General features: G+C 42.6%; 1 protein-coding gene across 1 annotated transcript; it reads left to right on the forward strand.

Moving 5' to 3' along the window:
* Positions 1 to 16,520: 16,520 nt before the first annotated feature.
* socs7 (suppressor of cytokine signaling 7) lies at positions 16,521 to 44,209 on the forward strand (the record flags this gene model as incomplete). Its single annotated transcript, XM_043674623.1, has 9 exons — positions 16,521 to 16,605; positions 18,783 to 18,887; positions 20,651 to 20,776; positions 22,291 to 22,433; positions 23,556 to 23,724; positions 33,887 to 34,015; positions 40,873 to 41,008; positions 41,518 to 41,674; positions 42,624 to 44,209. Coding segments are annotated over 8 exons (1,014 nt in total), but the record flags the coding sequence as incomplete, so codon positions are not given.
* Between the last annotated feature and the right edge of the window lie 27,880 nt (positions 44,210 to 72,089).

Raw genomic sequence — 72,089 nt, forward strand, 5'->3', positions numbered from 1 at the left:
ACGTCTGAGAAATAGTGATGTAACCTTTTTTTGGTTATTGGAAAACTTGGAGAAATTAAGTTAACCTCTTAATGCAGGGCAGTGTCAAGTTTGTTTAAAGTTGCGAGATGTAGGTATCATTGACAAGGAAATTGTGTACCTGAAACTTTAGGCACGGACTGACCTACTGTGTACTTGAAACACATTGTGTTTTTATTCTGAAAGTTGTATTTGATCATGTAAAGAGATCCTAATTCTGGAGCCTGGGAATATTGTGGAATCTTGCAGCATAGAAAGCCACTTGACCCTTTCCAACATGCCAGCTCTTTAAGAGTGCCATCTAATTATTCACACTACTTGTTACTTCCCCGTAAGCTTGCAAAGTTTGCTTTTCGAATATATGTTGAGTTTGCTTCTACCACCATTTTGACCAATGCATTCCAGATCATAAGAGCTCAGTGTACATTTCTTGCAATTATCTTAAATCTGTCACCTCTGGTTACTGAATACCCCACCATGAGAAATTCTCTAATTTTGAAGATTTTTTTTTAAAAAAAGAAATCTTAAGTGTCTCTAAGGAGAGCAACTGTAGTTACTCAGATGTTTCAAGATACCTGAACAACCTCATGGATTCTGGTCAATCTGCTTTACATCTTCTGAGGCCTTTGACATCCTCTTTCAAACTTACAGCCTAAAATGTGAACACAGTATTCTGTGAGAACCTTAACAAGTGATTTATTATGGTTGACAGTAAGGTCCTTGTTTAATATACAGCGTAGCTCCTAATGTAACTGGACATGGAAGATTTAAACTGATTGAGAGTTCTACTTATTGCGCAGCGAAGTCTACTTACTCAGTGAACAGTTTCTATTTAAACTGCACCACGGTCTACAGAGTCTATTTCAAAAAGTGTCTTTATGGACCGCAGCAAACATAACTTCATAATAAGTTTTATTGACGGCAAAATGTGGTGAGTGGAGGATTATACATACAAATGATGTCAAATAATGCCAGCTATTTACTGCAATGCAGTCTCCTGGTGGGATTGGCAAGGGAAATGACCCAATTATCTCTTGTCTGACCAGGAATACTGGTGTCACTCTCTGTCCGTGTATTTTAGGCGACAGTGTGCCCATGGGAAATGTGATGGACGACAAATGGCATCCTACACTAATGACCACTACTTGCTGCAGCAAAAACTTGTCTGGAGATTTTAGAAGGCAGCATTGAGCTAATTGTAAATATTGCAGAGTATCTATCTGTGTTTGACATTTGAGTTGCTACTGGGATAAGTAAAATTTAATTGGGACAAGTGTATGCCTTGCAGTCTCTGTCTCTGGGGAACTTTATTGACACAATATTGTAGAGTTGGAGTTGAGCAAGGAACTGTGCAAACTCCTCTTGCATAGTAATTTTCTTATTTTCCAATATTAGCCTTTTTATTTGTCACGTTCCCAGTTTGCTCTGTGCTTTCAGGAGTATGCATGAATTCTAGTCCTGCCGTGTTTCTTGTCTGCAGTCAGGAGATTCATCACCGAGGAATTCCAGACAATCCTGATCTGTCACGATGCTCGTTCATGCAATGTGGAGTAGGACGGGGGGGGGGGGGTCCAATACTGGGGGCCATAGAAATGAGAGAACTGCTAATGAATCTAATGGGGAATTCAGGAAACTGTGGATTGCCCTACTAAGGGAGTGGTTGAGATGAAGAGAGATGCATTTAGGGAGAAATGAGATAAATGGGGGAAGGTGAAAAAGCTGGGGCTCATGTGGAATATGAACATTATTGTAGGCTAGTGAGGCTGAATATCTCATCTTAGCATTTGAAAGTCCCTTGCCACTCCTTCTGAAATCCATCAGTTCAGTACTGACTAGAAGTTTGGGATCTGGTCTGTGTAGCTTTAGAAACTTGCATCCTTATCTCGAGAAAGCCAAATTTTTGATTCCTTAAAATGCATGCATTCTTATTCTAAATATTTTAAATATTCATTTTTGGGATGTGGAGGTCGCTGGCTGGGCCAACATTTTTGTCCGTCCCTAGTTGCCCCTTGAGAAGGTTGGATTGAGCTGCCTTGAACCACTGCCATCCAACTGTTATGGGTTGACCCACAGCCTCCTTTAGGGAGGGAATTACAGGACTTTGACCCAGCGGCAATGAAGGAACAGCAATCTATTTCCAAGTCAGGGTGGTGAGTGGCTCAGAGGGAACGTGAAGGTGGTGGTGTTCCCATGTATCTGCTGCCCTTGACCTTCTAGATGGTAGTCATTGTGTGTTTGGAAGGTGTTGTCTGAGGATCTTTGAGTTTCTGTAACTCTTTATCCAACTATTACAGGGTAATAGAAACTAGAGAATTGGGCCACTTTGCAGAGACACGTTTGCCTTTTTACTCCCTCCTTATCCCATTTATGGTGAATTCTGATTATAATTATTCACTGATTTTTCACTGTCTCAGATTCATTAAAGGGAGGCAAGTGTTCTTGATTAGATTAGATTAGATTACATTACATTACAGTGTGGAAACAGGCCCTTCGGCCCAACAAGTCCACACCGACCCGCCGAAGCGCAACCCACCCATACCCCTACATTTTACTCCTTACCTAACACTATGGGCAATTTAGCATGGCCAATTCACCTGACCTGCACATCTTTGGACTGTGGGAGGAAACCGGAGCACCCAGTTCTTGTGGACAATTGGATATTCCTTTAAAAACACCAGAAGCCTGTGAGATAACCATTTGGGAAGTAACTAATAATCCAAAGCTATATTGTTCCACTTCCTTCATTGACATGGTCTTGGTTATTTCGTTTCACAAGGTGACCACGAAAATATGTCAACACACACAATTTACACATTCTGCACTGTCAGCAAAATCTAAACAGCACTGTCAGCTAAATTGTGTCTTGACACATTAAACCTTAAAACATTGGGAATGAACAATTTTCAGTCATTTTTCTTGTCACAGTTCAAATTTACAAGCTATTCTGTAAGTTTAAAAAGCACAATCTTTAATCATCCATTTAAACCTTTGAACATTAGAATAGCACTTGCAGCCATACAGTGCTTTGAGGTGTCCTGAGGGTGTGAGGAATGCTGTGTAACTGTAGGGGCAGATCAAACCTTTGTCAGCCTTCTGCTTGGGTGAGTAATGTACCTTGGGGACTTGTGTCCAGCTTCTATTTAAAGTCCTTGAGAGCTGGACATATTAGAACAAAAGCGAAATTCAGCAATGAAAGAGTTAAAAGGTTCTATTTCCATTTACCAGTAAGTTACTAATGTCCCATTTTGCAGTCAGACTGAATCAGCAAGTAACATTGTAATAAGATTGCGTTTGCAGGCATTGTGTGCAAGATGAGCTGGGTCTTAAAGCTGTTACAAATTTAACTGCTTTAAAAATGGTTGTAACCTATATTCTCGTATTACTTTACATTGCCTATTTATTTCATTTAAATCAGCAGTGAGATCTGAATGGATTCTATGTTGCACCAATGGTTAAGTTTAAGCCTCTGAGACTACAATCTCTGAATGTCTAACACACCCTAAGACCAGTGCAATCTGTATCAAAGTACTTAAATCTGAATTGAATATGACCAGGAAAAGGAACAGTGCCAGAATTAGGTGTATTTTTGTGGGTGGTATCACAGACTGATTTTGAACATTTGAAGACATTTAAAAGATTGTATTTCCCCTGCTTTAATAAAATAGCATTCTCTGTCAGACATGACTTGAGCAAATGGCTAAATTTTCAGAAGCTCTGCAACTATTACCTTCAGAACCAATTGAAATTAAATATTTGAGATTTTTTTCTCTTATTGTCTTGTTATTAGTGTGGTATCTTGGAATCATAATAACCCGAAAGATCATAGAAAAAGCAAAGTAACTTCCGTGTATCATTGGTTTGGAGGCACCTCGAGTTTCAATGTCACCTTTTGCAACCTTATGGATATTTGTGGATCTATCTCTTATGCAATGCTGACACTCTCATCTCTGCAACAAGATTTGACCAGCTCCAGAGATTTGAACCCAAAATCTAGGCTGACATCTTATAGATGTTGGAGATCCAATGATGCAAGTTTTGAAAAACAACTTGGCGATTCTCCTTTATGTTTATATTGATGTTTCATGAACATTGTGATACGAGAAGTATTCTTTCATTCTAAGATTAATGAAAACATTAATGATTTGTTAACAAAGCTCTGTAGCTGTACCCTAGTCAGGGAACACCTTACTCAAAGTGACCCATTTAGCTCTGGGAGCAATATATGTGTTACAGCTCATAAGAGATAACACGTTATCCCTCTAATATTTAAAAAAAATTGTATTGTCAGAATACTGGCCATCATCACCTTGCTCTTTGCAGGAGCTTGCTGTTGCAAGTTGGCTGCTGAACTTTCTACTTGGGGGAAAAAAAAATTGCTTTTCTAAAGTGGTTTGGGAAATCCAGAGATGGTGAAAGATGCTGTATGGCAGTAACTCTTGCTATCTCTTATGAGATAAGAGCTAATAAATGGGTCACCTTGGCTAAGGTGTTCCCTGTCTGGGGTCCAGATACAGAGCTTTGTTAACAAATGATTGATGTTTTTATTAATCTTGGAATACTTCTCGTATCACAGTGTTCATAAAACATCAATAAACAGTTGAGGTAAGACCATATCCGCCATTTTTAAATGCTGGTGGTGGTTCAGCAGAGTTAAAATTGACCATCAAATGGCTCAAAGTGCCTCTGATAGCTAGAAATTTGCATCTAGGTGGTGGCATCTTGTACGCTCTCCTTTCACCTTCCAGAAAATTGGACTCCTCCAACATTCACCATGCACTCCCAGTGCTCATTATCACTTCTCCTTGTTTTTGAATCCCTAATTGCCCATCAGAAGGTGGTGATAAGTCACTGCGTTGAACCACTGAAATCCAGCTGGTGTAGGGACACACCAAGGTGACTCATTTCAGGATGGAGAGTGTGGTGCTGGGAATGCACAGGAGGTCAGTCTGCATCCGAGGAGCAGGAGAATCTTCATAGTAGAAGGGCCTTCCAAGGATGCCTACCTTTTGAAGAAGTTCTCCTTCTCTCTCTACAAGGATCTCAATGAGTGTCTCTCTCTCACTGCAAACCCAGGTTATCTCTTCTGCCCTGAAGCTTTTCAGCCTCATTCCCCCCCATCCGTCTGCCCACCCACCCACACACATTATCCGAGTTCCAAGTCTCTAACTCGGCACCGTCTTCATGACCTGCCCATCTTCCTCCCTACCTATCTGCTTCACCCTCCTCTCTGACCTATCACCTTCTCCTCCACCTCCATCTACCTTCAGCCACCTTCCCCCAGCCCCACCCCCCTCCTATTTATCTCTCAGGGCCCAGCCCACAAGCCTCATTCCTGATGAAGGGCTTATGCCCGAAACGTCGATTCTCCTGCTCCTTGGATGCTGCCTGATCTGCTGTGCTTTTCCAGCACCACACTCTCGACTCTGATCTCCAGCATCTGCAGTCCTCACTTTCTCCCCATTTCAGCACGGGGCAGCTGAGGTGACCCCTGTATGATGCTATTTTCCTTTGAGCTGTTTTACTAAATAATATTAGATGGTTGTTTATTGGCATCGGTTAGGAGTTGAATTCCTGGGGACTCCAGTAAGTAACAGCAATATTCAGTGTTTTTGCTCGTGCCAGTCCAAGTCCCTTGAGCACAGCAGTGATGAGACTACATTACCAACGTTTGTTACTGCACTCACTGCTGACGTGAAGAGTTTCTGTTACTGACTGGGTGCATACTCAAATATTCTTTAATAAACTTGCCTATGGCCTGAATTTTGCTTTGATTGGAGTTCTCTGACCTTAGTGGAAGTTTTTTTTAATGCAATTTAAAATTAATGAGAAATCTGTTCTCGGACAGTTAATTCAGATGTGTAATTATATGCAGCAATGAACAACTAGGTAATTTTATTGCAATTTATTCTTGGGATGTGGTTGTCACTGGCATGGCTATGTATATTGCTGAGGTCTTGCTGCTGTAGGAAGGTGATATTTGATCTTCTGCTTAAACCATTGCGTCCTATCTGCTGATTGCAAACTGCAGGAAAGCCCCAACATTCTGACCTAGTGGCCATCACCTCAATTTCTGTGCTTGTTATTGTCTTGGGTAGAGAGTAGTTCTTTGTTAATAAGTTCCTGAATTATTCTTTCTCACACCTTTTTCCCCATATCTCCAGATCTCTCTCCCTTCCATTGTAGAATCATCTTATACAGAAAATCCTCGCTAAAAGTGGCCAATTGAATCCTAGACAATGCACCTTGAAGCAAAATGATATTGTACAGAATGTTTGGTCTGAGGCTGCTTGCCTCCCTCCAGCCTGTCTGCCTCACGCCCCTGTCAGGCTGGCCTGCTCCAACCTTGCCTGAGATTTAAGACCCAGGCAAATCTCTGGCAAGGTTGGGAATTACACGGGAATGTCCAGGCATACAGGGGCATTAAGAAACAGCAACAACACAATGTAAATGCAGACGTTTAAACTGGAGTACAATGTTAATGTGCAATGGTAGTTTACTTGATAATGTTAAATGAGAATTTCCAGTAAATGCCTTTCTTAAAAATAAACTTGTGTAATGCTTTCATGACCTTTGATTGTAAGACGGTGAAGTTCTTTATGAAGTTAAAACAACAAATACTGGATGTATTTGACAGGTCAGATGGAGAGAGAAACAAGGTTCTAGGGCCCTTGCATCAGAACCCTTTTGAAGGGTACAAACCACTGTGAAGTTGTGGGGAAAGACAGCAATTCATGTGTGCACCACGAGGTCTCACAAATAACTGGGTTGGTGATTGAATTGTTTACAGTGACGATCCAGTCCGATTGAGAATCTCTGTGTCATCCTTTGGTGCCGTGGTAATGTTTGTGTCCATCAGAGTTGGCATGTGGCCGGTGAAGATCAAGTTGGTTTCAAACAACCGGAATGTGCAGCACTTGCTCAGGACTGCATTGGCATATCCACCTAAGGAACCTGTGGCGTAGAACTCAAATTCATAATTTGCAGAATAAGAGGGGCATTGCTATTTCTGGGGCTACAGCTTTCATCTCTGTGTTGAATAATGGAGGTGTTTTCTGAAATGACATTGGCTTTTTTAAGGTTTTTTTTATTCTAATGCAGTGCCTTCCTCTCACTCGGGCAATTCAACTGAGGATCACATGACCTTTCAGGATTCCCATGGCTTTGCTTGAGGAATCTGAGGAATACCTGGTTTCACAGTTGACCTTTCTCTCTCAACTAATATGGCAAAAAACAGATTGAGCCGCCTCCTATTGGCTATTGTGGAGTCTTGCTGTGTGTGAAATGGCTGCTGTGTTTGTCCACGTGACCATTGTTCGTGTTGCAAAGTAACTCCATTGGAATCTATTTTCACTGAAACAGCCTGTCGTGAAACGGATGGGATCAGGTGCAATGTTACTTTTCCACTTCGTCCAATTTTACTTATTGTTTTTGAGCTCTTGGCTCTCCCACCCGTGCAGCTGGGTTGAGGTTTCCCTGTGGAGAAAGTGAGGACTGCAGATGCTGGAGATTAGAGTCAAGGGTATAGTGCTCTTGTGTTGAACATGAGGCAGTTTGGGTTGTTGGTGATAATGACGCACTTTAGAAACACCAGTTTCTTCATCCTCTATGGTTTGACTGTTAGAGGCTTTGTCATGTTCAAGAAGAGTGACAAACTTGTTGGTTATGAAAATGTTTACCCTCCGCATTGAACTAAGCTAATAATTGGATTGATGGGGGAAGGATTAGGATTTGTGTCTCACTAATGGCCTGTCGTTGGGTAATATCTGATCAATATGAGATTGTGATTGTACAAGACATTTTTGTTCGGAGCTCTTCCAAGAAGGGGGCTCACTCCCGTCTTTTCCGGGTCAATTAGGCATCTGAAATAAATTCAGGCCTAGCCGCTGATGCCCACTCTTCCTAGATCATTTCTAAAATGTTGCTGAACCTTAGTGGAGGAGAAGGTACTCTGTGGTTACGATGGAACATATTTCAGAGGTGACTCTCCCAGTGCCTGTCCAGTCACTGGGCAGACAGGCCTGAATATGTGATCCCTCCACATGCTTCAACACTTAGTGGGACTGTTTGGTTTTGTCAATTATTTATAGACCTACTGAGTGTGCTGAGCTAATGCTTCCTGAAGTATCTGTACAATGAATCATCCAACCTGCACGTGACTCTCTCAGAGAAATTGCACATCACAGCACTTTTTACGCTGGATGAGGCAGAATTATTTCAGGTTAGCTATTTATAAATTTGATTTTCTTTAGCTTTGAGTAGTGAACCAGTTAATTCCTTAGGTACAGGATCCCTGATAGTGATGGGTGTGCTACCCAGTCACAGGTAGTTGTAGCAGACTCCTTTCGGCTCAGATCATTAACCGTGTAGTGTAGCACACATTCCGTTCTTCAAAGTGGCTCATTTTCCTTCTGCAGTTGTCAGGCATATCACTGGTATTTGCTCATTGTCCCTGACTTATCCCAGGATGTGCTCTGTGTCCCTGAGCCTGTTAGATGTTTTGAAATTAGAGGCAACACTGAGACCAACAGCCCAGGAAACTGAGGTTGAAAATGGTAAACAAAAAGTGGAGGTACATCAGGAGGTTGTAGTTTAAATTAAGTTTTGGCTTCCATGGTTTTTGTGGAATGTGGAGAATGGTAATGCATGAAATTGGGAGGTCCTGGGTTAGAGAAGATGGGATAAGTTTCCTAATACTTCAGTGCAGTGAAGTTACAAGGAGAAAGTGGACTGAGGATTGGGCTGACCTCTCAGATGCTGAGGGAGAGACAGTGGGCCCCTGTTGCCTGCTGAGCTCCCACAGACCCTGTAGCCCTTTGAATTGGACAAGGAGGTGACCACCTGAGAACGTGGGAGTGGAGGGGTGTAGGAAGGGTTGACGTGACCGAGGCGAATCACTGAGGGAAAGACTGTAATATTCCCATTGTCCAATATGTCCTGCATTAGATCTATTTCTGTGAGGAGGACACTAGTTTTCATAGAATGTTGCAACACAGTGGGAGAGTGACCATTCAGCCCATTGTGACTGTGCTGACCCATTGGTAGAACTATCCAATTAATCCCTCTCTATTGTCTTTCTCCCAAACCCCTGTAAATGTTTTCATTTTAAAAACTTATTGGCTTCATTTACCATTTCCAGATATGAACAACTCATTGTGTGAAATCAATGAAAGGTTTGCATTTAAATAGGACCTTTTGCAACTTTGGGATATTCCAAACCAACTTAGTCATTGACGCACTTTAAATGTTCTCGTCCAACAACATGATAATGGTCAGATACCCAGCAAATAATTTCTCCCCATTGAGTGTGCTCAGCTGTTTTTACATTCAGAGCAGTTTCCTCTCTACTTGCTTCTCCACATTTCCCCAGGTCTGAGGAATTGATTGTAAGTGGAGATTAGACATCATACATGGTGAACAATTGACACTGAAACCGACTGTTTGCTTCCAGACTGTTCCAAATTTATAGATTAAATTTTTTTCCTGTTGTTGACTGATGATCTAAAGTAGAGTGTGAAATTCAGATACTTGAAGGATGTGAATGAATTGATTTGTGCTTGATGAAAGGGATTGTAGCAGGTGCTATACAAATGCAATCTTAATTGTGTTTTCTGTAGAGCTTTACAGCTGGTTAAGTACTTGTTGTCATGTAGAAAATGGCAGCCAATGTACAAACAGCCATGTGATAATGACAAGGTCATTGAGCTGCTTCCTGGGATGTTGGCAGAGGGATAAGTCTCAGCCAGGGCCCTGAGGGTGGGGTGGTGAACAGCCACCTGCTCCTCTTTGACAGAGTGTCACTGGATCATTCATATCCACCTGAGGGAGAAGGTTGGGCCGCAGCTTCATGTCTTGTCCAAATATCAATGTGTCCTGAAGTACCTCTCTCTCTGAAAGCACGGCACTGGGAATGTGTTGCACTGTTGGATTCTGAACTCAGGACTTTGGAGTGGGACCTGGACTACACCACCTGATTTGGAGATGCGCATGACACTGGCTTAAATAATTATCGTGATAGCGTAAAAGTATTGGTTAGGCCATTTTTGGAATATTGTGTGCAATTCTGGTCTCCCTCCTATAGAAAGGATGTTGTGAAACTTGAAAAGGTTCAGAAAAGGTTTCACAAAAGATGTTGCCAGTGTTGGAGGTTTTTTACTATAGGTAGAGGCTGAATAGGCTGGGCTGTTTTTCTGGAGAGTCGGAGGCTGAGGTGACCTTGTGGAGTTTTATAAAATCATAAGGGGCATAGATAGGATAAATAACCAAGCTCTTTACCCAGCGATGGGGAGTCCAGAACTAAAGGGCATGGGTTTAGGATGAGAGGGAAAAGACTTAAAAGGGACTTAAGGAGCAACTTTCTTACACAAAGGGTGGTGCATGTTTGGAATGAGCTGCCAGCGGAAGTGGTGGAGGCTGGTACAATTACAGCATTTAAAAGGCATCCGGATGTATGTGAATAGGAAGAGCTTAGAGGGATGTGGGCCAAGTGATGGCAAATGGGATTAGATTAGTTTAGGATGAAAGATCGCATGGGCAAGTTGGACTGAAGGGCCTGTTTCTGTGCTATGACTCTGAATCTAGATAGGATACTTGAAGGTCACCAGTAAATCCAGTCGGGAATTTTGGGTGGAACAGCTTTTCCCAGAGAATAGCGAGATTGTAGAATTCACTATCTCCAGGAGTAGGTGAGGCAAACGGCAGCAAGCCTTTAAGCAGGCACTAGATAAGTACACAAGGAAGAGGGAAATAGAAGCATCAGCTGAGAGAGTAGGGAGCAGCCCTTAAAAAGCATATTTATTTTTAATCAGCCTGTTTTGAACATGATATAACACATCTTTGTAGGAGGTAGAAGTTGAACACAGGCACCCGTCTCAGAGGTAGAGTCACTACCACTGCGCCGCAGAAGTTCTTCCTGCTATCTGTAGTGGGCCAGTTTCTGAGCTGCCAACTCTCGTAAAAAAATAATTAAATTCTCATTTTGGTGTTCACCCTGTTGTGGGCTTCAAAGGTTTCAAGTGCATTCCTGACTCTGTTTTTTTCCAAATCTTCCAGTTAACATGATTTGTCTGGTAGTACACATAACATCAATAGGTTTTAATATTCCAATAAAGCCAAGTATGATTGCGCAGAAAGCCATCAGACTTGAAGAGCTGGTGGGAAGGTGGTTCAAGTTATTATTCTCAGGCACCACGATTTTCCCTGCTCTTATTTGAAATGCTTTTGTATAATCTTTCACACCCACTGGAAGAATAGGGCAACTTCTGTTAAAAACATCTGATTTTAAAAATTATCAGTATTTTACAAAAATACAATACTCAGTTTTTTTGTTACCTGTATTGTTTGGCAAAAATTCAAATCAATATTCAATCTTGCATTCATCTCAAACTAGTGTGTGTTCAGGAAGCTTCAAATGATTGAAGGATTTGATAGGTGAGATTGAGAGGAACTGGTATCTGAGAGAGCGTACAAGGGGCAGAACCTTCTGAGTCAGCGTTTTCGAGGATGTTTTCAGCAAGGACTCTATCATCATACTGAATCCTGAAACTTTCAAAATCTGAGATTGGTGTATAGTTGTTGGGCAGGGTGGGTAGATGGAGATCAACCATGATCTAATGGAATGATTGTTAGAGAAGATTCAAAGGGCTAAATGACCTCTCTGACCTTTGCAATCAGAGGATCACATACAGGTAGATGTTGGGAACATGTGACCATGAATTGAAAGGTGCTCTGTGGGTAGCAGTAACTATGCTGCTGAATCTAAGCATTGAAATCCTTTTTGGGAATAACTGGACTCCAACTTCAACTTCCTGAGCAATGCTGGAGAAATATGAATGAGAAATGTCTTTATCTGGAACGTCTTTCCTTCCTGTTGAAGGCAACCAGGTTGTATTTGACCAGACCTAGGACTGAAGTAAAAACAAAGTGCTGGAAAAACCTGGCAGTTCGGGGTATAACTGTGGAGAGAGAAATAGTTAACTTTTAGAGTCTGACATGACTTCTTCAGAACAGGGACTGAGCTCCCCGTGGGGCGATTTGCTGGTGCTTTTGGAGAGAAGTTAGAGAATTAGGAGAGAAAGCTGCATAAAATGCTGGGAGAGGCAGATAGCATTACAATCGAGAATAGTAAGTTAACGTGTGTAGTCCGAGAAAGAAATGAAGTTTAGAGAAGCATTACACTGTGCTGTATGTGAAAGTGTGAAGTATGGTTGTATAATTGGTGGATTACAGGTGCAGATTGCCTTGTGAGATTATGGTATTGTGGCAATAATGAGACCTGGCTCAAGGAAGAGCAGATCTGCCTGTTAATTATTCCTCAGCACAAGGTGTTCAGAAAAAGAGAGGAAAGAAACAAAAAGTGGCATTTTTTGATTAAGGGGCACATTCCAGTACCAGCATTCAAGGACAGAATCCGTTTGGTTTGAGCTAAGGAGAAACAAAGGTACACTTCCATAACTCAGTGTAAAAGTGGGAAGGATGTAGAGGGATAAATCTGCAATGAAATTACAAACAAGTAAACATCATGAAGTAGTTATATTGGGAGGGCTTTAGTTACCCATGTATAGACTGGATAGTGGGGCTGTGGAGGGACAGGTGTTTCTGGATTGTTCAGGAGAATTTCAAACAGCATTGTGTCAAGTCCAACCTGAAAAGAGAAACTGCTGGACCTGGTTCTTGGGAATGAGGTGGATAAAGTAGATCTAGTGATAGTGGGGAGCATTTTGACAGTGGTTGTTATATTATGAGGGTTAGGATGATGGTGGAAAATGACAGTGAACAATGCAGAGTAAGAATAATTGACTCTGAGTCAATTTCAATTGGGAAAAGAACAGAGGGTGAAGGTTGCTGGGGACCAATACTGGGCCACCTTGAAAGAGGAGATGGTTGGTCGCAGTGAAGGTATATTCTGTCAAAAGGGGAAAAGGTCGGACAAACAAATCCACACCTCTCCAATGACAAAGTCATTAAGTTACAGAAGAAATGGTGAGCTTATGACTGACGCCAGATAATGAATATAGTGGAGAACCAAGCAAAATACGGAAGGTTCAGAAGGGAGGTGTGAAAGCAAATATGAGAAGCAAACAGCAGCTATGAAAAAAGACCGGCAGCTAACATAAAGTGAAATCCAAAATCTTTTATAAGCACACCATTTGTAAAAAGGCAGTAATGTGAGGAGTTGGACCAACTAGGGATCAAAAAGGGGTTTCACTCCTGGAGGCATGAGACATGTTAAATTAACACTTTTCATCTCTCTAGCTCTGAGGCAGATGCTGCCCAGGACTCTGACTGAAGGAAGAATCTAAAAGTTAGGAGGGTTTAAAATAGATGTTTTGGATGAACTGTTGGTATTTAGTTGCCATGACACCAGAAATCATAGTGATACTGGCAATAATCTTTAACTCTTTCCTGGATTTGGGGGATGGTGCCAGAGGACTGGAGAATTGCAAATATTATGTTCCTGTTCAAAAAAAAAGGATTGTAAGGATCAGATCGGTACTTTAACTTTGGTGCTGAGGAAATCTCTGGAAAAAAATATTCAGATAGGATTCATAGTTACATGGAAAAACATGGGTTGATTAAAAAGAGAAAGGGAAAATTGTGTGTTACGCACTTGCTGGGTTTGATTGTTTGAAGAGGTCACAGGAGGTTGATCAGGGCAATAGTGCTCATGATGTACTTGGACTTCAAAAGGCATTGGATACAGTGTCACATAACAGACTTGAGAAAACTTTATAGTTCATGGAATGAAAGGGGCACAGCAAGTTTCCCTCTGCCTTCACATCTTCAAGGAAAACTGTCCCAACTTCTCCAATCATTCCTCATAAAGGAGCTTTCTCTGGATCCATTTTCATAAACTACTTCTGCGCACTCTCTCCAATGCATTCATCTCCTTCCTAAACGTGTGGTACCCAGAACTATACACTATACTTCAGCTAAGGTCTAACCAACATCAGTATAATGTCCCTGCTCTTGTATTCTATGTCTCAATTTCTAAGTCTAGAATTCTGTGTATTTTGCTAACAGCTCTCTACCTTTCCTGTCACATTGAATGACTGCATGCACATATACAGCCAGGTTTGCTTGCTCCTGCACAGTCTTTAGAACAGCAGCCTTTGTTTCTCACATTCTCTCCGCGTTATTTATCCCAAAATATATCATCTCACACTTTCCACCACATTGAACTTCATCTGCCACGATCCGCCCACTCCATCAACTTGTCGTTGTATTTTTTAAAGCACTAAATCATCCTCCTCATAATTTTAATTCTTCCAAGTTTTGTCTGCAAATTTTGGAATTGCTTGGAAACCGGGATGGTTGATGGAAATTTTCAAACTGCCGCAAGATTTCTAGTAAAGTTTGCCAGCGGTCAGAGTAGGTCTTTTCTTTTCCTGATGTATATTACTGATCTAGCCCTTGAAGTGTATGGGGCAATTTTGAAATTTGCAGACACAAAACTTGGAAGAATTAAAGAATTATGAGGGTGATGATTTAATGTTTTAAAAATACAATGACAAGTTGATGGAGTGGGCAGATCGTGGCAGATGAAGTTCAATGTGGTGGAAAGTGTGAGATGATATTATTTGGTATAAATAACATGAAGAGACCGTGTGAAACAAAGGCTGCTGTTCTAAAGACTGTGCAGGGGCAAGCAAACCTGGCTGTATATGTGCATGCAGTCATTCAATGTGACAGGAAAGGTAGAGAGCTGTTAGCAAAATACACAGAATTCTAGGCTTAGAAATTGAGGCATAGAATACAAAGAGCAGGGACATAGTGCTGAATCTATCCTGATGTTGGTTCGACCTTAGTTGGAGTATTGTGTACAGTTCTGGGTACCATACATTTAGGAAGGAGATGAGTTAATTGGAGAGAGTGCAGAAGTAGTTTATGAAAATGGATCCAGAGAAAGCTCCGTTATGAGGAATGATTGGAGGAGTTTGGACTGTTTTCCTTGAAGATGTGAGGGCTGAGGGGACGTTTGAAAAAAGTTACCAAAGTCATGGTGGGGGGAGGGAGTGGTTGGACAGAGTAGATGGGGGGAAACCTCACTCATTCATTCATAAAAGGTTTGAAAACTGTCTTTTGATCTTCAAGTGTTTTGCAAAAGCAGTACACGTGAGGTGAGAACAAACCTTTTCACATAACATGTGGTGTGGATTTGGCAGGCACAATCTGGGAGTGGAGGCAATTTCAACTGAAGGCATTGGATGGTTAATTAAATAGGAGCAATGACCAGGGCCATATGGGAAAGGGAGGTTAGCATTTCATAAAATACTGAGTGTGCAGACATAACCTGAACCGAATTCTGCCATTCTCCTCTTGGGAAGTTCTGTAGTACCTACAAGTGAGTGGGTGATGCTGTAAAGGAAAGTGCACAACAAGATCCCACAAATAGCAATGAAATAGACAATCAGCTAATCGGGAAATGGATGGGATCTGAGGGCTGTTTGCTGAGATGGGGGGGAGGGGGAGCTGTTTGCTGGAGGTGGGGTGGAGGGCCCTGTTTGTTTGTGAAAGGAGGGGATGGGGAAACTGCTGGTTGATGGATGCACATGCTGCACTGTATTCACTTTGGACTGAGTTCCTTCTCGTGCTTTTATAAGTGACCCCTACAAATGCCTCCAGCAGAGTTTTATACTTGTTAGTATTTGTGTCTGTTGAACTGGACAGATTGCTGTCAGTGTGTGTGTCCAATTAGTACAATTGCCAGCAGCATTTATGCTCTGATTCCATTACTCCTAGATCACTGCTGTGGTCTCGGAATGAGCATTGAGGTGCCCAGCAGCCTAGGCTGACCGAGTCACAGCGATAGGGTGTCCAGAGGGTGAATCATGACAGCGCCATGTCAGTGAGACTCTGGGGGCACTGCCTGGGCTGCGCCAGTTTACTCTATCGATTACATTGTTGGTTGTTTTTAAACTTTGCTGCACCAGATGTTCATTATTCCCTCCCAAATTCAACGGCAAAAGATTCTCTAGAATCTGCTCTGACAAAAGGTACAGAGGCAGGAGGATTGTTCTTGGGCTGAGAGCCAGGGAGTCTCGTGCTCTTCCTGAAGGGTCACCGATCAGAAGTGGCAGCACTGGCTGTGTAACTGAGTGAACTTTGAACCTGCCAGGGAGGTTTGTGTTACTGCAGACTGCAAAGTGTTCAGGTTCATGCTTCCCTATGAGGGAGAACAGTCGGGGGGAAGGGGGGGGGGGATGCGGGGGTGGTGAGGAATGGGTCAGTTGCTGAATGTGGTGCTAAATCAGATGGCCATTCAGCGGTAGGTTTTAGGCCCATGGGAATTTGGTTCTGTTGCAAACTGTTTATTTATTCTGAGACACGGAATCCATGTACAAGCTTTGAAATGAGACAGTGTGAATATTTAAAAGCGTTGGTGACCAACAAGATGCTGGCCTCTGAATCTGGAGGAGTTTGACCGTTTTACTGAGGGTGGGTGAATGTTTCTGGATTCACCAGTCTCGCTGTGTTTCTGTCAGGTTCTTCAGCCACTTGTCTGATGTTTCTGTTCTTTTTGTAGCAAGCCCAGGCTGACGCGGACACAAAGTGCCTTCACTCCAGTGTCATTAGCATCACCTTTTACAGGTAAGAGATTTTTAATGCGCGTTGACTGACTCCTCTCTTGCACTTTCTTCACCTCTTTGTCCACTGCCTTTTCTTGCTCCACCATTTTCTCCTCCTATTCTACTCTCTTTCCTCCTCCTCCTCGTTCTTGTCAATATTCCAAGCTGAGAGAGGCAGTACTGCCCAGGCAGAGACCTGACATACCTTCTACTCCCGTAGAAACTTTGATTTGCTTCATCCTGAATAAATTTATTTAGAGTAACCATCCCAGAGACTGGGACCGTACCCAGTTCTGAGTGAATCACTTCCCCAGTTTGTGCAGTGAGAATATACTGATTCTGATGATTGTACAGGGCTGTGCACGTCATGGAGTGGGGAAGAGAGGGGAGATAAAGATCCGGGCAGTAACACACTAAACGTTTCAGAAGATCCAGTGGTGGGCAGCAATTCAAAATGTATGGAGAGAAGAAAAACCTATATTTAGTAAGCATCTTTCACAGCATCCATAAGTACTCTTTGATCGATGAGAACTCCTGTAATATAGGAAACGCAACCGGGTATTGTGTGCAGCAATGTGATAATGCCCACGGTTGAGGCATAAATGTTTTTCTAGGGTACTTGGGCACACAAGCGCACGCACCTATCCTTATCCCTGAGGATATGGCAGGCAAGCTTGCGAACATCTTTTGGGGGGGGGGGGGGAAGCCCCTTTTCTTAATTTTTAAAAAAAACTTCTCGTGTGCCAAGAAATCTCTGCCCTTTAAGCCCTCACTGCTTTTTGTGATCAGTTATTTGCTTTAATTATCCTCTTCCTTCAAACTCCTCAGTTTTAATTTGATGATTGCTGGTAAGTTGTAACACCCTATAATTGCTCTTTGAAATAAGGAAACTGGGAACCTTGAATCTTATTTTATGTCTAGACTTAATTGTTCTAATACCTCTGGCACCTTGCAGTTTCTATGAACTTAATCTCTTCAAACTTTTGGTGGATGTTTCCTAACTTGAAGTAAACTTAGTCCACCCGTCTCCCCTGTGTTCACGTCAGTTTCTGATCTAATTTTTAAAAATCTTCTCCTTGTTCGAGTTCCTTCCCTAGCCTTGTCTCTCCCCACCTCTGTAATGTTTTCCTGCCTTAAAATGTTCTGTAATTGCTTTTATCATGTACTTCCATTTTTATTTCCACTCCTCTACCTCTACGTCTGAATCCTCCTTTTGGATCTAATTATATAGGGCAGTGGTGAGACCACATTGCAAACACTGCACCACTTTGGCCTCTTTACTTAAGGAAGGATGTAAATGTCTTGTTTCTGGGAGTTTTACTAGATTGATATCTGGAATGAGCAGATTGCCTTTGGAGATAACTGTTGGGCAGGCAGGATTTGTTTCCAACAGAGTTTAGATAACTGAGGGGTGATTTGTTCAAATGTATATGATTGTGAATGCTGTTGATAATGTGAATGTAGAAAGGATGTTTCTGTTGTGGGTTGGTCTAGAAGTCAGGATGTCATTTTAGGGCAGTGATGAGAGAGACTTTTTTTCGTGGAGAGTCGTGCAACTTTGGAACTCTTTGTCTCAGAAAGCACTGGAGGCTGGGTCAGTGAATATATTTAAGGACGAGGAAGATAGATTGTTGTTAGATGGGGGAATCAAAGGGAAAGTGACATTTAGAACTTAGAGATCAGCAATGATCTGCTGGGACATTGGAGTAGGCACAAGGGTCTGAAGAGCCTGCTCCTGTTCTGAGTTTGTATGGTTTAACTTGCTCCTTAAACAAAGTGTCTTAACAGCTCCTTACATGGTCGGGTCCCAAATCTGCTTTCACTTCTACTGTGAAGATCTTTCAGAATCATAAAAAAAATCTAGGTACACTTTTCTCTCCATAACAATATTGTTTGTTGTAAAGTGATCATTGAGAAATGTTCAAAAAAAATTCTGTCACTGTCACTTCCCAATGTACCCACTCTCTGGCTATAAACTGATTGTAAAGGTCAGTGATACAGGTGCCCATGTGCTGGGAGTTAGTTTGGTGTGAGCTGAGACTACATGGGAACAATGGGCAGAGATCTTGGGTACACAACAACAGAAACCAAGGGGAAAAGTAGAAGCTAGAATCTGAAAGCAGTGTGTGGATGGCTAGTTGGGCAGGAAAAATATTTTTTTGTTTTCACTGACTATCTCTTTCTGTCGTCTCTGATCAGGAGAAACTGTGTCACTGGTCGACCTGGACATCTCTCGTCGCGGGCCGCCCTCACCTCATCCGCCGACTCCACCACCCCCACCCCGCCGAAGCCTCAGCCTTCTCGGTACGGTGCTCAGTTACAGTTCCTGGTGATGGTGCTTGGTTCCTGGGGCTCTGCTCAGTTCCCCATGCGGCGCTCTTTTATGGCGCTCGGTTCCCGGTTATAGTTTGCGGATTGCACCGACTGTACACTCCAGGTCATGGTCTGATATATTCAATAGCAGTCACTTGTTAATGACTTTTCCCTAACTACATGTTCCTTGTTTTCTGTGGGCTCCCTGACTAGTCCCCTCACTCTGTTTTGTATTCACTTGAGGTTTGTGGGTCTTGCTGGCTGGGTCAGCATTTACCACCTGTGCCCAGTTGCCCTTTCAGGTGGTGGTGAGCTTCTTTCTTGAACCACTGCAGTTCATTTTATTTAGAAATCTCAGTGCCCTTAAGGAGGAAATTCCAGGATTTTGATCCAGCGACAGTGAAGGAATGGCGATACATTTCCAAGTCGGGATGGTGAGTGGCTTGGAGCAGAACTTGCAGGGGCTGGTGTTCCCAACTATCTGTTGTTCAACAAAAATGTATCCTTCCACAACGAAGAGAGTTGCTTACCTGAGGACAATGAAGTAATTGAGACTTCATGATTGTGAGTTCCTGTTGTGTGTTCCTGCATTACGTCCTCTATAGCGCAGCATTGCAAACTGCTGAGGGTGGTGTTCAGTGTCCCCATTTTACCAATTTCTCTAAGTTCAGTGGTGAAGTCCCCTTCATAATCAGTGGGTCGTCTATACCCAGAGCAAGCACTTGGTGAGCTTATGATTGTATAAATGGCTGTAAACGCCAAATCATAGACACACTGGATATTATCATGAAAAGGAAATATTGAGACATAACCTTTGAATCGTAAGATATACAATGGTTTAAAATCCTGCCCGCTCCTCCACGAGAAGTGCATCAGGTGGTCTAGCAAATGCATTCTTCAAAATCGACCATTTGTTCAGCTGTAGCACTTTATACAAAATAATAAATTTGTTTACACCAGCAAATTGTGAAACAGGAAGACCATTCAGCCAACCCCATCTGGAAAACTCCAACTTATCGCCAAACAGGTATTTCTCAATCCAGTGGGATTTGCCTGATGAGTCTTCCAGGAATTTGTGCAGTTGGTCACTCCTTGAATGACCAAGAATATGACAATGTCCAAGCACTGTTTGTTCTTCCTCACTTGTTTCATACTGTGGGAATCGCTTTGACCTCAAATGAAATGCAGAATGGTTGATGTTGACTCAAACCCCAGCCTGTTTAAACCCCGCCCACCATTTCCACCACCAGTGAAGTTATGTTTACTGTGTCTTTCTATCCACTGGCAAGGTTCATTTGGATGTTGTGAGTTTATGATCTATACAGTTGTACAACTAATCCAGTGGAGAGAGACTTCAGTTAACGTAATGAATCTTCTGATCTCTGAATAATTTATTTTGTAAGTTTGTAAAGGCTCCAGAAACTGCTGTAATAGGGTGCAGTTAATAACTGCATAAACACGTTACATTTATATAATGCCATTAATGCAGTCAAATGTTAAGTTTTATCTCTGGATATTGAATCTATCATTTGGATTATATAAAGTCAACAATCAAACAAGCCTCATTGTGGAGTTGGTTGGTTTTGAGAGTTTGGGGATCTGTGTGCACTATCTTGGGTGGGGATGGGAGAACAGTGATGTTGGGAGCAGAGAGTTATTGCAATTTCTGCCATTAAATGTTGGGATGAGTATCTACTGGAGAAGTGGCACCATGTCTCAGTTTTATTTCTGAAGGAGTTTGTGTTGTTTTTCAGATGATATTGTGGGGCCACAGACTCTGTCGTACCCAGTGAACCCAGCTGCTGCTTGCTTACAGTCACTGCCTCTACCACCACCTCCCCCACCTCACACTTCCATCCAGCTCAGTCTCAGCTTAAACGGTAAGGTTCGGCTTCTATTCCTTAAGAGCAGGCAGGAGAGGCCATTCAGCCTCTTGAACCTGGTCGATCATTCATTCAGGACATAATCAATCATTTACCTCAGCTGTACTTCCCCCACACCGTCCTCATTTCACTCGATTCCGTCAATTTATTAACAAAAACTATTGACCTCTGTTGCAAATAAACTCATCAGCCTTCTGGATCAAAAATCCCAAGTTTCAAAACTCGTTGACTAAAGACGTTTCTCCATCATCATAGGAGACAATTTATTAAAGTTATTAGAAATTGGGAAATGGAAGTCGTTTTAATTTTCTCCACACTTTTGACACTAATTATAAGAGCCACTCAAGGAAATGTCGTTCCACTGATTCCTCAAGGTTTCCTCGGTTTGTTCTGTCGATTTCATTTAGACAGTCTCTGGCTGCCATTCGGTCCATCTACATAGCAGCGGACATACTTGGCCCACAGGGAGCCATGAGAGTGAGTGTGCAGGTGCACAAACAAAGACAGGAACTGGTTAAATTTAGGAAGAAACTGGGAGAATGCCTTGTCCACAATAATCTTATCCTGCAAGCGGAGGAAATGAAAGGAAGGTTTAGTGGACTTGTGTGGAAACGTGAAGAAACATTTTGAAGGAATAGGAAGTGACCATTTTCTGTAGTTTGTCAGGAAATCAGGAGTTTTGGGCAGATCAACCAACAAACTAGAGGAAAAGATTATGGTAATCTGAAATCTGCTGCTTGGAAGGGAGGTTGTTGCTTATTTGGTAGTAATTTTTGAAAGAAAATTGGGTAAATAATTAAAGGAGAAGATTTGCTGGGAAGTGGAACTAACTGGCTGGCCCTTTCAAAGGGCCAGTACAGCCTCGATGGATCAAATAGCCTCCTTTTCGGATCAAAGACTCAGATTCTAAGTGACCCAATAAACTGACCTGATTCTTGAGATTCAAACTTTCTGGTGTTGGTTTTGTTCCGATGCCAATGGGAGTGTTTGGTTATGGAAGAAAAGCTAAATGCCCCGATCCTAAAAGGAGATATTTCATTTTTAGTTAAATCTCAGGAAGTCTGACCATCACTGTTTGTTTCTCCAGCTCTGTCAATCTGCAATATCTACAACAACTTGCATTTACGTAGCATCTCGAATGTGGTGGAATGTCCTGAGGCATTTTCGAGAGGCGTTATCAGACAGAAGTTGAAAGTGAGCTACATGACGAGTAATTAAAATAGTCATCAAAAGTTTGGTCACTGCAGTAAGTCTTAGAGGAGAGAGAGAATTTCAGAACTTGGGGTCCAGGTAACTGAAGATTGGTGTGTCCTGTGAGAATTTGACACAATTGACCTGACCTGGTAAACTGTAGACATCTCAGAGGATTGAGAGAGAGGAAGGACTGAGCTCAAATAACAATCTTCAAGCAAGGTGGGACGGGGCTTGGTTGTTCTTATGGCATTGTTGGCTTCAGATCACTTGATTGTGCTCCATGTCACCTTTCTCATGTGGAGATTTGTCTTTTTCAGACACTGGATTTCTTTTGCCTCTTGCAGACACCTTGCAGAGAAACTCGCCTCAAATTCAGCCGATGACCGTGCAACCTCAGAACTGCCTGCTCAACAGGAGGGACTCCAACACCTTTGCAGCCAGCTTACGGGAACTTGAAAAGGTACACACCTTCAGACATTGTGATGTTATTTTTAAAGCGTTTGTAGATGTTCACAGCCATCAATAATATGGAAGGGAGAAGCTGAGGGAATAAAGGAAATTGGTCTGGATAGCTGCATTGTGACTGAATGGGTAACGCACTTGTCTCTGAGATAAAAGGCTTCACCCGAGAGCTGCTAACCCAGACTGCCACTACCAGCTCAGCACTGAGGGAGCACTGCACTGCCAGAGGTGCTGTCTTCCCGATGAATAGTTGAACTGAGACCCTGTTTGGTATCTTGGGTGAATGTAAAATAATTCCCATGGGACTGTTTCAGAAAAGAGCAAGGATGTTGTTCCCTGGGCAGTATTTATCCTTTAACAACCATCACCTTACCAAACAAAACACAGATGATCTGGTTCCTTATCACATTGCTGTTTGTGGGAGCCTGTTGATTCCACATTTCCTCCATTAGAACACTGACTATACCTTAAAAGTAGCTGACTGTCATTGGTGAGTCTATTACAAAGGATGTAATAGCAGAGCATTTAGAAATACATCATTACCATAGAGTTAATGTGGCTTCATGAAGGGGAAATCATGACTAACAAATTTATTAGAATTGTTTGAGGACATAACAAGCATGATAGATGAAGGGGAGTTGGTAGATGGAATACTTAGATTACCAAAAGGAGTTTAAGGTACCGTGCCTGAGGCTACTTAAGGTAAGAGCTCATGGTGATGGAGGTTGTACGTGAACATGGACAGAATTAGCTAACCAGTAGCAGATTAGGGAGTTGGGATGGGGAGGAGGATTTTCATTTGGCGATTTCTGACTAATGGGGTACCATGGGATGGGCGGTGGGCCTGACAGGGTGGGTGCAGAGAGATTGCTTCCCATTGTGGAGACTTTAGGGTAGATAGCATGACCACAGAGTAATGGGTCTTTCAGTTAGAACAGAGATGATGAATTTTTATTGAGGGTAGTGATTCTATGGAATTTCTTTACCGTACAGGGCTGTCAAGGTTGGGTTGTTAAGTATATTCGAGGCTGAAATGGACAGAGTTTTAATCGGGAATGGTATCTGAGAGAGTGGGGACAAGTTTTTCGAAGTCTGATGCCTGCTGTTCTATCTCCTGTAGTGTGGCTGGTATTGGGGTCCGATGAACTGGGATGATGCTGAAATGAAGTTGAAGGGTAAACCAGATGGTTCGTTCCTGGTAAGGGACAGTTCGGATCCACGTTACATCCTCAGCCTCAGCTTTCGCTCCCAAGGAATTACACACCACACCAGAATGGAACATTATCGAGGTGAGGATAACTACAATCTGAACTTACTTTCAGAATCATACAGCCCCTTCATTGTTGCAAGAGGCCATTTGCCTCATTGAGTCCGTACCAGCCCTCCAAAGAGCATCCTGCCCACACCCAGCCCCCTAACATATTCCTTATCCTCGCATGGCCCACTGCCAGTCCGTATAACCTGCACATCTTTGGACTGTGTGGGGGAAACCAGAGCACCCGGGAGAATGTGCAAACTCCACACAGTCACCTGAGGCTGGAATTGCACTCAGGTCCCTGCTGCTGTGAGGCAGCAGTGCTAACTGCTGAGCCACCTGTCTGCTTTAGGTGCTGCTTTTAAACTTGTGAAACGTTCCAAATAGCTTCCCTGGAATGTAATCTGACACCAAGCCGCAAGGGAACCATGACAATCAACAATGACTACACTTTAAGATCTAGTGAATCAGGTGTGATGTCCTAAGGTTCTGAAAGGCATGACTTTTAAATAGAAGACCTGTTTAAACACAAAATGAAAGGGTGCATTAATAAGTTTATAATTGTGAGTTTCAATGCTTAAAGACAGACCCATTCTCATTCATAATGGTTGTGCAGGTGGAGACTGCAATAAATGTTACTGTCAGGGAAATGGCGGGAGCTGACAGTGTCTGTTATCTGGGCTTTTGATCAATTTCCTGCTGATCTTTGTGGATCTTCTCTTTCACATTTGGTTTTCCTTTTGGGGAAGTAGTGGAAGGAAGCAGTCTCTCCCCATGACAGGCAATTAAACTCAGAACTTCTAGCCCAGAGTTAGGGACACCACCACTGTGCCACAAGAGCTCACTAAGAGAGTGGAATGGTAATGCTTTGATATAACTGAGTGGCCAATTCACAGTCAATGACACTGTTATGGAACTGTCATCTCACGTGTGCATGCACAACACACCTACCTAAACTGGGTAAGGATGTCTAATCAATATGACACCAGTTGGATTATCTTGATTCTTTAGTACCCTCACAATTGCATCTACTGATTTTTTTTTTTCCTTAAAATAGGATTGAGAGATTTGGTCTCCCATCTGGATTATTAGTCAGATAACAAAACAATGTTTCAGTATCTTGTACGTTTTATATTGAAAATGCTGTGTCTTTCATAGACATTTCATGATTCTCCTCATTAACCAGCTGAAAATTTGCCAATTCTATGAATAAAGAAACAATGGTGAAAAGTCAGGAGAATTTCACAGAAAATGATCTCTGCAGTCTAGGCTGAAGATTCACATAAACCAGAGGAGGTTATTCAGCCCCTCGTCTGTCCTGCTATTCAGTTAATGATGGCTAATCTGCATCATGACTCCGTCCACTTTTAATACTCTTACCTAGTAAAAAAAAAACTAGCAATCTTTGTTTTGATATTTTCAATCCAGCTTTGGCTTTGAAGATTTCTGGGGAAGAGGAGCAGTTTTCCACACACGTGTATTTGAGGAAGTGCTTCTTGAAATCCCCTTGAAAAGCCTTGCTCTAATTTGAAGGTCATGCTCCATGTTCTGGGCTATCCCCATGAGAGGAAATCATTTCTCCCTCCAGCAACTCTTTTTTTTTAACTTGTCTTGATATCAACCAGATACTGGAATTTTGTACCCCTGAAGGATCAGCACAAAATAGCCAACAAGTTAATTAAATACTGTATCAAGCTTCCAACAAAACTTTCCATCAGCTAATGATTTGAAGATACTGTGATTGTTGTTTAAGGTTAATTCAAACTTACATGCTGTCTACTACAAACCTCACACTTGTACACTAGCTCATTGTTTAAGAACAGACTGTCTTGTTGCTGCCTGCATGCTCACACTTGTATACAGACACAGGAATCCTGGGTGTCTGACAGTGATTACAGGGTTCGAATCAAGTCAAAAACCACAAAAAAAATGATTCAGAGATTTAGTACGCTGAGCTTAGATTACAATTTTCCTGCTAAATGTTGTTAATCTTGGCTCAAAGCTGAAGTTTTTAGGTGTACTACTTGTATGTTACATAATCAATGGTATGTGCTTGGTAATCAATACATTGTGTATTTTATCAGTGCAATGTACATTCTATGTCTGAAGGTACAATATTTTATTTCCAACTTCTCAGTTTGATGTTTTGCCATTTTCACCAGGTGGTCGATATAACGAGAAATTTGTGTTCTTTAAGATGGCATCTGTTGTGATCTAAGATCAAGTAACAGTATGGCACCACATTGTCAGCATTCAGCTCAGATTCTTCATGATGAAACTGTGTGAGAATGTTGGCTTGTAAAGCCACCGAACTTATGGTTTACACTTACTTTTTCTGAAACTCATTAATAAGATATAAGCTGTCACAAGCACATTTTACTGCCTATTCCCAGAAACCAGGCTGATGCTACATTCTGCTCTTGAGAAAACCCACAAGGGGATTGCTATTACTGAGCAGTGATCCACATTTGTACTTGTGCAGTTGAGGATAACCTTGTTTATTTTGATAATTAAGGGTGAGAACAGTAGCCCAGGACATCAATTTAAATTAAGGAGTAAATTCAAAACAGATATTTGAGGAGAGCTCCATTACTCTCAGCATGAAAGGATGGCTGAGCGTTGTACGATCAACTTGATCCTCTTAAATAACCAGGTCAATGGCAGAGACAAATTGTCAATAAATAGGAAGGTGATTATAAAACAGAATGAGCAGCTTGGGCACTGCCTCTGCCTAACAGTGGAACTGGGTTAGCAGATATCCCAAAGCGTAATCCCAAATCCTAAATAACATCCTAAGTGATATACAAGCTTTGGTCTCCACTCGGCTCCTGTTAGAGCTGAATCCATTGCTGTAGTACCATGAATATGCTGAGGCAGTAACTGACTTGAGATAAAAATCCTTGCTGACAATAGTTGCGTACCGAAAGATGTGGATATAAGAATACAGGCAGTCCCTGGGTTGTGAATGGGTTCCATTCTGGAGTCCATTCGCAAGTTGATTTTCATGCAAGTCCAAACAAAATGCAGGACATTATAAAATAGCTGTCAGTAAGTACAGTTAAAGTACATATGTTGGGTTTTTAAAATTGCACCCCTGTATGGGATTGTGTTTGTAAACTGGGGAGCATCTGTACAAGGAATAGGGAGAAGTTGCTCAGCCCCATGAGTTTGCTCTGCCCTTCAATAAAATCATGCCTGATCTGCTACCTCAACATCTCCTGTCCTATCACTTATTCCTTGATTTCTTTAGCTTTCAAAAACCTATTCGTAGCTGTCTTTAAATATACTCAACAATCAAGCGTCCACTACCCTTGGGGTCTCAAATTCCAAACATACCCAACCGTTTGAATAAAGAAATGTTTTTTGTTTTCATCCTAAATGGTTGAGCCTTATTCTAAGATGACAGACTCTACTTCGAAATGCCCCAGTTACGGTGAGCTTTAGTTTGTCTTTTCTTCCTCTGGTTTCCATTCCTACTCCTTCCATCCACTCAAACAGAAATCATTCACTTCGTCAGCAATTTACGACACATGTTTTTTAAAAAAAAATGCATTAAGTGACATCTTTGTTATATTTAAGGCAGGAATGTTGCTGTAAATTGGTTTATCTCAAAATAAGCTTTTTATTCAGTGTCTAGGCTGTCACCTGTAAAAATGAACTTTTCTGATAAATAACTGAAAATGAAAAGGTTTTGGAATCTAGTCCCATTTATCCACCTTGAATTGTTCCAATCCAGTGGGTGTAAATACAATGTCGTCAGGATGAAGATTCCAGGATTTTGACCATAGTAAATGTGAAAAACTGGCTTGCCAGTGTCTACGCTAGGATGATGTATGAGGGACCTGGAATGAGCAGACTTCCTAATGAGAAAAGGCTGGACAGGCAAGACTTGTATCCGTTGGAGTATCCATTGTAACTTAATTGAAACATGTAAAATCCTGAGGGCACTTGACTGGGTGAATGTGAAAAGGATGTTTCATCTTGTGGGAGAACGTTCAACCAGGGGTCATAGTTTAAAAATAAAAGGTCGCCCATTTAAGACAGATGAGGAAAAATATTTCCTCCTGAAGATCTGTCTGAAATTCTCTACCTCAAAGCCAATAGATGAAGAATAGTTTAAGTAATTTTACACAGAAGTAGAGAGATTCTTGATGACCAAGGGGCTGAAAGATTATTGGGGATATGCAAGAATGTGGAATTGAGGTCAAACATTAGTGGACTCACAATCTTGTTGAATATTACTGATGTCTTGTTCCTCATTAGTGTGTTTGCGTTGCAGGTAGTGCTGTTCCTATCAAGTTGAACTGTCATTCTGGTGGGGGGATGGACAGGGGAGTGCCAATTTCTGGGGTATTCACTGAAGCTGATGTGAGTGAATTCAGCTGCATTTAAGAAGTGTGAAGTTCCGTGTTCTGACGCAATGTGCGCTGTGTTCCATGTGGGCTGAAGGTAGGCATGCTCGACCATTGCATGGAAACCTGCATCAAAATATCTGTAGGTAAATGTTACTCAACTGAATCACAGTGTTGGAGGCCCAATAATTCAATCCATTTCTCAGACAGTGCAGCACCATACTCTGAGAGATTGGACATTTAAGGTGTACAGGCAACCCCCACCTCAGGAGTTTTGCAGGTTAAGGAAACCTTCAACTGCTGTCCAGTGTCAGAGACTCCACACCCAGGAAGGATGTAAAGTACTTCTGAATCATTCATAAATGACTGAAGAGTCAGTGAAATGAGTTCTTAATGGACGGTGTCCTAGATAAAGATTGTTTGGAGAGATTGACCTATATAGGAAAATGTTATTTTTTCTCAGTGATTTTCTGCGTGAACATCACTGGTGTGACCAGGGTTGGCTTTACAGTCATCGAGGTCTAAGTGAATGTCAATGTGGTTGGTTGTTTTGTACAGCTACTAGTCTCATGAGTTTGCCTCTGGGTATCATAGACACCAGTTCACTCCAAACTTAGCGCTTGCTGCTTCCTTATGCAGAGCCTTTTCTGTCATGCCCTTTCACCCCAAAGCCTTTCGGTATGGTTGACTTGTTTACTACTGAAACATGCTTTCAACTAGGAGCTTTAAAATCTTTTGCTGTCTGCCATAATGTGTGAACAGCACATTATTCTATGAAGGTTGTATTATGTGAGTGTATGGGAACATTGTTTAGGATGAAATTGATAAAGAGGTAGATAGTGTATTGCAGTGCTTGTTATCATAATGAATTTTTTTTTGACCCAGTGATTGAGTTTGTCTCTCTCTGGTGCTGAGCACATGAACCTTTGTATCAGTGTGCCCCTTGAGGATGTTTGTCGTGCATTACCAGCTGCAGCATATTAGCGATTCCGGGTGTCACTGATGCCTTTTTGTCTTTTTATCAACCAGTTCAGAGATGTTGATACACACCACCTGGAGCAACTAGGGCTTGACATAAGGATGTTACCATTGTGTCCTCACTCCAGCCACTTGTTTTTTTGTCGAAATGAGGAATAATGAATTCCAGGTAGCCTTGCTCCAGGTTTGCTGACTGTTCATTGAGCAGTTGGGACATTCTAAGCAGTGGACCTCTCTAATTATCTGAAGGTTTACCAATATCAGAGCGTTGCCCTAAGAAGAGCGATTGAGTAGAACAGATCAACATTCTCTGGAATGTAGGTGAATGAGAGATGATCTCTGTGAAATGTATACAGTTCTCTGAGGAATTAATAAGGTAGGGACTGAGAGCCTGTTTCCCAAGGGTTGGAGAGTCTAATGTATGAGCCACAATCTCAAAATCGAAGGTTGGTTGTGAGCTAAAGAGAAATTCTTTGTTCAAATGGTTGAGAGTTTTTGGATTTATTTTACCAGAGAATTGTAACTGCTCAGTTGATGTGTATGTTCAAGACTGTGATGAAATCCTCTTCATGCCTTCTGATGAGCTTCATAACAGTATGCAGAGTAAAGATTAATGCTACTGGAACCAGCAGTTGATATTTGGTGCTGATAAAATCCAGGACATTAGAAAATAATGTTCTTGTAGTGTTGGATCACATCTTAGTGAGAGAACGGTATAGTGCCTAAACACTCCTGGAGTAGAGAGGCTGCTGGTTAAAGCTGACAGTTTGATTTCATTGCTGTATCTTGCTGACTGATTGGGGGATGTGTTGGGAATGAACTGCCCTGTGTGCTTTTATTCTCACTTTTTTTTTTGTTTTCCTTTCCTATCTCCTCATGTTGGTGTAACTGAGAGACGGGCAGCTTCTTTCTCACTAGCGTTTCAGGTGCTATTCTGCCTTGCCCCGAATTTTGTTCACCCTCATCATGTCCTGTGCCTTCTGGCTTCTATTTATGCAAAAAGACTTCTTTTAAAAACAGTTCTTATCCTTGTTTTGAAATCCCTCCATGGCTTTGCATCCCAATCTCTCTAACCTTTTCCAGCTGTGCAACTCTGAGGTCTCTTTCTGAACTCTGTTGTCTTGTCTACCACCTGCTATATTTCTTGCTATGGCTGGCAGCTGTCCTGCCAATTCCCCAGGCTCTGAGCTCTGGACTTTCCTTCCTAAACCTCTCCACCTCTCCTATAGAACTTCTCTTAAGGCCTATGTCCTTGATTAAGTCTTTGGTCTTCCATCTTCATGTCTCTTTGGTTCAGCGAGGAATAGCATTTTGGCACTTAAACACTGTTAAATACACTGTTGAGTGCTATCAGTGAGATTTGCACAAATGCCAAACAATGCAACCTTCAACTTAGTTTCTAATAACATTATCAGCACTGAATCCTACACTGTGAACGTCCTGGGAATTACCAGTGACCGTAAATGGAACTGATTTGGTTATGTAACTACTTTGGTTACAAGAGCAGTTAGAGGCTAGAAATTTTACAGCAAGTAACTCCCTGACTCCCCAAATCCTAGCCATTATCTTTCTTTCTTCACATACCAACCTGACTTGGAGCTAAACTACTGTTCATTCACTGTCATTGGATCATCATTCTCACCACCATCTTGTTGAGGGTGACTAAGCAAAGGTTAAAAAAATAACAGCCAGGTCAGTGAATGAAGAGAAAAATACATGCATGAAGTTGTTGGTGTTTCCCAGGAACTGAGTTAACCCATGCTTGGCTTCTGAGACTAGCTAACGGCTTGATTGCTGAGCTATATGAAAAGCTGCCTGGAGATCCTTCTTCCCAAGTACAGGGTCGTTATTGGGATGTGCTTTCTTTCTCACCTCCCTTGTTGCCAAATCAGAACCATCTTTAAGCTCAAATCCAGCACCAAGAAATGTTTTAATTGATTGCAATCTGGTGTAATTTGGTAATGTCCATCAGTGTGCTAATATTCTACCCTGCAAATAAATGACAAAGGTCTGTTGCAGACCATACCAAGAACATATATCCAAACCTTATCCTGAAGTGAACTTAAACGGTGGGCTCTTTGGTAAGTAATACTGTCGGCAAGCAGTAAATCTAGGCCTTGTCATTAAAGTTTAGTTTACTGATTTTTCTCACTGCCTGCTGCTTCAGGATGTCTGCCGGGGGTGTGCTGGATGTATTTTGTTGCAGATTGAGTGTTTGTTCTTCTCTCGGCGTGTCTTGCAAGGGGAAACCCTGTGAACTTTGAGAGTTTGTGATCAATCAGTTTGGGGGAAAACAAAACGGTTGAGCATTCTGGAACGAGGTCATTCTTTCAAAATGTGCAAACCAAGATGAGTAGATTCTGTTGGTTGGTTTTCCTCAGCTTGCGTGGCCAGTATCACTTCTGCAAAAAAATAGCCCCGACTCACACCTAATAGGTCAGAGGATCATGAGATCAAAAAGATCATGAGGCCCTGTTCCAGGAACTTGAGTGCATGAAGTAGGCTGATTCTGCCAGTACTGCTGGGCAGTTATCATCCAGCCAGCTTCCCACAGCGAGAGGTACCCAGGATGAATTCCCCAAAACTCATGGCCCAACCCAAAGATCTATTGTCGATTGATGTTGCTATTCATGAGACCAGCAGCTTAGGGCCTTATCCATGCTGAGAAAATAAAGAGACTTGTATTTAAATAGCATCTTTACAATCTGCACTTGTCCTGATGCACTTTATGACCAATTAAGTACTTTTCGAAGTGTAGTCACTGCATTACAACTGACGAAAGTTGAGCACAGCAAGCTGCAAATGCAGTTTGAGGAACAAATGATCTGTTTTATTTCTGTATAGGTTGTGGGATAAATAGTGGGCAGTGTGCTATGGGGGAAGCCCACCTCATTTCTAAACAGTGCCATGGAATCTTGACGTCTATTTGAGAGATCAGTGTGACCTCAATTTAAATGTTTCTTCCAAAAAGGTGACGCCTCTGACAGTGCAGAATTGCCTCAGTACTGACATGGAGAGAGTGGGCCGAAACTTCGGACTCCTCTTGAGTGGTATTTGAACTTCAGAAAGGTGTGTGAGCCACCACTGATACTGAGGGTGTTTCACTTACTTGATACAGTCAACAAGCAAGAAAGAGTCATACCCGTGTCACTGAGATGTCAAGCCAGTCTTTTTAGTGAACACTGAGACTTGCAAAACTCTGGAATTAGCAACAAGTCATTATTCTTGGTTTGTTGCTTTGCTTCTGGCAGACTGACACCTGAGGCTCAGAGAGCTTTGACTGACTGACAGTGATCACTGGAGGTTACTTTAATCATTTCAAATAAAGTGGTAAAACACCGAGGAGACCATTTTGACCATTGTTCCCGTGCTGGCTCTTTGGAGGTTCAGGCCAATGAGACCCACTTCAGGCAGTTTCCCATTGCACAGAAATTTTATTTGTCTTCAATTCTTTATCCAGTTTCCTTTTGAAACTTATTGTTGACTGGCAGTGTCAGGAAGTGCATTCCAGATGATGACAACTGAGAGATTGCCTTTCCTCCATCATCTCTGACTCTTTCATCATTTGCTTAATTCACTAACCTCTGGTTACCCTGTCCTGCCACAGGAAATATCTGATTTAATCTGTCGAAACAATGTATGATTCTGACCGAGTTCCAAATGTCCAGTACTCTTCCTCTGCTCTAAGGAGAACAATTTTAGCTTCTCCATGAATCTGAACTGAAGTCTCCTTTCTTAAGAAGGGATAGAGTTATAGATGGAGTGTGATAAATGTTGATGAGACTAATCCTTTTGAGATTATTCAACGAGGAGGGATTGAGTTGAGGGTCTATAATAGTGTTTAGGAAAATTAGAGGTGATCTTCTTGAACATTGAACTTTCTTGAGGAGTTTGACAGGATAAATGATGTGAGAATATTAAGGAGGACAGACTCCAAATGAGGCCTGGTCCATTTATAGGAGCAAATTACTGCAGATGCTGGAATCTGAACTGAAAACAAAAAGCATGCTGGGATTTACAGCGGGTCAGGCCGTATCCATGGAGAGAACGCAAGCTAACGTTTCAAGTCTGAATGATTCTTCAATGCCTTATCTTCAGACTAGGCACTTTACGGTGGCACAGTGGTTAGCACTGCTGCCTCACAGTGCCTGAGACCCGGGTTCAATTCCCAACTCAGGCGACTGACTGTGTGGAGTTTGCACGTTGTCTGCGTGGGTTTCCTCCGGATGCTCCGGTTTCCTCCCACAGTCCAAAGATGTGCAGGTCAGGTGAATTGGCCATGCTAAATTGCCCGTAGTGTTGGGTAAGGGGTAAATGTAGGGGTATGGGTGAGTTGCGCTTCGGCGGGTCGGTGTGGACTTGTTGGGCCGAAGGGCCTGTTTCCACACTGTAATGTAATCTAATCTAATCAACCTTTAAGATGGAGTTCCACACCTTCAGATTGTGAACCCACACCCTTCCCTTTAGCTTTATTTGTTACATTCCCTGTCACCATGTCTTCTCACTGCCCTCCCCCCAAAAAAAAACAAAATGGGATCCTGTTTCTTTTCTGTCTCAGTTAGACACACCATTGTTCTGCCATTCTTACACTCTGATCACTTAATCTGAATTATCGACATCCTTTCTCCCCCAGCACTCCATAGCATAAATGCTGTCCCCTCCACACTCACGTCAGCTCTGGTAAAGAGTCAACGTGACTCGAAAGGTTAGCTTGCTCTCTCTCGGAGTCAATCATTAAGTATTTATTCTGTTGTCCTCTTGAATGGATCTATAGATGGAGTTGGGGCAGGTCATTGAGACACAGGTCCTGTGTCATTGTTTGCTTTGTACCAATGGCTGACTGTGTTTGATTTTTTTTACTAACAGGAACCTTCAGTCTCTGGTGTCATCCGAAATTTGAAGACCGCTGTCAGTCTGTTGTGGAGTTCATTGAAAGGGCCATCATGCATTCCAAAAACGGGAAATTTCTGTACTTTCTCCGCTCGCGTGTCCCTGGTAAGTTAGTCTCCTCACTGCCTTACTACTTTTGGATTGTATTAAGCTTGTGCTGACTTTCAAGGCCAGGTCATTGCTGCGTCTAGGACTGTACTGTTGACCAGAGCGAGACCAAGTCAGCAGGAAATTCCCAGGATTCCTTCCCTACCTCCTCCATCTTTTGTTACTGGGATCTTGCTCTGTGGAAAGTGGTGATGTCTTAAAGTATAGTTTGATCTTTAACTGTGTGACACTGTGAAGCTGTAAGCGAGCATTATCTGTGAGATCAAGTCCTTGGCTCTGTAAGTGGTTTTGAGTAAGGAAGTGAAAATTGTTTCTTCTTTGACCTGTTCTTATAAATTTAGACCAGGGCCAGAACCAAAGAGCTCTGTCAGACTCTGCTTTATCATTTTAAAAGGCTCTGTCTTTCTCGGGACTGATACTGAGGGGCTGCATCCCCATTCCAATGGATCTTCTGCGTTTCGCAGTCGCTGATTTAGTGTTTGATACTCATATCAAATTAGTATCAAATTAGACCCGAACTGATTGAATTTGGAGTCAGGAGTGTGGTACCCTCAAGAAAGCTGTTTGAACCTTCACTGGAGTTTTTAATTGAGCAGCTAAATGACCTGATGGTCAGCTACCATCATGATGAAGGAATACAGTCCACAGGTTAATGTCATTGGCCAATCAGGAAGTCACTGATCCCTGGAGCCTGTTCTATTATTCAATTTGATCATGGTTGGATTTTTATCTTGATTCATTAACAATTCATTCTCCATGCCATTTTGGATGTGAGATTGAGAAGTGTGTTTTTTTACATTTTACTGAGGGTTGTGAACTTTGAAGTTCTCCATTCCAGAGGGCAGGGGAAGTTCAGACTTCTAATACTTTTCAGAATGTTTAAGATAGAGATTGATTTTCTGACTGCCAGTGGGATGAAGCATTATGGAAATGGTGAGTTTTTTATTCATTCATGGATGAGAACAACACCGACTAGGTCAGCATTCATTCTCCATCCCTAATTGCCCAGAGGGCAGTTAAGAGTTAACGGCATTGCTGAGGGTCTGGAGTCACATGTAGGCCAGACCAGGTAAGGATAGTGGTTTCCTTCCCTAAAGGACATTAGTGACCCAGATGGGCTTTTCTGAAAATCAACAATGGTTTCATGGTCATCATTAGACTCTTAATTCCAGACTTCTATTGCATTCAAATTCCACCATCTGCCATCAATAAGGTCCCCAGAACATTATCTGGGTCTTTAGATTAATAGTCCATTATAATGCCACGAATCATTGCCTCTCCTTGAGTAAAATGTGTTCAAATGTTCAATCAGCTATGAGTGCTGAATGGTGGGACAGACTCGATGAGCTAAATGGCCCACTCTTCCTAAAAGTCCAGAAAATGTAAACCGTCAAATAAGTTAACCACCTCCTTTTGCTCGGGTATCGTTCTGCTGATACTGAGATGAATTACAGGCAGAAAGCAGCTACATCGCTGGTCACTCACTACCTTTTGTCCTGGGAGGGGACTGTAAGGTTTATGGAGGTTTTAAATGCGAGAAATAATAAGCATATTGTTTGGAGCAGGTATTGTGAGATTATCAACTCCAGCATGTTAAATTGACTTCAGTGGTAAGTATTTTTCTGATGCTCTCTTTCATCCAGGCTAGGTACTGTCTCTAAAACAGGGGCCACTTTTCCAGGCCTGTGCAAATACGACCCTCTACACAACTGAGCTTAGCCAAGAAATGGGTAAAAGAAAAAAAAGATGAATTTTTGTGGCGCCTTTCAGAATCTTGGGATGTGTAAAGTACTTCATAACCAGTGGGGAGTATCTTTGTGTAAGAAATGCAGCAACTGGTTTACGCATAGTGAGCTCAGAAATGTGATCATGAGCAGGTATTTACTGAGAGGTCAGTATTGCTCAGGACAGTGGGAGGGGCTTAATTGTGCTCCGTGCCACTGGGCCAAGGATGGAGGCCAATCAGGAAGGCTTTCCATTCTTCACTGCGGCCCAGTGAGCAACACAATCATAGGGCACAGAAACAGACCCTTTGGTCCGACTAGTCCATGCTGACTATGTTCCCAAACTAAACTAGCCCCACCTGCCTGCGTTTGACCCATATCCCTCCAAACCTTTCTTATTCATGTACTTATCCAAATATCATTTAAATGCTGTAACTGTAGCTGCATCCATCACTTCCACTGGAAGTTCATTCCACACTGTGTTTAAAAAAAAAGTTGCCCCACGTCATTTTTAAAATCTTTCTCCTCTCATCTTAAAAAATATGCCCCCTAGTTTTGAACTCTCGTCACTTTAAGGGAAATATTTTTTTCAGTTACCTTGTCTATCTCCGCCCCTGGAAAGTACACAGGCAGTTGGTGAGGGTTATATCCTTTTGTTCAGAGCCCTGCCATGTGCCACAGTGCATTGTCTGAGTTCAGGTGTAGAGAGATTGGAGCAGGTTTCAAACAGTTCCAGATGGGAGTTGAAACCTTTCAGGGCATTTGGGAGAAAGAGGCCTCGTCTTTTTTTTAATAAAAGATAAAAGACGACTCATGCTGGCTGCATATAGTGAAATCTGCTAACCACAGAGCTGCAGGAAGTTGCCACATTCTGTCGTCATTGAGTCAGAAATAACTGTACCTTCAAACTGAAATTTTAAACCGCTTTCATTGAACTTGTACTATTCAGTTTGATACCCAGTCTGATTCAATTCAGATTTTTCTTTTGACTGCTCCTCTTGATGCACTGCTCATTCTGGTACAGTTTCCTCTAGCCCAATCTTGTTTTTGGGAACGATGTTAACTCTGAGAACTGAGATTCAATAAATTAGCTGGAGTCTTTCTAACCCTTATGTTGTTTGGTTTAGTTGTCACCTCCTACCTCTATATCCACCTCTCCGATATTGCATTCTTAATCCTGGCCTCTTGAGCTTCTGTGGTTTTGTTTGCCCTACCGTTGCAACTGTGTCTTCATCTGCCTGGGCCTAAAACTCCAGAATTCTCTCCCTAAACCTCTCCCTTCTCCTTTAAGAGAATCTGTAAAACTGATCTCTTGGATTGGGTCACGTTCTGACCTCTAGTGACTTCCATCTCCCCAGTCATTCTGCTTCCGTACGTGGCAATATCTTCCAGGTGTGGAAGCGAATGTGTCGGCAGACAGTACGTCTCCGAGTGGAAGGGGGAATGTTGCTTATTATGTGGCTTGGGATGAAAGTTTATTTGATCTCTGAAGTGAATTGGGCTGCAGTGTGTCCTATCCCAATCTTCACAGCCAAAAGGCGAACATGTAACTGCTGTTAATTGTTGTAAAACCACCTATGGTGCGTCCTTTAGAGAAGGAAATCTTCCATTTTTACCTGGTCTGGCCTATGGGTGACTGCAGACTAATAACACAGGGGCTGACTCATCTATACTCTGAAATGGGCCTCAGTTGCATAGAACCAATACAGAGTCTAAAGAAAGGAACAAAACTCGATTGACTATCTGACATTGACCTAATCGTGGGAAATAAAGCCCTTTCTGAATCACCCCTCCCCACAGTTGGAGGATTGCAGCAGTTCAAGAAGTCGTTTCACCAGCATATTCTGAAGGATAATCAGGATGGGCAGTAAACACTGGCCTAGCCAGTCATACCCATAGCTCATGAATGTCCTTTTTTTATTTAAAAGGACACCCTCTGCTTGCCTGGAGCGTGCTAGGGGAAGCTGAAGTGGAAGGGGACCTCACTGAGCAGTGAGGGAGGTGTTTTCATCCCAACCCACCCCCCCCCCAACCAACTCCGTCTTCTACCCTCACCCCTGGCCTTCACTAATTTCTCGGCCAGTGCTTTAAAATCATTGTAGACCTGGCAGCTTCATTCCCCATCTTAGAAACCAGACTTAGTGACCATCTGGGGCCTTGAAATTACTCCTCCAATCAATTAGATTATGGCTGATCTGGAAGTAAAAACATTTGAAATGTCTAGTCACAGCATTTAATTATTTAGGGTTGAGGCCACAGTTGGTGTATAAATACTTGTAAGTAATTTCTCCCTCGTAATGAAGGTTTCAACTTGGGGAATTCAAGGCAAATGTCTGAACATAAATTTCTACCTCTGGGTCTTTTTTGTTTTACAGGTACTTATGATTGTTTGGAGAGATGCTAGTGGAGTGGTAATGTCACTGGATGAATAATCCAGAACCCCAGGCTAATATTCCTGGGACACCAGGTTCAAATCCCACCAAGAAATCCAAATTCGATAAAACCTGGAATAGTTAGTTCAGTGGTGACCATGTAAACATGACTGACTTGTTTATAAATGAACCTATCTGGTTCATGAGTGTCGTTTGGAGAAGGAAATCTGCCATCCTTTCCTGGTTTGACCTACTTGTGATTCCAGACCCACAGCAATGTGGTTAACTATTAATGAACCACTGAAATATCACAAATGGTGGGAGAATGGCAATGTCAGTGGATGAGTAATCCAGAATCCCAATGAGGGTCACACAACAAGTCACAGCCTTGCCAATGATGCTACATCCCACACAGGAACAAGTTTTGAAAAATTAAGTATTAAACATTTGGTTGCAAAGTTCGACAGAGACAGTAGGTTGAATTTTCAATTGCTGCAACAAAGGGCTGACAGATGTGAAAGGCCTGTGTGTGTGGAATACAGAAGCTGTTACCAGGACACAGTTATAGTCATAGAGTCAGAAAGTCATAGAGATGTACAGCACGGAAACAGACCCTTTGGTCCAACTTGTCCATGCCGAACAGATATACCAACCTAATCTAGTCCCATTTGCCAGCACTTGGCCCATATCTCTCTAAACCCTTCCTATTCATATACCCATCCAAATGCCTTTTAAATGCTGTAATTGTACCAGCCTCCACCACTTCCTCTGCCAGCTTATTCCATACACTCACTACCTTCTGTGTGAAAAAGTTACCCCTTGTGTCCCTTTTATATCTTTCCCCTCTCACCCTAAACCTATGCCCTCTAGTTCTGGACTCTCCCATGCCAGGGAAAATACCTTGTCTATTTATCCTATCCATGCCCCTCATAAATTTATAAACCTCTATAAGGTCACCCCTCCGCCTCTGATGTTCCAGGGAAAACAGCCCCAGCCTGTTCAACTTTTCACTATAGCTCAAAACCTTCCACCTTGGCAACATCCTTGTAAATCTTTTCTCAACCATTTCAACTTTCTATTTAGTCTAACCACTCACTGGTGTTTATCCTTCTCCCACGTGCCGGTCCTTTTTCTGTATTAGTCACTGCCGTTAATAAATGTGCCTGCCTTTTGAAAGGAGTGCGCTGGTAGTAAGAGCACTGAAATATTTAACTGGAAGAGGAGAAATCACAATCTCTGGAGATGGGCTGCCATGATTTGAATAAAAAATTGAACTCAGGATGGATTCCTAATTGTCCACATCTACATGGCCCTGGTTTTGGGCCCGGGGTCAGTCAGTGGAACTTAAAAGCATCCTTTCTCACTGCATTTCCTGGGAGGACGGCATAGCTGCTGTTCATTATCTTCCTGAAGAACTGACTGACCTTTACCTGCTTTCAAACTAGACCTAGTTCTGTCAGATTACATCAGCTGGAAATGAGTTTGAGGAAATGTATCTTTCTGAGCGGAGAGTCTGTTATCTTGGAATAATGGGTCTGTGTATGGGAGCTAAGCCAAAGCTGATTCCAGTGTTTAACTTTGGTTTGAGGTCAGGGTGAGGAAGAGGACTGAAATCTTTCAATACCTGAGTCAATCAGTTCACTCCCTTGGCTCAGACCCATTTCTCTGGAAACTGCAGCATCAGACCTGGGCAGTGTGGCACATTAATCTTATTCAGCATGCTTCCTTACACATGAGAATATTTGGTGACTGTGTTCCTCTCCCAATGTCAGGTCCTGTTTGAACAGGGTGAGAAGTGCACAGGGACAGGGTTAAGCTGCAGGATTGGAGTTTGGCTCATACCTGAGGTCTGTAGGTGATTGACCTGCGACACTAATTCTCTGCCTTTTTCCCCCTCACTGCAAGTTTAAGACATTCCTTGAAGCGTACATTTTTATTAATCTAGCTTCTAGTTTTTTAACAAGCTTTTCCATCTATTCAACTATCTTTAAGTGACTTGCTATTTAAAAATACCTCCTTTTTAAAATAATTAATCCGATTGGCCATTACTGACTAGATCAGCACTTATTGCCCCGAGGGAAGGCATCGATGAGGGTGAGTGACTCGATCTGCTATTTCAGAGGCATTAAGAATCAGCTACGTTGCTGTGGGTCTGGAGTCACACACCAGTCAGACTGAGGGCAGCAAATTTCTTTAAAGGACATTGGTGAATCAGGCGGGTTGTATGACAATCCAGTAATTTCATGGTCATCGTCACCAACACTTGCTTTTTATATCAGTTGAGGGTGGCACGGTGGCTCAGTGGTTAGCACTGCTGCCTCACAGCGCCAAGGACCCAGGTTTGATTCCAACCTCTGGCGACTGACTGTGTGGGGTTTGCACATTCTCCCTGTGTCTGCATGGTTTTCCTCCCACAGTCCAAAGATGTGCAAGTCAGGTGAATTGGCCATGCTAAATTGTCCCCTAGCGTTAGATGTATTAGTCAGGAGGAAATGGGTCTGGATGGGTTATTCTTTGGAGGGTTGGTGTAGACTTGTTGGGTCGAAGGGCCTGTTTCCACACAGTAGGGAATCTAATCTTACCTGCAATCTCAATCTGAATCCTCAGCTACTGTGGTGGGATTTGAGCTCCTGTTTATTATTCATGTTTCTAAATGTAAGTTGTCGATCTTTGTGGCTCTCTGACCCTGCTTTCATGCAGCACACATTCCCCCAGCCATCGACTGAGCTTTAAAATGGTTCTGTTCTTGTTTTTTCAGGTTTGCCACCAACCCCAGTCCAGCTCCTGTACCCTGTCTCCCGCTTCAGCAACGTCAAGTCCCTGCAGCACCTCTGTCGCTTCCGAATCCGACAGCTTGTCAGGATAGATCACATTCCGGAACTCCCACTCCCAAAGTGAGTGAGGGGCGGTCAGCATTGGGAAGGGGGAATGGATACTCTGTTAGCTGGGACTGTGTAGTGTTCACCTGGGGCTGTGTTGGGGTGGATGGATTGGTGATTTGCTGGTAGAGGTGTATTTAGAGCTGCACCCTCTTGGGGGATGGTGGGAGAAGACTGATGGGATGTGCGAATTTTGGGGTGCATTGACTGTGAGATTAATTAAAAGATGTTGTGTGCGTGAATACACACCAAGACTGGCTTAACGAGAGCTGTGCGAGGTGCTCCACTGCAGCCCAGATCTTGAATACTGTCTCAAGAAGTGGTAGAAAAAATGGTATTCATGGTAATCAGTTTTGAAAGGAACTTTGAGTACTTGGTAGGGAAAAAGAAATATACGGGTTTGGTATAAAGAAGGGCATGTGGGACTAGGTCCTTCACACAGAGGGCAGGAATAGTTGCATGTGAACAGTGAGATTTGTTGAACAGTCTTTGCTGACTGGCTTTGCATTCCTGATCTTTCTCAGACCCCTCATATCGTACCTACGGAAGTTTTACTATTATGATCCTGAGGAGGAGGCTTACCTTTCTCTCCAGGAAGCACGGCTCCGCATCACTCACGAACAGGACATGGACACCCAGACGTAGCTGTCGCAGAAATATCACTCGAACCATCTAAAACAAGTAAAGCTAACCCCTCACTCTGTACCTGTTGCTGAGTTATATTGTCTTGTTTTGTTTCCTTGGCTTTAACTGCTCCCCACCCCCTAGGAAATCTGGTGGGGGTTGTGAAGCCTATTGGGCACAGACTCCTCCACCCAGTTCTCGTCCAGTAGATTAAGAATATCTTTGAAAATTTGACCAAATTTCAGAAACAAATTTATTTCTATTTGATGCTTTCATTTTGAAAATTTTCTGTGGTTTTAACTCAACTGACTCAGTTCGCAAATTTGGACACCACAGTATGCAGAGTGCCTATTGGCTCACTGTTGCCATGGAGTAAAAGACCATAAGTTTGTTGTTTTACTGTAAATCTTTCTGCTTGACTTGGGGTAAATTCACATCCCCATTTTATGTGACATCTGTGTATAAACAATAATTGAGTCCTTCCCTAGATTCTGTCCAAACAGCAGGAGTGATGGACCCCAGCTATGAATCGGAAACATGGTGAATGGAGTGGAGAACAGAGGAATGAACAGAAGATTAGGCTGACATTGTTGAGATGAAGAGAGCAGGGAGGATGCTCGTGTGGAGTATAAGCGTTAGCATCGAGACAGGCCACTTAGCCCAACTACTTAGAGACTTTCTGGGGAAATTAAACTAACTTCCTGTGGGACCACTGTATATTGACCTTTAATGCAGGAGCTGATTCTCAAATACTTTATCTTGAAAAAGTCATTTTAAATAAAGTTAGGACATTGTAGTCATATTATAGAAGTCATTAATCTCATTTTGAAATTGCTTACCATGCTAAGTTACTCCAATTTAATTGAAAACTAGTTTTGTTTCTGCTGAGGTAGCTATAAAACTGCGGGACTGTGTGTGTGTTGTGTGTGTGTTATTAGCTAATGAATGCTGTGCTTGATTGAATGTCACCAGGACTTCTCATTGCTGCTGTTCTGCTTTGTGGCAGATTGGAGGGTTACTGAGGACACTGGAAACGGTACAGTCTGACTGGATTGCTATGCCAGGAGCTGCTTATGACGGAGGGACGCTCGTCAATTTTCCTGAAATGCTCCTTATTCCCAAAGCTTATTTCGACCCGTTGCTCACACTGTGGTGTAGTGAAGGGAGGGGAGGACGACGTATTGGGAATGTGAGAGATTTCCTCCCGTAATACACCTGGATGGGACAGGACAATCGAACGATGGTTGATGGATTTGCACTTTCTACAGAGAAAGGCTGATGTTACTAACTTGCAGCTTTTTGCTGGGGAGGCAGATGTTCTCCTGAATCCAGAGACGTTCCAGGTGTTTTGTGCTGAGATGCCTAATGCTCAATGAATGCCTGGATGGGTTATATTGCACAAATTTTGTTTTTAGTTAATTTATGGATTAAACTACTGTTTATATTCACAGGCTGTTTAACGTGTAGCTCTCAGAAACCACTTGAAGGTTACTATTAGATTAGTACGGCACAGAAAGAGACCATTCAGCCCTCTGTCCCTGCTGGCTCACTGCAGGTACACCTCTGATGTTTTGGTTGTAGTCCTGCAATTTCTTTTCAGATAATTATACAGTTCGCTTTTGAAAGCTGCAATTGAATCTCTGTGCCCAGACCCTCATGATTTTGAACATTTCTATCAAATTTCTTTTGAACTTTCTCCTCCAAGGAGAATGGTCACATATCTCCAGTCTCTCTACATCATTGACATTCCTTGTCTTTGGAACTGTTCTTCGGAATCTTTTCTGAACCCTGAATGCCTTTAAATCATTCCCAAAGTGTGATTCCCAGAACCGGAGGCAGTGCTCCCGCTGAGGCCAAACCAGCGTTTTCGTACAGCTTTAGCTTGCTTGCTTCTGTACCTTATCCCATTGATAAGGCCCTGAATGTCATATGCATTATTAACGACTTGACCTGTCCTGCCATCTACAATTATTTGTGCACATGTCCAACAGATTTCTCTGTTTTTGCATCCCCTTTTGAATTGTGCTGTCTGTTTCCTATTTTCTGTCCTTGCTTTTCCCTCCAAGATGCATCACTTCACAATTAAATTTCATTTTGTTATGAGCCCACCCAAACAGCGAGCCTGCATGTCGTCTTGAAGTCTATCACTGTCCTCCTTGCAGTTGATGTTTCCAAGTATTGTGTCATCTGCAGATTTTGAAATTGTTTCTTGTCCAGGACTAGGTCATTGAACTGGATTAAGAGAAGCATTAGTCCCACTACTGAAACCTAAGGAATGGTGTTTTTTGGAATTGGAGGAAGGTACAACAATTCATCATTATTCACCCCAGCTTCATATCCCTGCTGCCACTGTCCTGTTTATTCTATGCCCTTTAGCTTTGCTGACAACCCTGTTATTCAGTACTTTATCAAATGCCTTTAGAAACCCAGGTGCGCCACGTGAACTACCTTTCCCTGATCAACCCTGTCTGTCACTTCATCAAAACACTCCATCAAGTCGGCACGGTGGCTCAGTGGTTAGCACTGCTGCCTCACAGCACCAGGGTCCCAGGTTCGATTCCAGCCTCGGGGGACTGTCTGTGTGGAGTTTGCGCATTCTCCCCATGTCTGCATGGGTTTCCTCTGGGTGCTCTGGTTTCCTCCCACAGTCCAAAGATGTGCAGGTCAGGTGAATTGGCCCTGCTAAATTGCCCATAGTGCATTAGTCAGAGGGAAATGGGTCTGGGTGGGTTACTCTTCAGAGGGTCAGTGTGGACTGGTTGGGCCAAAGGGCCTGTTTCCACACTGTAGGGAATCTAATCTAATCTCAACTGAACAAGATTTACTTTTGGAAAAACCAGCATGGATTTAATGATTAATCCAGATGTATTCAAATAATTTATTAATTTTGCCAAAGATTAAATTGATTGGCCTGTAGTTGTTTGAGTTAATCATGCATTTCTTTTAGAACCGAGGTGCAACATTTACAATTATTCAGCTCTTTGGCACCATCCCTGTAACTGAGGAGAATTGAAAGATGATTGGAAATTACAGATATGCTGGTGTCTTTATTTTCCTCCATATCTTTGGATCACTTCTGGTTCCTGTCCTGGTTCTAATACCCCTTTCTCTTTTAATTATTCACCCTCTTCGTGTCCCAACTTCTGCCTCTTTGACTATGATATCATCTGCACTCTACAAAACTGCAATACTCTGCATGTCTCTGTTAACTAAATTGCTAACTTATTTCACAGAAATAAACTTAAGACTTAAATAAGAACTCAGCGGTCGTCACCAATCATCTGGTCCCTTGGACTAACCTCTCTTTTATTGGGAAAAAAACGTGAATGCTTTTACTTAACACTTTATTGATTATATCTCCAATTTTAATTTACTGAAGAATTCAAAAATCTTTCCTGTTAATATCTTGTACTTAATTTGAAGTTTATCCCCGATTGATTAATTGAATGCATTATAAATAAATGATCTAATTGACTTTTGTCTTATATTAATTGATCTAGTTTTAACTATCTGTTTATTAAATTAGGGATTTACAAGTAAGTTCATCCCACATGATTCCTTATTCCATAATGTTTCTTTGCAACTTATCCCCACTGTGTCCTTGGGTGTTTGATCTGGAAGGATTTTATTTTAAATATTGATGGTTAGCATTCTCTTGTTTCTTTCTATATCACAGTCAGTCCCAAAGCTGCGTGTGTGTGCACGCGGGTGTGTAATGAAGCGCAGAGATAAGGAGCAGAAGTTGTCTCTTTGATTTGAAGATGCTGAGCTCGCTTTGCCATTCATTAGGATCGTTGTCCGATCATCCAACTCACTGTTCTGTTCCTGCTTTTCCCCCATATCCTTTGATCTTTTTAGTCCTGAATGAATCACCTCTCCAGACTTTATGCCGCTTCACCATGTCACTTTCATCTTTTGGAGAAATGATCAATCTCCCCTGTTGTACTTCTCAATGCAGTTAGTTCAGTACCAGTCTGGAAAGGGAATTCCAGAGTTTTGTGCTCCCGTTGACTGTGTTTAAGGTTTTATCTGGTTTAAACCAGCTCCCACATCTCCAGCAATGATCACCTGACACATCACCTATTGCAATGCATGCTCTTCCCACAGCCAATCAGAAAGCAAAGCCATCTGTTCTATTGAGTGATTTTCAATTGGTCAGTCATAGCTGTTTATTTCCCATCACTAATATTTTCATAACCAACACACATTAAACATTTTTTCTGAACAAAAAAAATTATCTATTTGATATGCACTTTGAATTATCTTTTGGGCTGTGTGCAGGACATCTTCAATTTTTGAGAGAACCCGATCCAGGAACATTGGTGGTGATGAATGTCTGGCACAGTGGCTCAGTGGTTAGCACTACCTCACAGCTCCAGGGTCCCAGGTTCGATTCCAGCCTCAGGCGACTGTCTGTGTGGTGTTTGCACATTCTCCCTGTGTCTGCGTGGGTTTCCTCCCACAGTCCAAGGATGTGCAGGTCAGGGTGATTTGGCCATGTTAAATTGCCCATGGTGCTAGTGCATTAGTCAGAGGGAAATGGATCTGGGTGGGTAACTCTTTGGAGGGTTGGTGTGGACTGGTTGGGCTGAAGGGCCTGTTTCCACACTGTAGGGAATCTTAAAAAAAAAGAATTGAGTTCAATTCCTTCATCCCCCCACCACCTTGTCCCTCAACGAGTCTGTCAACTTTAGATCCAACTCATGCTAAAGAATCCCTGGGGAACATTGGAACAGGAAGCAGGTCTTTTAGTTCCTTTGCTGAATTTGGTAAGTTCTGTGGAACCAGTCTGCAGTTACCCACAACACCCATGTATTTCAAAAATGCTTTTTGATCCAGTTTCTAAATAATAGGATATAAAGAGTAAATGCAGAAAGAAGCCATATGCCCAACTCATCAGTTTTTCATAAGTCTTCTCCCACCTTACATCCTCTCAATCAAACAACACATCCTTCAATTCTTTCCTTTTTCTAAACTCACGGTAGCTCATTGGTTAGCACTGTTGCCTCACTGCACCAGGATCCAGGTTTGATTCCTGTCTTGGGCGACTGTCTGTGTGGAGTTTGCACATTCTCCCTGTGTCTGTGTGGGTTTCCTCCCACCATCCAAAGATGTGCAGGTCAGGTGAATTGGCTGTGCTAAATTGCACATTGTGTTAGTGCATTAGTCAGAGGGAAATGGGTCTGGGTGGGTTACTCTTTGGAGGGTCAGTGTGGTCTTGTTGGGCTGAATAGCCTGTTTCCACACTGTAGATAATATCTAATCTTATGTAGCTTTGCTATAAATGGATGCATTATTGGTATCGAGCATTTGTGTGCTGGTGAGTTCTGCGTTCTAACCTCTCCCTAGATGATGTTTCTCATGAATTTCCTGTTGGATTTATTGGTGATTATTTTGTGTTCTTGAAGCCTAATTTTGGACCCACCTGCACCCACACAAACAACATCTCTACCTCATCAAACACCTTTGTAATTTTACAACCTCTGTCAGGTCACATCTTGGCCTGTACTTGCTGAGAGTAAGGATTCCTTTTTTGTATGTTTCCCATTCAGAGTCTCTTACAGGTTCATATCTTATCACTCCCACTATTCCCGCCACTTAGAGACACAAGGTGTCAATTCTGTGTTCAGACATTTGCAATGTGCATTCATCCAGAGCAAGGGTCGAGGCTGTATGAGCCCAGTCTTCTGGCATAGTACAGCTCAGAATGGCCTGTATCACAGGAGATAACCCACACTGGTGAAGAGCTGATGCTTTGTACAGTCAATAAAGTATACTAGGATTCAACTGGTGACCTGATGGCACTGCAAAATGTTCGATTCTTCCCCAGCTCCCTTGCCTTTCAAAACAAAAATCTGGGTTAACACACTTGTTATTGTATCAAATCCAGGGCAGGGGGTTCTTCACCTGTCCAGTTTTTGCTCTGGGTTCCCGACCTTCCAGGAAGTAAGGATTAATCTCTGGCCTTGGCATGCAACAGCCAGAAGAAAAATCATTGGCAAGGGTGGGGTGGGGTGGGGTAAGTACGCAAAGTGGAAGACAACTCTTCTTTTTTCCCCAATTTTTTTTTGAACACCTTTTCCTATTAATATTTAAAATTACAGAAAAGGCTGTTTTACTGAGCAAGATCATCAGAGGGGATAGGTCAGTGATTAAATCTTATAGTAGCTATCCAACCAGAATGAACTGCCCCTCCCTTTCCACTTGGGTAAATCATGATGTGAAGTGAAAACAGAAAATTCTAATGATACTTATATTCCCTGTCTTGTGGAGTTGGAAAGAATCTGTTGACACTGTTGACCAATAGCGATACAAGCTCTATCCTTGCAAAAGGCAAGTTTAATCCTTGCAGTCATCAAACTTTTGAGTTTACTAAATTTTGCAACTTGAATTCGTTTTGCAATAAAGCTCTCCATCTTTTATTAAATTACCTGTTGCATCGATTGGTTTCAACTTTGTAAACTTTATAAATAAGTAATGCCATCTCTGAGCCTTTGACCGAGACGTTGACTCCCTGGAGCAGCCCTATTGTTGAAGATCAGTGTTGAGAACATGCCCTTTTGTGATTTTGTTTGTTATAAGAGCATTGGGCAGGATGGGATCACAAGCAAAAACAGAAGTTGCTGGAAAAGCTCAGCAGGTCTGGCAGTTATCTGTGAAGAGACAGAGTTAACATTTCAGGTCCAGTAACCCTTCCTCAGAACTGATGTGATGGATGGGATGATTGGATAAGGAAATGGGGGTCATGTGATTTAAAATCTCCAGGAATATGTCGAACTACAGTTCACAACCATAATCATACTAAGATACAATTTGGTTTTAAGTTCGGTTGTGAAATATGTGAGGATGTTTACCCAGAATGTTTTATTTAATTTTAAGTGTCAATTGTACATTTAAGTCTCTCGTGTGTAGTGACCATGTAATGCGGGAATGTGTGATACCCCATACTGGTCTCTTTCTCTCTCTGGGATTTGCATTCACAAAAGTGAAACTTTTGCAGGTAACATTATAATTTTGGGGGATAAGTTCACACACACCAAACTGAGATACAGCAGACGAGTTGTGAATTTCAAAAAGGTTTTTTGTCTCAATGGATTCTAAATCATGATATCTTTGGGACTTGAGTATCAAACATTCCTGATTTGAGTATAGCCAGGGCTATCATACAGAATTGAAAGTGCAGTCCAGTTAGTTCATTTTCTCCATGTCCTATAAATGATCCCTGTTTACTAAAGTACTCTTATTCCACTGCCCTTTCAAATAGTGCATTTCAGATTCCACCAACTCGCTGTGCAATTAAAAAAAAGACTTTTTCCTCAACGTAATTACGTTATACCTGTATTTTCTAGTTCGATGTAGAGCTTTGTGGGCGGCACGGTGGCACAGTGGTTAGCACTGCTGCCTCACAGCGCCTGAGACCCGGGTTCAATTCCCGCCTCAGGCAACTGACTGTGTGGAGTTTGCACATTCTCCCCGTGTCTGCGTGGGTTTCCTCCGGGTGCTCCGGTTTCCTCCCACAGTCCAAAGATGTGCACCTCAAGTGAATTGGCCATGCTAAATTGCCCGTAGTGTTAGGTAAGGGGTAAATGTAGGGGTATGGGTGGGTTGCGCTTCGGCAGGTCAGTGTGGACTTGTTGGGCCAAAGGGCCTGTTTCAACACTGTAATGTAATCTAATCTAAAGCTTCCTCATAGAACTTCAAATCTAACCTTGAGACCTCTACCTGTGCCACATGTGGAGCTTTTTCCATTTTCCACATTAGTTCTTCAAGGCCATCTGGCCCTTTTCTCATCAGTGATGTTTCCATGCTGATCCTACTTAAGTGTGGGCTAGGTTTTTCTTGTCGAGTTTAGGCCCCCAGTAGGATCTTTCAGAAGTTGTGCAGGTTCATTTTAAATCAGATTTCTGCGGCCGAGCATTATCCCTTTTTGGTTTGGGCAAAATAACACAAAGGAGAAAGTGAGGTCTGCAGATGCTGGAGATCAGAGCTGGAAATGTGTTGCTGGAAAAGCGCAGCAGGTCAGACAGCATCCAGGGAACAGGAGAATCGACATTTCAAACGTCGATTCTCCTGTTCCCTGGATGCTGTCTGACCTGCTGCGCTTTTCTAGCAACACATTTCCAAAATAACACAAACCCCAGTTTCCATATCAAAAGACAAGTTCTTCCAAAATGTTTAAATTGGTTCAGTATCTGTGTGACCAGCTGAAGTTTTTCTTTTGTAAATCTAGTCCTGGGCAAATCATAAAACAGAAAGCTATATCCCTTTACGAATGGCCTTGCCTGTTAAATCTAGATATATTTTGTGATTGATGCAAAATCAATGCAGACTGACTGTGACTCTCCAGTCTACTGATATTTTGTACATACTCTGTTAATAAGCATGAATGACCTCTCAATATATAGAGGACCTTGGAACAATCAGTGCTGATGTCAGAGGAGTTGAGTATAAATGTTTCAACCCTTGTTTTGTAAATGTTGAATAAAAGGCAGTTGACTATGTATTGTGGGTTTGTATTGAATTTCTATTCTTGAAGCTACTGATGTTTTAAAAAAAAGACTTGTACAGATTGGAGTTTAAGTAAAACTTATAAACTAATTGATTAAAAATTGTACAATTGAGTGTTTGATTTTTTTGTGTGGGGAAGCCAAAATTAATCTTTGTTTGCAGGTTGTTGCTCTTCACTGATTGCCATTCTCTCTCGTATCAAGAAAATAATTTATTACACACACAGCTCTTTGCTAGTGGTTATGGTCCACATGGGTCTTCTCCTGCCTGTTCCATTCTGCCTCCTGTTTCTTATGAAAGACACTTATAATATTCATTTCAACCATTCCTTGTGATAGCAATTCTCACCGGTTTCTTTGGATAAAGAGGTTTCTCAGAATTCCCTGTTGGGTTTATTACTGTTTTTTTTTTCCACTGTCTTAGTTTGTAACTTTTGGCCTTATGATTAGATTAGATTACGTTACAGTGTGGAAACAGGCCCTTCGGCCCCAACAGGTCCACACCGACCCGCCAAAGCGCAACCCACCCCTACCCCTACATTTACCCCTTACCTGACACTAGGGTCAATTTAGCCTGGCCAATTCACCTAACCTGCACATTTTTTGGAATGTGGGAGGAAACCGGAGTACCCGGAGGAAACCCACGCAGACACGGGGAGAAAGTGCAAACTCCACACAGTCAGCAGCCTGAGGCGGGAATCGAACCCGGGTCTCTGGCGCTGTGAGGCAGCAGTGCTAACCACTGTGCCACCGTGCTGCCTCTTCTGCAAGTGGAAACATCTACTCTACATTCACCCAATCAAACCCCTTTTCATATTTATTCATGAGACAAGGACCTCATTGGCTAGGCCAGCATTCATTGCTCATCCCTAATTGTTTAGATTAGATTCCCTACAGTGTGGAAACAGGCCCTCCGAAAAGTAACCCACCCAGACCCATTCCCCTACGTTCACCCCTGACTGATGCATCTAACACTACGGGCAATTTAGCATAGCCAATTCACCTAACCTGCACATCTTTGGACTGTGGGAGGAAACTGGAGTACCCAGAGGACCCACGCGGGCACAAGGAGAATGTGCAAACTCCACATAGTTGCCCGAGGCAGGAATCAAACCCAGGTCCCTGGCGCTGTGAGGCAGCAGTGCGAACCACTGTGCCACCGTGCTGCCCCTTTGTCCATATTTAAGTGTGTCTGGAATCACTTAGGCCAGATCAGGTGAAGATGGCAGTTTCCTTCCCTGAAGGGCATTTGTGAACCAGATGGGTTTTTTCAACAATTGGTAATTAATTCAGTCGTCATTAGACCCTTAATTCCAGATTTTCTTCACTGAATTTAAATTCCACTACCTGCCATGGGAGGATTTGAACCAGATACCCCAGATCATTACCCAGGTCTCTGGATGAACAGTTCTAGTAATAAGGAGCTTTTGCCCGAAACGTCAATTTCGAAGCTCTTTGGATGCTGCCTGAACTGCTGTGCTCTTCCAGCACCACTAATCCAGAATCTGGTTTCCAGCATCTGCAGTCATTGTTTTTACGTCGTTGATTTTAACCCTACTGCGAATCCTCTTGCAAGGATGCCTGCCTTGAAGAAGTTTTCCTCCTCTCTCTACAAGAATCTAGGGAGTCCCTCTCCCACTGCAACTCCCAGGTCATTTCCTCTGCCCTGAAGCTCTTCAATCATGTCGTGAAACAAACTCGCTACTATAGCCACATTTGCTTCCTCAGTGCCTGCCTCCGTAACCAACTCATCCCACATGGTCTCCAGACCACCTTTAAACCAGCAGAGTTCAGACCCGAACAGGACAAACAGTACAGACTACAGATTGAAAAACACCAGCAACAGTTCTCCTTCAAGATCCTTGGCTCCACGCTTGCAGCAATGCGCCGGCACCTAACCTCTCTACAGTCAGCCCTGCCTCAGCTGAGGGCCACACTCTCTCAGAATTGCAAAGGACCCACTCTGTACTACATCCTCAGGAGAATTCATACTCACAACAAACAGTATTTCAACTCCATCTCAAACATCAAAAACTAAGTACAACAAACTTTTATCTACCCACCTCCATAACCAGCGCTCCTTAAACATTCCAGAAGATTCCACTGGCCTCAGAATTTACACAGACGCCATTAGCCATGCGGCTGATGCAGCTGCCACCCCCATGCTGATTGATGATGTCACTTCCGCCCCAATCATGGCCGCTCCCACAACCACTTCCACCCCTCACAATTCCTCATGCATCACACGTGACATCACTTCTGCCCTTCACATCATCGCTGATGCCACATGCTCAGTGACGTCCGCCACCCCTACTGCCGTGGTCACCACCACTTACGCCCCCACCAGCGCTACTCACCTGCATTCACTTCCTCCAGACCAAAGGGGTAGCCATGGTCCCACTTCCTCCAGACCAAAGGGGTAGCCATGGTCCCACTTCCTCCAGACCAAAGGGGTAGCCATGGTCCCACTTCCTCCAGACCAAAGGGGTAGCCATGGTCCCACTTCCTCCAGACCAAAGGGGTAGCCATGGTCCCACTTCCTCCAGACCAAAGGGGTAGCCATGGTCCCACTTCCTCCAGACCAAAGGGGTAGCCATGGTCCCACTTCCTCCAGACCAAAGGGGTAGCCATGGTCCCACTTCCTCCAGACCAAAGGGGTAGCCATGGTCCCACTTCCTCCAGACCAAAGGGGTAGCCATGGTCCCACTTCCTCCAGACCAAAGGGGTAGCCATGGTCCCACTTCCTCCAGACCAAAGGGGTAGCCATGGTCCCACTTCCTCCAGACCAAAGGGGTAGCCATGGTCCCACTTCCTCCAGACCAAAGGGGTAGCCATGGTCCCACTTCCTCCAGACCAAAGGGGTAGCCATGGTCCCACTTCCTCCAGACCAAAGGGGTAGCCATGGTCCCACTTCCTCCAGACCAAAGGGGTAGCCATGGTCCCACTTCCTCCAGACCAAAGGGGTAGCCATGGTCCCACTTCCTCCAGACCAAAGGGGTAGCCATGGTCCCACTTCCTCCAGACCAAAGGGGTAGCCATGGTCCCACTTCCTCCAGACCAAAGGGGTAGCCATGGTCCCACTTCCTCCAGACCAAAGGGGTAGCCATGGTCCCACTTCCTCCAGACCAAAGGGGTAGCCATGGTCCCACTTCCTCCAGACCAAAGGGGTAGCCATGGTCCCACTTCCTCCAGACCAAAGGGGTAGCCATGGTCCCACTTCCTCCAGACCAAAGGGGTAGCCATGGTCCCACTTCCTCCAGACCAAAGGGGTAGCCATGGTCCCACTTCCTCCAGACCAAAGGGGTAGCCATGGGCACACGTATGGGCCCCAGCTATGCCTGTCTCTTTGTTGGCTACGTAGAGCAGTTGATCTTCCGTAATTACACCGGCACCACTCCCCACCTCTTCCTCCGCTACATTGATGACTGCATTGGTGCCACCTTGTGCTCCCGCGAGGAGGTTGAGCAATTCATCAACTTCACCAACACTTTCCACCCTGACCTTAAATTTACCTGGACCATCTCTGACACCTCCCTCCCCTTCCTGGACCTCTCCGTCTCCATTAATGACGACCGACTTGACACTGACATTTTTTACAAACCCACCGACTCCCTGGATTACACCTCTTCCCACCCTACCTCTTGCAAAAATGCCATCCCATATTCCCAAAAGTAACCTAACCAATGTCTTGTACAGCTGCAATATGATGTCCCACCTCCTGTACTCAACGTACTGACCAATAAAGGCAAGCATACTGAACACCCTCTTCACCATCCTGTCTACCTGTGACTACACCTTCAACAAACTATAAATCTGTTGCCCAAGGTCCTTTTGTTCAGTAATACTCCCAGGGCCCTGCCATTAAGTGTATATGAGCTGCCCTGATTTGCTTTACCAAAATGCTGCACCTCTCATTTATCTAAATTAAACTCCATCTGCCACTCCTTCACCCATCGGCCCATCTGAACAATATCTTGCTGTACTGAGATAATCTTTTTCACTGTCCACTAAACCAACAATTTTGGTGTTATCTAAAAATTTACTAATTTTAAACTTACTGGGAAATTCACCAGAGATCCTTCGACTGCACCGTCCAAACCCAGGACCATTTCCATCTTGAAGGACAAGGACAGCAGATGCATGGGAATACCAACTGCAAGTTGACCTCCAAGTCATTCACCATCCTGACTTGGAAATTATATCTGTGATCCTTCACTGTCACTAGTTCAAAATCCTGGAATTCCTTCCTGAACAGCATTGTGGGTTAACCCACAGCAGGTGAAATGTGGTTCAAGCTCACCAGCTTCTCGAGAACAACTAAAACAGGCAATAAACACTGGCCAGTCAGTGATGCTTACATCCCGTGGGTGAATCAAATAAAACCATCAAGCTTGTGCTGGCTCTTTGAAGGAGCCATTCCTCTACTTTCTACATAGTCCTGCAAATGTTTTCCTTTTCAGATAAAGATCAATTCCCTTTCTGAAAGCCTCAATTTCCATGACTTGTCCACAAGTATAGAGGGTATATTCCAGATCTAAACATTTGTTACATGACTATGTTTTCCTCCCCATCATTAATTTTGCTTTTTCAAATGATCTTTGATCAGAGATTAGAGAGTAAGTGTGTGCAGAAGCAGGGCAAAGGGGAGAGGAGAGGATAGAAAAAATGTGAAGTTTGACATTTGTAGTATTTTGACTTTATTTCGTGCAGTGGATTACGGTTTGTGAGATTCATAACGTTTGCTTAACGGAAAACCTGAGAGTGAGATCTAGTTAAAGGTCTGGTTTCAAAGGAAGAAATGGGAAATTCATGTCTATAAGACCTGAACATCTATATGGTTTAGTAATTGCCCAAACTTCAGTGACTGCATAACCTAGAAAGATTGTAGGAGGGAAGCACAGCTGCAGACAAGCCATATCTCTTCACAGGATACGAGTACTGACGATGCTGTGGTTTGGGGCTAAAATTGCCACTTCCGCTTTCTAATCGCAGATACAATGGCAACAATAAAATATCATTCTGTTGATTTGCAGAACAAAGTGTTTGTTTAGTTAGTAAGCGAAGGTCACATTAATCACACTTGCAAATAACCCAGAAAGGACTAAAAGAGAGGGACATTACCAAACATTTAAATTTGTGTCAGGCTGTATGTTGTACATTGAGATTTTACAGTTGAATGTAAGTCTCATCATCATATTGCTGGCTGTTACTCTTCTCTTAGATGTAAATGTACCAATCTTTCTCAAGGTTTGGTGAAAGAGTGACATGGATTATTTTCTGAAGATGAGACTATATACAGATTATGTTCCCTGAGAGTTCAGTATAGTACTCCATAGCCCAATCATTGCTGCTACAGACTGCCTTCAGGTCAGAGGGTTAATATATCTCATACTGTGAAGGTAGAGGATGATGGACAGCGGTTCGAGATTAAAGGTGTATGTTGTCATCATAACACAAGCAAACTGTGGGCACAGGCAACTTGGCGGATCCATGAGGACAATAATGGGCCAATTACCTTCTTGGTAGCAGTAGCCAGATAGGCCCAGCTGGTGAAGGTAAGCGCAAGATTTGGATGGGAGTGTAAGCAGGAGAACAGAGCTGGTGTAATGAGTGGGCAATGTCCTTCAGGAATGCTGTGGTAATAAAAGGAAGAGCTTGCATTTATATAATGCCTTTCTCAACTTGATGGCATTCCAAAGTACTTTGCAGCAACAAAGTACCTAGGATGTGCAGTAACTTTTGTACTGGAGTCATTTTGCACACAGTAAGTTCCACAAAGAATGTGATAAAGACCAGATCATCATTTTTACAAATACCCGCACAATCACTAGCACTTTGTATGAGATGTGGTCAAAATTCAAATTGCACAAATAAAAATGAAATCAGAGTGTCAGTGATCATTAACGAGTTCATTAGGTCACATTGACTACTGTGTGGGCATCACACATGAAAACATAACCAGTTGGAGAAGAACCCACTTAGTTTTCCATGTTTGAAATGTAGTAAATAATGTATCAGCTTGGTGACTTCTGCCAATTCTGTGAATTTAGGATATACAAGTATTTGATTTTTGGATTTGCATGTTTAAGTAGCTTGGATTGGATGTTCTATGGTGGCTTATCCAGGAACTTACATTGTGAAGGAGTGGACTGTAGCAGGTAGATTTTACTGTGTTGATTGGGCTATCATGGCTTAATGCAGTTTTTTGTTTTAAATACTACCTTATATTAGATTAATATTGTATGGTAAATATTTGGTTGGACATTTTGTTTTACTCAGTCATGGGATGTGGGCATCGCTAGCTAGCCAGCTCTCATTGACCTTCTCCATTGCCCTGGAGAAGATGGTGGTGAGCTGCCTTCTTGAAGCTCTGCATGTCTTGAGGTGTGAGTACGTTAACAGTGCTGAAGGAAAGGAGGTTCCAGGATTTGACCTAGTGACACTAAAGCAACTGTGATATAGTGTCATCAGGATGGTATGTAACTTGGAGGTGGCAATTTCCCATGTGTCTGCTGCCCTTGTCCTTCTAGCTGGCACAGGCCATGGGTTTGGAAGGTTCTGTTGAGAGAATCTTGGTGAGTTGCTGCAGTGTAGGATTTATTTTTCTAGACTACACTGGATACAGAATGGTATAGGATAGTGTTTATGTTGCTCGGATCATAATCCATTGGTCAGGATTAACAATCTGGAAATATTAGTTTAAGTATTTGTGAATTAAATTCAATAACATTGAAATAGAATGCAAGCATTAATGATGGTAACCATTAATGCTATGGGTAGTAAAATCCTATTTGGTTCAGTAATGTTATTTTGAAAAGGAAATCTGACCTCCTTAACCAGCCTGGCCTACAAATAACTCTAGGGAAAGGGCAATGTGGTTGACTCCAACTTGGGATCTGGTGATGTGTAATGAGGCAGGCCGAATGAATGATGTCAAAGTAAAAGATCCCCTTGGAAACAGTGACCATAACGTGGTAGAGTTTAACAGTTTGAGAGGGAGGAACCTGGGTCAGAAACATGTGTGCTAAACTTACAAAGAAATGAGAGTCGAGCTGGCTGGAGTGAACTGGGAAAGGGGTTGTCGATTGTTGAGGAACAAAGTCAGACTTTAAAAAATAATAGTTCATGGCTCATAGCAAAGATATATCTGGGTGAGAAAGAAGGATTCTAGGAAGGGGTAGGCCAACCATGGTTAATTGGGAAAGTTAAGAATAGCATCAGATTGTAAAAGAAAAAAAAAACACAATGTGGCAAAGATAAGTGATTAGACAGGATTGAGAAAGTTTTAAAAACCAACAAATGATCAAAGTAAAATAGAGGGAGAAGATAAACTTTGAGGGTAATTGAGAGAATGTTAGATTCTATCATAAAGAGTGTAATAGCAGAGCATTTAGAAATAGATATATCACTTAGCAGAGTCAAGGGTGTAGTGCTGGAAAAGCACAGCAGGTCAGGCAGAATCCGAGGAGCAGGAATATCGACATTTCGGGCAAACTGGTGAAATCGACATTGATGCCATGGTGTTGAAGTGTTCCAAGGCGGAAGATGAGGCGTTCTTCCTCCAGGTTTTGGGTGGTAAGGGAGTGGGGATGGAGGAGACCCAGGACCTGCATGTCCTCAGCAGAGTGGGAGGAGAATTGAAGTGTTTGGCCATGGGGCGATGGAGTTGGTTGGTGCGGGTGTCCGGAAGATGTTCTCTGAAGCACTCTGCGAGTAGAGGTCCTGTCTCTCCAATGTATAGGAGACCACATCGGGAACAACGGATACAGTAAATGATGTGTGGAAGTGCAGGTAAAACTTTGATGGATGTGGAAGGCTCCATTGGGGCTTTGTACGGAGGTGAGGGGGAAGGGGTGGGTGCAGGTTTTGCAATTCCTGTGGCGGCAGGGAAAGTGCTGGGAGGGGAGGGTGGGTTGTTGGGGGCTATGGACCTGATGCCTCAGGACCCTCCAACTCCGGGGCATCAATGTGGATTTCACCAGTTTCCTAATTTCCCCTCCTCCCACCCTACCCCAGTTCCAACCTTCCAGTTCAGCACCGTCCTCATGATCTGTCCCATCTGTCCATCTTCCTTCCCACCTATCGGTTCCACCCTCCTTTCTGACCTATCACCTTTACCCCCACCTCCATCCATCTCTTGGACTCTCAGCTACCTTCACCCCAGCTCTCCCACCCACCTCCCATTTATCTCTCTACCCCCGAGGCCCTCAACCTCATTCCTGGTGAAGGGCTTTTGCCCGAAGCATCGATTTTCCTGCTGTGCTTTTCCAGCACCACACTCTTGACTCTAATCTCCAGCATCTGCAATCCTCACTTTCGCCTATATCACAAAGCAGAGTCAACATGGAGGAGAAATCATGCCTGACAACTTTATTTGAATTCCTTGAGGTGGTAACAAGCAGGATGGATAAAGGAAAATGTAATATAGCTGGACTTTCAGAAGGTATTTGATGAGGTACCACATTAAACTACTTAATAAGTTAACAGTCCATGGTGTTGGAGATAGCATATTAACATCGTTATAAGATTAGCTAACTAAATGAAATGGAAGTGCTGGTATTGGACTGGGGTGGTCAAAGTTAAAAATCACATGACACCAGGTTATAGTCCAACAGGTTTATTTGAAAGTACAAGCTTTCAGAGCACCGCTCCTTTGTCAGGCAGCTAGTGGGACAGGGACATAAAACACAAAATTTATAAGAAAAAATAAAATGCAATATAATATGAGGAAATGTCATGCTATATTCTTTGACAAGGAGACTTGAGCAGCTGAATATCATTTAAGTGGAGAAAGACTGAAGAAAGCTACAGCATAGAGGATTTGGGAGTCCCCATCCATGAAAAACAAAAAGCTGGCAAACTATTTCAGCAGGTAATAGGCAAGCAAATGGAATTAGCCTTAGTTAACATTTATTTGAAAGGGACTGGAGTGAAAAAATGGGAAGATCTTGATAAAACTACACAAGGCACTGGTCAGATTCTAGCTGGAATACTGTGAACGGTTTTGGACCCATTACTTAAGGAAACATATAATGGCATCAGAGGGAGACCAGAGAAGGTTTATTAAGCCGACTCCAGGTCCAAAGGGACTGTTGTGTAAGGAGAGGTTGAGTTGGTTGGAGTTCAGAAGATTATCAGGCGGCCTTATTGAAACATAGGAGACTGGAAAGGGTAGATGTGGGAGAGTCTAGGACCGAGGGCATAATGTCAGAATAAGAAGCTGCCCATTTAAGACAGAGACGAGAAGGAATTTCTTCTCTCAGAGGGTAGTGATTCTATGGAACTTTCTTTTACTGCTTAGTGCCTGGGTGGTTAAATATATTCAAGACTGAGAAAGACAGTTTTTTTTCAGTAAGGGAATGAAATGTTATGGGCAAAAGGCAGGAAAGAGAAGTTGAGGATAATCAGATCATCCATGATCTCATTGCATGGTGGATAACACTCAATGGGGTGTATGGCCTACTTCTGTTCCAGCTTCTGTCTTATAGCACTCTGAAATATGTCATGACATCAAGTCTTTTCAGGAATAATCAGTGATAAGCAGTGAATACTGGTCTTGCTGATGGTGCCGCGTCTAATGAACAAATGAGTTATATTAATGCGCAGAGTAGAGGGTTCAATACTGTTGTGTGGTGTTAATTGAGTTTGATCATGTTATATTATTTTGGGATGAATAATGAGATTCTGTATTCTATTGTAATGAATTGATAAATATTTCTTGAAAGCTTCACACTAATTTTTTTCTCTGTACATGTTTTTGCATATTAGAGAGATTATCTCTTTAATCTCCACGGTTACAGCCGTTGCTGAAGGAAATTAGCTCAAAGCTCCTTTATGTTGTTGCCTTGCAGCCAGTGGATTAAAGCAGAAGGCAGCAACACGTGGACAAATTTGACTTTATAATCTTCCTTCCTCAGAGATTTCACAGTAATTCATTTAGTGATGGGATTTTAGGCAACATGATAACATAAAGACTACATAACATTCAGACCATCAAGGCCATCATGTCATTTTGCTGATGAAGACTTTAGGATGATTCTCAGTTGTATTTGAAATTAAAATTCCAGTTCTGATGAGGGAAGAATCGATGTTAAACTGATATTACTGAAGAGAAGCAGAAGCAAGCACTCAAATATAACATGGAACATTTTGTTCACTCACACATAAGAGGGTAAATGGCAAAATAAATCAACAAATTTAATAAACGTGTGAACAATCAAAGGCAATATCTGAATCTTTTGGTTGTAAATAAACAGAGAGAACAGAAGACGTATTTGTTATTTTAATGCTGAAAATGTGTTGCTGGAAAAGTGCAGCAGGTCAGGCAGCATCCAAGGAGCAGGAGAATCGACATTTCAGGCATGAGCCCTGAAGAAGGGCTCATGCCCAAAACGTCGATTCTCCTGCTGCTTGGATGCTGCCTGACCTGCTGCGCTTTTCCAACAACACATTTTCAGCTCTGATCTCCAGCATCTGCAGTCCTCACTTTCTCCTTGTTATTTTAATGACCTACTCTAACTCCCTAATCTGCTCTGATGTTAGACATGATTTGGAGACGCCAGAGTTGGACTGGGCTGTACAAAGTTAAAAATCACACAGCACCAGGTTATAGTCCAATAGGTTTATTTGGAAGCACTAGCTTTTGGAGTGCTGCTCCTTCATCAGGTGGTTGTGGAGAATAAGATTGTAAGACAGAATTTATAGCAAATGTTTACAGTGTGATGTACACCATACAACCCTGTCACGGTAGACACAAGACGTGTCAGAATGTCGACATGGATACCACCATTACATGTGGGGACACCTCCCACCATGTACGTGGCAGATACGCATGTGACTCAGCCAACGTTGTTTATCTCATACGCAGTAGGCAAGGATGCCCTGAGGCATGGTACATAGGCGAGACCGAGCAGAGGCTACGGCAATGGATGAATGTGCACCGCACAATAATCAACAAACAGGAGTGTTCCCTCCCAGTCGGAAAACACTTCAGGGGTCCAGGACATTTGAACTTGGACCTTCGGGTGACTATCCTCCAAGGCGGACTTCGGGACAGGCAACAACAAAAAGTGGCCAAGTAGACGCTGATAGCCAAGTTCGGTACCCATGGGGGAGGTCTTAACCAGGACTTTGGGTTCATGTCACACTACAGGTGATGCCATTGCACTATACACACACAGAGACACTCCTATACACACACACTCTCTCTCCAACAGACACACACACTCACGCAGACCCTCTCTCGTAAATCTGTTTTTTAGATTAGAATCAGTCTGACCATTGTGGCACAGACAGCCTCACACAGGGAAGCTCACACCTTCGATACATTATCTGGGCCAACATGACACCAATTGTTAAAGTTCACTTGAGAATGTAACTTTTAAAAAAAAAGCTTTGCAATTTACATATGAAAGAACTGAAACCAACATGTTCATTCTAAAAGATGAAAGACTTAACAAACCATCCAGGTATTTTTCAATATATAATTTCAGTTACATCACACTTTAAACTGTTCCTATAAGTGTCTTACAATCTTATTTTCCACAAGCACCTGATGAAGGGGCAGTGCTCTGAAAGCTAGTGCTTCCAAATAAACCTGTTGGACTATAACCTGGTGCTGTGTGATTTTTAACTGATGTTAGATATACCACCACATCAAACCACCATCATCCAACTGAATTTGGTATTGTTTCTATAAAACAATGTTTGTAATTAATAGTTTATTAGAATAGTTATTTTCTGGCAGGTAGTGAGCTCATGAAGCAATTTCCAAGGCAGAGACTTTCAAAACCTAACTTTGAAATTCCAACCTCTTTGTTTTAAGGCACTTGTGATCTGAAGGTTTCTTACCAATGGTGAAGCTGACTCTGGATCAGAGGACAGTGAGCTCGAGCTCCATGTTTGTAATTTAGGTCAAATTTCAGTGTAGTTTCCTAGGATTTCATGGATTATCCCTGTTAATACTTTCCTGGATTAAATTTTCTGGATTATCCCTTCTTAAACAAAGAAACAACATTGGCTATTCTCGGGTCTTCTGGGACCTCTCCTCTGATTAAAAAAGATACAAAGATCTCTGTCAAGGCCCAACAATCTCCTTCCTTCCTTTCTTCAGTATCCTGGGACAGATCCCATCAGGTCCGGAGGCCTTATCTACCTTAATGTTTTTCAAGACACCCAACACCTCCTCCTTCTTAATATTGACATGTCCGAGAATATCAACATACCTCTCCCTAATTTTACCATCATCCACGTTCTTCTGTTTGGTGAATACCAACCTGAAGCACTCGTTAAGGATCTCAGCCAATTTTCTGGCTCCAAGCATAAATTCCCTCCTTCGTCCTTGAGTAGACTTACCATTTCCTTAGCTATCCACCCAACTTATCTCTTGACTAACATCACTAAATCAGATTATCCGGTCACTATTACATTGCTGATTTTGGGATCTTGCTGTGCACAGGTTGTCTTCCACTTTTGTATTACAATTATAATTACATTTTTAAAGGTACTCAATTGGCTAAAAAGGAGAACTGGTGCATCCTGAGGGCATGAAAGGCACTTTATATTTTTGGAGTTTGAAATCAAGAAGAAGAATGTTGAATTTCTCTGTGGCCTTAAGAGGCTCTGGTGTGAGGAGAGGACAGGGTGATGCATTCTTTGGCTTGCATATGAGTGCGGGATTGAGAGCTGATGGGGATAAGGTAAACAGAGTGGCCATTTTGTGTGGATGAGGCTATTATTGAAATTTCTGAAGGACTGCATCGGTGAAGGCTATTAATAAATCATTGGACAAGTGTGTTTCAACGTAATGAAGATGGTGACATCAGAGAGGGTGGCACAGATATGAGAGATATGCTCCAATGGCAGGGCATTGATATGGAGGAGAAAGCTGAGTACGGTCTTGAGCAGGACATTGGGGTACTGTCCTGTTGGTCGATGATATCAAGGTCAAGTGTCCATCGATTGTGGTGGAGCCAAAAGGAATGGCCTTATTTTTGCTAACATTGAAGATGGAATGAATTATAGCCCTTTTACGTACTGATGTAGAAATAGAGAGGTGGAGAGGGCAAAAGCCATTGATCAATGAATGATGTAAGGAGCTAGAATTAGTTTCTGACTCCAAACTTTCCTGCTAATGTTGGTAAGTGATAACAAAGAACAAAAGACCAGAAATACACTCAAGAGCAAGTTATATGCAGCAAAAGCTGTTCACATTGTGGCACTTAAATCCTGTACGAAGAGATGGAAAATAATTTGATTTGAGAATTGGAAACGACATACAGAGTGAATACTGCCATCTGTGGTGACATACTGTGGTGGCCAGTGATTTGGAGATTGGGTTGAACCTGAGAATTTCCTATATCATTACTTTGTTGTGTTTGGGGTTTAACTCTGTTTAGAAAGAGACCATGGAACTTCTGCAAGAGCACTTCTATTTAAAGCTTTATTTAATCATGCATTCTCTTCACAACCGGTTAGAGATTCTGTTCTTGTCCAGCTCATTCTACTTAATGATGTGACTCTGATATCATTACTATATCACCATGATTATACTTGCTTCTTATGTAACTCTATTACCAATTGGGTTGTGTTTACAAATAGTTTTTGAGGATTGTTTCTCTGTGCTCCAAAAGTTAAAATCAGTTTCCAGTCAACTTTCTTTTCAAATGGAAACTCTTAGTTTTTGCTGTGTTTGCTGGTTTAAAAAATTAGAAGACCATCCTGTAACTTCATGGTCAAAACTAGAGCAAACAAAATCTCTTGACCAATGATGTAAATTTTCTCATCATCTCCATTCTGATCCTAACTTGTGACATCATTATGTGCTGCAACAAGGTACCCAGAATGCTACTTTTGCACAACACTGGATCTGTAACCCTGCTTTTGGCAGTTCCACTCACCACTGTCTTCCCATATCCTGTTCCCCATATTTAGGTTGCGTCCTCTCTTCTCACACAGCTGCTTTGCTTGTTCTGCATTTGGTTCACTTATTCAAGCTGCAGTCATTTGTCAAAGTTCACTTTTTCCCATGTAGCTCAGTAAAACATGGCCACATTCCATGGAGAATTTGAAACTGTCCCCAAGACCAACCAAAACTCATTGAGATGGTAGATATAAGTTGTGTCAATTAAAGAAGGAAAGGCTTGCACCTTTACAATCTCAACATGTCCCAAAGCATTTCATAGCCAATGAAGTTCTCTTTGAAATATACTCACTGTTACAATGTCGGAAATGCAGCAGCCAGTTTTGACAAATGGATCTCTCACAAACACCAAAATAATAACAAGATTATCTGATCAGTTAAAATAAGTTGAGTGAAAAATATTTTCCCATTAGTTCCTGATTTTCTTCAAGATAATGGATCTTATACGTACACCAATGAGGTTGCATAGTACTTCAGTTTAACAACCCATTTAAAAGGCAGCATCTCTGACAGACCACCACCCACTGGTCCTGCACTGGGAGTTTCAGCTTTGGATATGAACTCAGGTCAGGAGAGTGAAAACTGAAGACACAACCTCTAGGCTCAGAAGTGAGCATGTTATCAACTGAGGCATGGCTGCTACCCAATGAAAAAGTGGATGTTTCTGTTGGAGGAATTGTCAACTTGAGTGATTGTAACTGATTGACACTTGTCTAAACTAGAGTCAAGAGTGTGGTGCTGGAAAACACCGAAAAACAGGAAAATCGATGTTTCGGGCAAAAGCCCATCATCAGGAATCGGACTTTTGCCTGAAACATCCATTTTTCTGCTTTTCGGATGCTGCCTGACCTGCTGTGCTTTTCCAGCACCACACTCTTGACTCGAAATCGCCAGCATCTGCAATACTCATTTGCGCCTACATATCTAAACTAGTTACAGGATGATAAGAAATGTAAGATTTCCCTATGGATATTTGATCCCAATTGATGAGCCTTTTTTTATAGAGGCATTCGTGTACAATTATGGTCTCGTCACCTTCTAGGTCCAGGCTGTGATCAGTAATTCACTGTGATCAATTCATCTAGGGATCCAATCTTGAATTTGAACTTCTACCTTCCAATAGCTACTCTCTGATTTAAAATAGATTTAGGTGGTGGGTTTTAAGCATTTTATATTGCAATTCTTTCCATGTAACCTGGGATCTAGGATTATAGTGGAGTCTTCAGGAAGTAAAGAAAGATTTCCAGGAAACACTGTAATTGTGAGCAGCCGTAGAGATAAATGTAACTGAGGCATTAAAAAATTGTGTGTTGTTTTTAAAAGTCTTTGATCTTCTTTGGTGAATAATAATAAAGATATCTGGGGTTCAAAGCCATCAGGATGGACAAGTTGGATAACCAATGACAGAAATGTGAGGTGAAGTAGGACATCTCCAGAAATATACCCAGACCTCGACGATAATGAAGACTTCATTACTACAAATTTTTGTAGTAATTTTTGTGGCATTTTAATGAAATTACAGAGTAAAATCAGTCATCTCAGCATGAAATGAATTGATTCTTTTTCAACCATGCCCAATGCTTGGTTATTATTGAAGTCAATGGGCAAAATCAAGTGCAATACAAAGCAAGTTGCTAATTCATGACCAGCCTCTCTGAGTTAATTGAGTTTGCCCACGTTTCATTTCCAACAATCTTAAACCTACCTCAAAACTAAGAAGTATGGATATGGGCAAAAGCTAGAATAGAAATAAAGAACTGCAGATACTGGAAATCTGACACAAAAACAGAAAGTGCTGGAGAAACTCAGCAGGTCTGGTAGCATCTATTGAGAGAAAGACAGAGTTGAAATTTTGAGTCCAGTGATCATTAATCAGAATGTTCTGACCAAGGGTCACTGGACCTGAAACATTAACTATTTTTCTACCTACAGGTACTGCCAGACTTGCTGAGTTTTCCCAGAACTTTCTATTTTTGTTTCTAATTTCCAGCATCCCCAGCTCTTTGTTTTTTAGAATAGAATATCCTTTTTGTCATGTTCTTGTTTTTACCTGCATCCATTCTTTTAAAAGTAAACTAAGTCTGAGTAGATGGTCCAGGATTCAGTATAGGATGGAAAGATAGACAGTTTGCCTGAATTGGAAACAAAGGGTTAAACAGTGTACAAAAAGGGAGAGTTGCTTTTCCAAACCATCTTACATGACCACAGGGCATCCAAACCTGATTTACAGTCTTCCTGAAGCGCAATTACCATTGCAATAAATGAAGCCAGGCAGCCAATTTATACACAGCAGACTCCTATGATTAGAATTGGTGTGACAACTGACAATATCGTGATGTTGGATCAGGTTAAACAATGACCAGGACAGTGAAGTTAGCTGTCCTGCAGTTATTCACAGCAATGTCAGCAGATTTTTTATCGTTCCACCGAAGCTGGAGCCTCTAGTTAATCTCCCAGTGAAAGGATGTTAACTCCCTCAGTATCTGCACTAGGGAATGCCAGCCTGAATTACAAACGGATTTAGGATTTGAACCCACTACCTTCTCGGATCAGAAGCAGGAGTGTTGTTACTGAGCCAATGAAGAGCAAATTTAGTGCAAAGCAGACTGAACATGAGCAAGATAACTTCTATGCCGAACTCTCAACATTTAAAATTAAAACAGATGAATAACATAAACGAAATACATGTGAATAATAATTAAATAAAACAAATGTAGTCACCATTTTTGATTATTTCAGCCTCAAAATACGTCTTTTTTTATTCATTCATGCGACGAGGTCATCACTGGCTAGGCCAGCAATAATTGCTCATCCCAAGAGAAGGCAAACTGAAGCCTCAGGTAAATTAAAACCATTTTAACAGGAAGTGCCTCGTAATTTTGATGGGTTTTATAACCTGTCCTTGCTGGCAGAGTTTCTATTGATATCAAAAGCAAACTGATTTTGAAGAACATCCCATTCAATAACTGGCAATAGCTGACCATTACAATGTTTTGTTAGAAATCAATTTTCAGTTTTGGTAATCAAACTCATTTTAACGGGTTCATAAGATGTGACAATGAATCTTGTCTTTTATCCCCCCTTTGGCTCAGCTGTCCTGTGAAACTGAACTATGCCTGCCACCTAGTGGAACAATTTAACCACTGCAACTGCAAAATCTAGTACAAGAAGGGATTACAAAGCTTTACAAGAACTTGTACCAACATCATGGCGAATCAGCACTGTGCCATGCTCATGTTTCGATTGGTGTAAAACTGATTGCCAATTATCTGCTAGCCATTACTCAATACCAAACCGACTCAGATGGAGCCCCAGTCATGCACTCAGATCCTGTGTGGACCAGCTGGCGGATGTATGCACAGGCATCTTTAACTGCTCCTTATTACAATCTGAAATCTCTATCTGTTTCAGGGGTCCCACAGGGATCAGTGTTGGGGCCACTGTTGTTTGTGATATACATAAATGATCTGAAAGAGGGCACTGTTGGTACGATCAGCAATTTGCAGATGACACAAAGATTGGTGGAGTAGCAGGAAGTATAGGGAACTGTTAAAGAATACAGGAGGATATAGATAGACTGGAGATAGGGTTAGGGTTAATCCATGCAAGTGTGAGGTGATGCATTTTGGGAAGTCTAATTCTAGAGCGAACTATACTGTAAACGGAAGAGCCTTGGGAAAAGTTGATGAGCAGAGAGATCTGGAAGTTTAGGTCCATTGTACCCTGAAGGCTGCTGCACAGGTGAATAGAGTGGTCAAGAAGGCATATGGTATGCTTGCCTTCATCGGACGGGTATTGAGTATATGAGCTGGCAGGTCATCTTAAAATTTCACAAGACATTGGTTCGGCCGCATTTAGAATACTGTGTACAGTTCTGATCGCCACATTACCAAAAGGATGTGGATGCTTTGGAGAGGGTGCAGAGAAGGTTTATGAGGATGTTGCCTGGTAAAGAAGGTGCTAGCTATGAAGAGATGTTGAGTAGGTTAGGATTGTTTTCAGTAGAGAAAAGAAGATTGGAGGAGACCTGATTGAGGTCAACAAAATCATGAAGGGTATAGACCGGGTAGATAGAGATAAGCTTTTTCCCAGGGTGAGGGATTCAATAACGAGAGGTCACACTTTCAAGGTGAGAGGTGAAAAGTTTAAGGGGGATACAAGTGACAAGTACTTTACACAGAAGATGGTAGGTGCCTGGAATGTGTTGCCAGCGGACGAGGTAGAGGCAGGCACAGTAGATTCATTTAAGATGCGACTGGACAGATGCATGAGTAGGTGGGGAGCAGAGAGATACAGATGCTTAGGAATAGGGCGACAGGTTTAGACAGTGGATTTGGATCGGCTCAGGCTTGGAGGGCTGAAGGGCCGGTTCCTGTGCTGTAAATTTTCTTTGTTCTTTGTTTCAAGAAGACCACCATCATCCCAGGGCCAAAGAAAGATCATGCTGCGTGCCTCAATGATTATCACCCGGTGGCTCTGATCCCCATTGTTATGTAGTGCTTCGAGAGGTTACTCATGGCTCATATCAACTCCAGCCTCCCAGATTGCCTTGATCCTTTGCAATTCGCCTATCGGCAGGTCCACGGCAGATATAATCTCTCTGATGATGTGGAGGGCATGTCCCATCTGCTTCAATGGTGCTGAAGTGGAGATGGTCCAGAGCACCAAGTTCCTAGCAGTGATGATCACCACCGATTTGTCCTGATCCACCCACATCGACACAATGGTCAAGAAAGCACAACAACTCTACTTCTTCAGGAGGCTAAGGAAATTCAGCATGTCCACAAGGACTCTAACCGATTTTATAGATGCACCATTGAAAGAATCCTATCTGGATGCATCACAGCTTGGTGTGGAAACTGCTCTTCCCAAGACCATGAGGATCTACAGAAATTGTGAACCCAGTCCAGTCCATCACACAAACTAGCCTACCATCCATTGACTCCACCTACACTTCCCACTGCCTCAGGAAGGCATCCAACACAATCAAAGACTCTCTTCCACACTCTTACATTGGGAAGAAGATACAAAAGTTTGGAAACAAATAGATTCAAGAACAGCTTCTTCTCCACTGTTATCAGTCTCTTGAATGGACTTCTCAAATATTAATCAACTAGGAGAAAGTGAGGACTGCAGAAGCTGGAGATCAGAGTCGAGAGCGTGTGGTGCTGGAAAAGCACAGCAGGACATGCAGCATCCGAGGAGTAGGGGAAACGACGCTTCGGGCAGGAGCCCTTCATCAGGAATCGTGATTTGCTACGCTTTTCCAGCACCACACACTCTCGACTTGCAAACGTTAATGTTGATCTCTCTGTCTCTCTGTCTCTCTCTCTCTGTACCTTCTCTGCTGCTGTAACACTGTATTCTACATTCTGTTCTGCTACCCTGATGTACTTTATATAGTACAAGCTGCCTGTAGTGCGGCAAAACGTTTCACTGTATTGCAGTATATGACAACAATAAATCAATCAATTAATCAACACTCCTATGTCAAAGTTCAAGCTGAATTCCAGGACCTTAACCAATAACCTTGGATGAATTTCTAGATGGTATGGACAACTACTACTCTGCGTCGGTGGCGGAAGGAGTGGATGTGGTACCAATCAAGCAGGCTGCTTTATTCTGGATGGTGAACCACCCTGTGGAACTCAGCACCGCCTTCCTAACCTGCAATCTTCTTCCTGACCTCTCCGCCCCCACCCCAGTCTGACCTATCACCCTCGCCTTGACCTCTTCCCACCTATCGCATTTCCGATGCCCCTCCCCCAAGTCCCTCCTCCCTACCTTTTATCTTAGCCTGCTGGACAAGCCTTCCTCATTCCTGAAGAAGGGCTTATGTCCGAAACATCGATTCTCCTGTTCCCTGGATGCTGCCTGACCTGCTGCGCTTTTCCAGCAACACATTTTCAGCTCTTATTCTGGATGGTGTCAAGCTACTTGAGTGTTATTGGAGCCACATCCAGCCAGGCAAAGGGACCGTATTCCATCTCACTGTTGACTTAGAGTCATAGAGATGTACAACACGGAAACAGACCCTTCGATCCAACCCGTCCATGCCGACCAGATATCACATCCCATCTCAATCTAGTCCCACCTGCCAGCACCCCAACCGAACCCCTCCAAACCCTTCCTATTCATATACCCATCCAGATGCCTTTTAAATGTTGCAGTTGTACCAGCCTCCACCACTTCATCTGGCAGCTCATTCCATACACCCACCACCCTCTGTATGAAAAAGTTGCCCCTTAGGTCTCTTTTATATCTTTCCCCTCTCACCCCTAAACCTATGCCCTCTAGTTCTGGTCTCCCCCACCCTAGGGAAAAGACTTTGTCTATTCATCCTATTCATGCTCCTCATGATCTTATAAACCTCAAAAAGGTCATCCCTCAGCCTCCGACGCTCCAGGGAAAACAGTCCCAGCCTATTCAACCTCTCCCTCTAGCTCAAATCCTCCAACCCTGGCAACATCCTTGTAAGTCTTTTCTGAACCCTTTCAAGTTTCACAACATCCTTCCGATAGGAAGGAGACCAGAATTCCCTGCAATATTCTAAAAGTGGCCTAACCAATGTCCTGTACAGTGCAACATTACCTCCCAACTCCTGTACTTAATACGCTGACCAGTAAAGGAAAGCATACCAAATGCCTTTCTCACTATCCTATCTTCCTATGACTCTACTTTCAAAGAGCTAGAAACCTGCACTCAAACATCTATTTGTTCAGCAACACTCCCTAGGACCTTACCATTACGTGTATAAGTCCTGCTAAGATTTGCTTTCCCAAATTGCAACACCTCACATTTATCTAAATTAAACTACATCTGCCACTCCTCAGCCCATTGGCCCACTTGATTAAGATCCCGTTGTAATCTGAGGTAACATTCTTCATTGTCCACGACACCTCCAATTTTGGTGTCATCTGCAAACTTACTAACTATACCTCTTATGCTCACATCCAAATTATTTATGTAAATATGAGAAGTAGAGGACCCAGCACCGATCCTTGTGGTTCTCCACTGGTTACAGGCCTCCTGTCTGAAAAACAACCCTCCACCAGCACCCTATGTCTTCTGCCTTTGAGCCAGTTCTGCTTCCAAATGGCTAGTTCTCCCTGTATTCCATGAGATCTAATCTTGCTAAACAATCTCCCATGGGGAATCTTGTCGATCACTTTACTGAAGTCCATATAGATCATGTCCACCACTCTGCCTTCATCGATCCTCTTTGTTACTTCTTCAGAAAACTCAATCAAGTTTATGAGACATGATTTCCCACGCACAAAGCCGCGTTGACTATCACTAATAAGTCCTTGCATTTCCAAATGCATGTACATCCTGTCCCTCAGGATTCTCTCCAACAACTTGCCCACCACCACCGACGTCAGGCTCACCGGTCTATAGTTCCCTAGCTTGTCCATACCACCTTCCTTAAATAGTGGCACCACATTAGCCAAACTCCAGTATTTCAGCACCTCACCTGGGACTATCAATGATACAAATATCTCAGCAAGAGGCCCAGCAATCACTTCTCTAGCTTCCCATAGAGTTCTAGGGTACACCTGATCAGATCCTGGGGATTGCAGCACTTCCTCCTCTGTAATATGGATATTTTTCAAGATGTCACCATCTATGTCTCCACATTCTATAATTTCCATGACCTTTTCCACAGTAAACACTGATGCAAAATACTCATTTAGTATCTCCCCCATCTCCTGTGGCTCCACACAAAGGCTGCCTTGCTGATCTTTGAGAGGCCCTATTCTCTCCCTAGTTACCCTTTTGTCCTTAATGTATTTGTAAAAACCCTTGTGGTTGGTAGAAGGCAGAAAGGCTTTAGGGAGTGAAGAGGTGAGTTACTCACTGCACGATCCTTAGCCTCTGACCTACTCTTGTAGCCAAAGCTGGTCCAGCTCTGTTTCTAGTCAACTGTAATCCCTAGGATGTTGATATTGTAGCATTCAGTGATATTAATGCCAAATGCCATTGAATATCACAGGGCAATGGTTAGATTCTCTTTTGATAGAAATGGTCATTGCATAACATTTGT

This window comes from Chiloscyllium plagiosum, chromosome 33, assembly GCF_004010195.1.
Source record: "Chiloscyllium plagiosum isolate BGI_BamShark_2017 chromosome 33, ASM401019v2, whole genome shotgun sequence".
NCBI lineage: Eukaryota > Metazoa > Chordata > Chondrichthyes > Orectolobiformes > Hemiscylliidae > Chiloscyllium > Chiloscyllium plagiosum.